Below are 67,549 nucleotides of genomic sequence, written 5' to 3' on the forward strand. Positions count from 1 at the left end.
CCCCATCCCCATCGTGGCAGGGTTCTGTCCCCCCCTGCTGCTGACAGTAATCCCCATACCCATGTGGTATGTGCCCTCATGGCCCCAAGAGAAGAATGGAAACATCTGGAAGTCACCTGCAAACGAGCAGCACTTTGAGTTAATGAGGAAATATGAGCCAGAGACCCTGGGCAGCAACAGGATATCTGCTTCTTGTGCACTGAGCAAGGCACCCCCTTCCCACCGAGCCCCCTGCCTGCCCTCCCTCTTCAGGAAGTTTCCAGCACTGTTGTGCTCTTGGAGGTCCACCCCTGGAAATTTCCCAGGCAAAGAGGGCAGGTGGGAAGGCAGCAAACTGAAATGGCAGGGAATATAAACCCGTGGGTGAGCACCCTGTCACAAGCTGGGATGCCCTCATCACCTTCTCTTGGCTTCTCCCAGGGACGGGGGAGAGGGAGTAGAGGGATTTTTCTTTACTGAAGGGGAGTCCTGTATCAGTCTCCTTCAGGCATTGAGCCTGTGAGTGGAAGGCACTGCAAAGTGAGATAGGATGAGGGAGTGAGCACCAGGAAGTATGGGGCAGAGACTTCAGCCCCCCCACATCCATCCACTCCTCTCTCCTCCCCATCACATTCAGTCATCCATAAGACCTCAACCCTGTGTTGGAGGGATGAGTGCTGGGAAGATGAGGGGATGCAATTTGCACAGCCTTGTCTTTGATGTTGTGGTAGTCAAAGCAAATCCTCATCTGGGAAAGCTGCTGGGCCACTTGTCTGCTCCATGATAAGCCCAGTAGCCAATCTCTCTGTCGTGGTGAGACTGGTACTGCTGCCTGGGGCTCAGGGTTACAGATCGGATGAAAGATTGGGGTGACTGAAGGTAAATGGGGTAGCTGGGCTGGGAGGGGTCCAGCTCCTGCCCAGGGCACCCACGGGTGGTACAGTGACTCTGCAGCACTCTCCGGCCTCACAGCCACCTCTCCTTTATCAGCTGAGCTGGATAAATAGGCTGAGAAGCAGGATTGAATGGACTGACTTTCCAGGCTGTTGTATATAAAGAAGGGGGTGTAACCAAGCAGCCAGAGGCCAGGATGAGTACTGAGACGCAGAGCTGGCACATCCCCTGACCCTTGAGGTCACCAAAGTACTTCAGTGCTAGACCTAGAAGTACAAAAGTCAGAGCTTGGCTGGCATGGCTGCAACATCACAGGTTTGGGGAAGGATGATGAGAAGGCATTTCCAGATGCTTTCCTGGAAATGAAGCCCATCCTGGCCTAGAGCACAGAGATACTAGGAGTAGCACTGAGAAGGAGGCAGTGGAGAGCTGGCCGCTCTGCAAGAAGCAGAATGTGGCCCCTGTCCCATCTGGAAAAGATTTGTTCTGCATTCTCCAGTGGAGGTGGCTGCCGTGGCCAGGGCTCTGTTTCCTGATGCAGCCTCTGCTGCAGGGCACAGGGATGGGGGTGAGGGAGAGCCCCTCAGGCAGGGTGGGGGGAAATGCCCTGGCGGGCCATGCAGAGGGAGGAGACCCAAAGAAAGGGTCTTTTCCTGCCTCTCCCACCACCCCAGTTAGCTTCCACTGAGCAGGACCTAGGGGAAGGAATGCCTACCATACCCCTGGCAAGCTGGGAGGATGCATGTCATGATTTCTCCTCCTTTCCTCACTGATGGCAGAGCTCATCTCCTATCAGAGCTAAACGTCCATCTTCCTCCAAGACACAGACCCGCTTAAAGTACCAACATGCACATACGGTCTTAATTCCTAATGGAGAAAACTTCCACAGAAGGTAGAAACTCCAACTTCCATTTCGCAGAAGAGAAGCCAGAGAACAGTGCCAAACCCTACTGCTGCTGCTTAGCAAAGCTCTGAGCAATAGGGTGCTCCTGCCTGGCACCCCAGCACAGGCCACCCGAGCCCAGTGAGCAGCCATTTTGACATCTCCTCTGCAGACATCTTTTCATCCCTTCAGCCAAGCCCTACTTAACCCCAACAAGTCTTGTCTCGCCTTCACCTGCAGAGACACCTCCCTTCTTCTCAGCAGGGCCCTGAATAGGTGCTTGTGCGTGGCCAAGTGGTCCCCAGCAGGGCCACCAAGCCAAGCCTGAAGGCCATGAGGGTCACCACTGGCACAGATGATGCTACACCCACCAGCAGGTTGCCCCTATTGGCACTGATAGGGTCTTCTGCCCTATTAGTGCCAATAGGGAGTGATCAAGGGATAACACACAATGCCAGAGGGATGTGGTGTCCCATGTGTGGGCAGAAGCTCTCCCTTGGTACACCAAAGAGCACCTCCTTGCATTTAGCCACAGCCACCCCCTCAGCCTGGTCTGACACACTCTCGCTGGTATGACACTTGTCCTGATGCACTAATGCTTGTCCTGACCCTGTAACAAACACCAGCCTGACCCAGGTGGCCTTCAGGGAGGCTGTCATCCTGCTAATGCCCACCCCAGTGCCACCCACAGCTCCTGGTACCACCACCCACCCGCAGCCCCCAGTCCTGACTGGCAGTGCTACACCCCTGGGAACTTCCTATCCAATATGGGATCAGGGGACCCTGTGTGATACCCGAGGGGTCACACACACACACAGAGGGTTCAAGCCCCTCTCCTTTGCCCTGCACCCGGGCTCCTCTAACTCGGTTAGACAGCAGCCTGGCCTTCCCCCTTCCCCCAAAGCCCCTGTAGCCGGCACCCGGGAGCGGGAGGCGGCCAATGCCGGCAGACGGGAAATGGCACCGGGGAAGCGGGGAGGAGGAGGGGAGCGGCAGAGAAGTTCCTGAAGTTTTCTGTCCTGGATAGTTGGAATAAATCTCATTTTCTCTGGTCTCCCTGCCGAGGCGAGGATTGGCTCGGCAGTGCTGCAGCCCGCCCTCCTCCTTCCCACGTCCCCTCCCCGCCAGCTTCGCTCCCTCTCTCCCGTGGCATCAGGGCGTCAGCCTGGGAGAGCCAGCCTTGGGGGGACAGCCGTGGGAAAAGGAGGGGACAATGCCTCCCCTTTCCCCCCCACTGCATCCCGGGGCACAGCACCGGTAATCCTTGGAAGAAGTTACACTGCGGAGAGTGTCTCGCAACTTCTCGTCTGGAGGACGGGGAAAAAAATAATAACCCTGGTTCGAAAAAGGTAAATCCTGAAAGTTTTGGTTCATCAGTTTGTAGAGCTGGGGGCAGGGGGGTGGTGGGACCAGAAGGAAAAGGGTGGAGAGGGTGTTTGGAGAAGGGAGAAGCGGGAGGGATAGCAAGGCAACAGAGAGGGGAAGGATGGTAAAAATAAAGGGAGCAGAAAGCAGGAATGCAACAGGAAACTGGGAGTGAGGAGAGGGGACGCGGGACGGGGGGAGAGGCGGGAAGGAAAGGGAGTGAGAAGAGGGTCCCACGGATGGGGGAAGGCAGGAGGACGCTTGTTTCCCAAACCTTGCTCCAGATACCCCTCAAAGCCCCACAGGCTCTCGGCACCTCAATTTTAGGGGTATGGAGGAAGAAAGGGAGCACTTTTTCACAAGCGGGCAGGGAAGGGATGGATGGAAACTGCCCATCTCCATATCTCCAGCTTTCCTCTGTGTCCCAGAATGTCTGCTTGGAAAAATATCCTTGTTATACAGAGATACCACTATGTGTATATATAGCAGCCATCAGCACAGGAGTCAGATTTAGGCGTCTGCCTACTGCCCGGCACGGCTCCAGGGAAGCTGAGAGAGGCCCAGCCCAGCCAGCCAAGCCCCTTTCCCCCTTCCCCGTCCCTGCTGGCTTTCCTCATCCCAAAGCAGTCACCCAACAGGGGAATTCTGCCTCCCTTCCTTCAGGGAAAGGGAGGTTTTTCATCACTCAGGAAGGCTGGGAAAGCCTTCCTGGCCACCCACAGCCATTTCCACCCGCTCTTCCTGCTGTTGAGACCACCCCAAATTTCTTTTGCAGTATGTCCCCTTTGGGGGAGGGAAGAGGCTGCTTTCAGCAGCTCTATCCAACTAGACATCTGGATTATTTTCCCCCCCTTTCTGGTTTCCGCTCTTCCCAGCAAGCAGAACAGCTCTGGCCATTCCCAGCTAGTGGAAAACCAGTGGTAACCAGCTGAACTCGGGGGGGAACAGGCTGGGAGGAGGAGGAGGAGTGCTGGCAGTGGGTCTTTGAAGGCAGGGGGCTTCCCAGAGGAGGCAAGAAGGGAGCCAGAGACAGTATGCTAGGGAAGAGGAGGCCGTGGTGGGCTGTGGGCTTGGCTTGCCAGGAACTGGCAAACACCAAGGGCTGCCAGATGGAAGAGGTGGCACCCAGACAGAGAGAGGGCCAGGCAGAGGGTCCCTTTGCCCAGTGGAGGAAAGGACAGCATCCAGGTCACCCTTTGCCCACAGAATCACGAGTTCCCCTGGCCTGGAGGAGTCTGTTCGGGTGAAGGGGAGGGCTCAGAGGGGGCAGGGAGCCACACCAGGGGCAGAAGGAAAGAAAAGAAAGAGGGAGATTGGAAGGAGAAAAAGCCCAAACCTGCCATCCAGGTAGGACTGGGCACCAGCTGCTTCACTCCCTCCCTCCCTCTCTCCCTCCCTCCTCTTCCCAGCAATTGCTGCTTGCCAGCAGCAAGGAGAGCCAGGGGCCAGGAGCTGCTGGCTTGCTTCCCTGTGGGGACCAAGGGACAAGAAAGGAGAAACACTTTTGTCAACCCCACTCCCTCACTCAATAATTGTCCAGACAGGGAACAAGGGGATGCTCTCCTCCCACGTCCTCCCTTTTCCTTGCCTCCCTACCCTATCCCAAGGTGCGATGTCCCCCATAGGGGGGTGCAGGGCAGCTGTGTTGTGGGGGGATCTGGGGTGGGGGTAGGAGTAGCCCTGCCTGGTGCAGTACATGCTAAAGGGGACAGTTCCCACTTTGGGTTTCTTAGGGGCTCCAACGTGCAGAGGAAGAGGAAAACTTGAGGGCTGTAGCTCACCTAATCCCCTCTCCCAGAGTCACATGCTTTCCTTGGAAGATCCTGGGGACAGCTCAAAAATATGGTTGCATCTCTCTCCCTGTGCTCCCAGGACCCCAGCTGTGCTGCAGGCACCACCCCAGTAGTTTCCTTTGCACTCCAGGAGAGCCATGACCCAATGGCTATGGGTGGGCTTTCACCACAGAAAGGAAATAGCTCCCCAGTTATGCCCTCACCCCAAATCTGCCACGGGCCTGGTTTGTCCTGGCTGCAAGGCAGCACTGCACGGCATCTGTGGGCAGGAGGAGGACATGAGCTGCAGGACCTGGGGGCCAGCAGGAACCCAACCTGCCACCACTCTGTCCCTGCTGCCACCAGCCACTGCCACCCCAGGAGGCCACTGCCACCCTGGGAGGCAGCCAATGGTGCTGGGCGCTGCTGGGGGAGGTTTGTTTTCCCTTCCCCAGTCATTAACCCCTGGAAGATAAGAGAGGCCCTGGGTGAGCAAACAAGGCCAGGGCAAAGCAAAAATGCATCTAGCCAGCCAGACGAAGCAATTTCATGTCCAGGACTTCCCTTCTCCAGAGCTTTTGCCATCCTGGCACTCCCTGGCTGCTCCAAGGCGATGCACGGACAAGCAGAAGAGGCAGGAAACGTGGCAGGGAAAGCCATGCAGCAGTGGGGGTCCCAGCACATGGAGATAAGAGATATGAGGCTCCTGTGTCACCTCTTGGCATGCTGTCCTCCACAGCCAGCCCTGCTGGAGGGACTCAGCTCTGTCTGATGCCCCAGGCACAGAACTGAGCCCAGGGAAGGATGCGTCCCCAGCTGGCTTCCCAGGCCACCAACACTCTGAGATGTCCCAAATTCTCTCCTTTCCCCAGCCCACCCTCTCCCACTTGCTATGCATACCAACAGGGGATCTGCTGATCTGACAGTCCTCCCCACTGACTGGGAGGTCATCACCCTGCCGTGCATCCAGTGTATCCAGCTGCTGCTTCCTGCCTGCCCCTCGCTGCCTCTGGGACCTGCCTGAGTGCAGGGACCCACCCCACCTTCTCCTCCAGCCTCAGGCAATCACCTCCCTTGCTGTGCCTCAGTTTCCCCTGTCTGCAGAGCAGCTGCCCTCCCCACACTGCCGACTCCCTGCTTCTCCAACATGTCTGCCCAGCTCCCAGGGACCCAGCCAGTGAAGGACAAACAAAGCAATATACAAATACTGCATTTTTGCTTCCCACCACTCCTCCCGAGAAGCACATGGGCCCCAGGCCTCACCCTCTCCTCAAGGGTTCATCTGAATAGCAAAAAGGAGGGAGAGGTTTCTCGCCCCAGGAGCTTGGGCAGCCAAGCAGGGCATTGCTCTGGGAGGAGGTTCTGCCTCGGAGGGAAATCCTCAGCCTGTGTTGTGGCGTGGGTCTGGCAAAGCTGCTTTGCAGACGGGAAACTAAGGCATTCTGAGGTAGGTCAGCAAGGTGAGGGAGAGCACATGTTTTTGGAGGAAAGCCTTTTTCTTCCTCCCCAGAAGAAGGGCCAGATAAAGGGGCAGCCAGTAGCAAGCTCGCCACTGCCGTATGCACCGCCTTTAACCTCCCCAGACAGTTCTGTGGATAAAGCCAATGGGATTGGGAAAATCCTGTCCAAGGCTTTCACTGTTCCTCTTGCCTTGTTTAGGTGACCAACAAGGGAATCAATGCTCTTGCCCTGCCAGTCCACCTGAAGCTCCCTTTGCTGCCTGATGCCCCATCCGTGACTGGCTCCCACTCACCCAGTGGCAGTAGAAGACAGCGGATTAATCTCTAAGTCTACGACCAGACACAGCCTCCAGTGACCTCTGCAGAACAGGGAGTGACCCAGACACCCCCGGGGACATCTGTGTGCCACCACTGTCCTCACCACTGGGGACGTACCCTCTGAGGGTGATTTCATGAGCGCGACGTAGCGCAGGGAAGCAGGAAACCTGCCGAGAGATAAAGTGCCATGCACTGCCACCCCAAGAGCATCAGAGCAGAAGCAATGGGGAGGCTGGGGATGTGACAGAGCACCCCAGTGCTGGAAGCCTGGTGAGGGCTGATTTTTGGAGCTTTTTCAAAGGCCGGCTGAAGGGTGCAACATGAGCCTGGGGAAGCTGCCGGTGCTGAGCTGGGTGTCAGGCTCCCATGGCAAGCGGCGGCTGAAGTCGGAGCTGACGCCAGACATGATCAGCCCGCCGCTGGGCGACTTCCGGCACACCATGCACGTGGGGCGCGGCGGCGACGTCTTCGGGGACACCTCCTTCCTCAGCAACCACGGCGGGGCCGACGCCGCCAAACCCAACAGCTTCTTGGCGCGGACGCTGCGGCACGTGCGGCGCAGCCCGCTGAAGAGACGAGGCAGCGGGGGCCAGGTGGGCGCCTCGCCTGCGCCCCCCGCCATCTCACCTATCATCAAGAACGCCGTCTCGCTGCCGCAGCTCAACGAGGCCATGTATGATGGAGACAGCACCAGCAGGGGCTTGACCAGCAAGTTCTCCTTCAAAAGTGCCTCCAACAGCTTCTCCAAAACACACCAGGCCTATGGTGAGTGCAGCACGAGGCCCAGGCTGGTGCCCTGGTACTGAGCACCCTCTGCAGCCCTTCTCCATTGCTCCATGCCTCAGTTCCCTCCACAGTGAGGAACTTAGGGTTTTAAGGAGAAATGGGATATTTGAGACCGCCCGGTCTTGACAATCCCTCCAAGCAGATAATCCTAACCTTCCTCCTGCCCTTGGAAGGTCTCCTTCCAGGGTGTCCCTCAAAGCAGGGCAGGGATGGTTTCTCTGTTTCTGCCCCTCTCCTGTAGCGCCAAACAGCTGGCAGCCTGTGTGCAGATCCTGTAAGGGAGCACCCCCCATCTACCCTTTCACTTGAGCAGCCTCCCTGAGGAAGCCAAAAAGGTGCTGGGACAGTGCAGCAATTCCCACTCCAAAGTAGTGAGGTCAAGGGGACCCACAGCATGGCCTTCCCCACCTCCACACAGATGCTCCAACCCTGTCCCTAGCTGTGCCAACCTCTACATCTCCATGTGCTGCTCCTTAGGGATTCCATCCACCCTTCTCCACCGTGTCCACATCCCTCCCTGCCAGCCAGGGTGCCCTTTGGGGAAGGGTTGCAGGAAAGACGGGACAGGACATCTGTATGGCTCCTCTCCAGCCTCACTGCACTGGGCTGTGCTCAGCTTTTCCCTAGGGAGGGAGGTCTGGAGCAGAAGGTCTCAGGGTGGGGGTTGGATCAGGGGTGCCTGCAGCAGCCGGGGGAGGTGGCCGGGCTCAGAGGGAAAGGCAGGCTGAGGCAATGCTGCCATCTCCTGGTCTCACCAGCCTAGCTCAGCCCCACTGCCAGCTTACCGAGCCCAGAGCCCACCTGGAGACCCTCTGCTGTAACTCTGGGCTTTGGAGATGTCCACAGAGACACTGACCTGTCCTTTAGAGGCCAGTGCCACTGACAGGAGCATGACCTGAGCCACTTTGTCAGCAGGGTCCCTTTTCCCCTGCAGAACTAAGTCAGGCTTGCTCCCTCACCAGCCATACCTTCTGCCTCACAGGTCTGGAGTCCGGATTTTGTACCATCCCTCGTGTCCCTCGTTTGGAAAAGGCCCAAGAGAGCACCTGTCCTGGAGAGGACGAGCTGGATCGCTCCGACTCCCTGCTGTCCTTCCGCCTCGACCTGGGGCCCTCCCTGATGAGTGAGCTCCTCCAGGTGATGAGCTTCTCTGAAACCAATGGCAGCGAGGTGGGGGAGGATGGCCCACACCTCCTGTGTGAAGAGGGGACCAAGGACAGGGTCCCTCCAGCAGTTCCTGCATCCCATGAAGAGGACAAGGCAGCATCCAGCTTCTGGGACCACTCCAGGCAGAGCAACGTGCCAGGAGCCAGCTCACTGCCAGGTCTGTCGGTCCATGCCAACGGAGAGGCACGTGCCATTGAAGGCACTGGAGCAAACTCTGTCTGGGCTTCGGGGCCAGGGGCAGTGTCCACAGGGTCCCCGTGGCAAGGCCACTGGAACGACTGCACCATTGAGGCTGGAGAATTTGACCGAGCAGCCCAGGTCCTGGCCCGCCATTACGGTGGGACCAGCACCCCACGGAGCTCAGAGAAGGGTGAGGGTCCCCGGCAGGCCCGGACACAGACCCCATGGGAGAGCCCCAGCAGCAGCCTGTGGGGGTCACGAGTGACAAGGGAGAGCCGGTCCCCTGAGGCCAGCTGGAACCAAGGAGAGGAGGAGGAGGAGGAGACCAAGCTCTCCAGCCTGCAGGAAAGCCACAGCGGTGCCCGAGGGGGCCGCAGCAATTCCTTCGAGTATGCCGATGAGGAGGAGGAAGAGGACGATGAAGTCAAGGTGTGAACAGCCATCCCGCCCATCACAGGCCCCACCAGAGATGCTGGTGCCAGTGTCTTTGCCCTCCTCCCTGTGCCCCACCCGCTGGTGCTGGTGTCACCAGCAGGCCCAGTGGGTGACCTCCTTGCCAAATGGGGGCACTGGGCAGGCCGGGGAGGGCAGGAGGAGAGCCCATCTCCTGGGGGGCTCCCTGGGGCTGGGCCAGTGGGCTCCACAGAGCCAGGCATAGCACCTCTCCTCCAGCCTCACGGCCCTTAGACATCAAAGGAACAGTCCCATATGCCAAAGGAACCCCGAATCCTTCCTACCCCATCCCACTCTCCCCAGCACCCCCTCTCTCAACCCCCAACCTGGCTCCACCAGCATATCTGGGGACATACTTCATCCTTCCATTGATGTCCCCAGCCCTCCTCTGTAATGGCAGGTGTCCCTCCCCAGAGATATTCCCACTGATAGCTCTGGCACGTAGGGGATGGGGTTTCCCCAGCTCCAGCTGGTGCAAGACCCTTCAGAACAGCACATCCATCAACAGGGGAAGGTCAGCTGGGGTCCCAAGGGACAGGCAAACCCCACAGAACTGAGCTTTCTCTTTTCCCCCGCCTCCCTCAAAAAGCTGTGTGCTTGCTGTTCAGGAGGTGAGAGCATGCACAGAAATAATCAGGAATGTTTCCACTTGCCTCCTGCTGCTGGGCATCACTTAGGACAGCTTCCTTCCTGACCCCCACTCCCCTCAGCAATTGAGAGGGGAGAAACTTCTTGGCTGACTGGTGGCAAAGGCAGGTTGTCAGGTCACCAAATTCTGCAGTTCAGGCCCTAAAAATCCCTTCTTTTCCCCCTACCTCAGAACAAGGAGACTCCTCTGCAGCCACTTGGTTTGTGCCACCATCCTCGTGGTGGTGGTGGCACAGTTTGTGTCTCCATCCTGTCCCCCTGCCCATTCCCCACACACACCCCTCTTCACAGTGCACCCTTCCCAAGGGTGGTGTGGAGCATGGCTGATGTCCCCTGCCGGGTGGCCCTGGGTGACAGAGCTGCCCTGGAATGAGCTGTCCCCACGCTGGCCCACGTGCAGACTGGCCCTCACAGAAGCGCCTTTGTGCCATGGTGTGGAGCCAACATGCTTGGGGGCTGAGGTCACTGGGGGGACCCTCACAGGACCCCCCTTGTTCTCTGGGACAGCAGGGCGTGTGCAGTGGGAGGAGATGCTGGGCCATGGCTGCAGGACTCTGCTCCCACACATCTCTCCCACCACCCAGCTGCTTTCGCCAGGAAGCTCTTCAGAGCAGGATAAAGAGCTGCAGGGTGTGCATATACTGCACATGCAAGTGCCACTTGCAGCCAGGCCACCAAGGTTAAGGACAAGCCCATGTTCCCCAACCTCCCCAAGGGGCTGCCTCATGCCAGCCACCAGCAGCAAAACAGGGCAGGCACCAGCTTCAGGAAGTCCCCAGGTCTGGCCACTGGCAGCCAGCAGGATCAGCCTTATTCTCCCTTGCACCTTCCAGGGTGGGGACCTGGGCTCTCAGAATGAGCTCCCCTCTGCCCTCTGCTTCCCAGACCATAACACAAGACCAAAGATCCATATCTGTGGAATTATCCTTTCTGCCTCCCCTCTGTATCCCATGCACTTATTATTGTCCTTATTAAAACAGTTTTGATACTAACCTCTGGTGCGTCCCCTTGGCTGCTGTGACCTTATTGTCTTCCTTGCTATGTCTGCTGGAGCCCCATCCCAGACACCAATCCCTCCATCTTTGGCAGTGAGGAAGTGGAGAGGGAGGGCAAGGACACTGCCACCTTGCCTTGGACCAGGCTCTCTGTAAGATGCTCTTCTACACTGCTCCCCTCCCACCCAGCCTGAAGTGTCCCAATGTTTGCTGTCACACATCAGTCTCACTTTTGAGTTGGCAAGGTACTTTAGAATTAGAGCAGCAGCATGTAGTAATTGGGACTAATTGCCTGTAGTCCTGTGCTAGGAGGTACTGAGCCACATGACTGAGCCCAAATCCCACTGCCTCATTTTTGATGAGTAGGATCTGCTGTGGAAATGTCAGAGTAATGGCTAACCTGACTGGAATGTGCCAGCAGATAAGTGAGGTGAGGTAGAAGGGAAAGTTGGAGATGATCCCTTATCTATGGCAGGAATGTTGGCTGGGGGCACACCTGTGCTGTCATCCCCATGCCACCTTTTAATGATGCACTTTTGTAGCACATAATGCCACATCAAATGCCATTTCATTTACATTTATTCCTTCCTTCCCATTTCACCATCCCCTCTTCCCAAAAGCTCGGCTGCAGGAAGTAATGGAGCTTTGTAAAAAGATTACACAACTGTTTCTCCAGCAATCATATGGTGTCCTCATCCTGGACCCCACCTACAGCCTGCTTTGGCCTACCTACCATCCCTTCAACCCCACAGCCTGTTCTGACCTGGAAGGTACCTGGCATTATCCCACAATGGCTTCTTTCCTATTGGTGGGAGAACCTTGGGCTTGGTCAGTGGCTTGCACAAGAGACACAGAGCTCTCACAGAAGACAAAGCAGCTGGAACAGCCAGCCTTCCACTGGCTTGGGTTTTTATTAGAGCCAGGAAGCAGTGCCCATCAGGTGAGCTTGAAGGAGATGATCCTTAGGCCCCCCAGGATGCTTGCATAGGTGATGTTGTGGTAGCCGTGCCGGTTGGGGAAGCACACCTCATGGCCATCAGGCAGCTTCACACGGAACTTGTCTGACAGCATTTCAATGAAGAACTGGGAGAAAAAAGAGAAAGAAGGGCAGGAATTGGGAGCAAAGAGGGTATTCAGAGGTCAGCTTTTAGGCAAAAGGCCTGACTGTTACATTAGAGGGTCAGACCTGTCCACTACAACCTTAAGCAAGGTGCTGGGGGTTGAGGTAAGGGTGATTCAGGAAATGAGCAGTTGATATCAAGGGTCTAAGCAGGAATACAGACTATGACTGGGGACAGGATCTCTCCCAAGGCTGTTTCAGGTACTCAGACTGTAAACTCACAGCAGCTAAACCCAGGTATGCCTTTACATGTATTCAGAGAGCATATGGAAGGTGTACCACCACTGTTCTCCTGAATAAACCTGACCTCCCAATGCCCTCAGCAGCTCACCAGGACTCAGAAAAAGGAGCTTTGCTGATAAACGTGCACAAGCAGACAGGACAAGAATGCATCACCGGTCATTGAAAACTAAAGGCAATGTTCCCCAAAGCCATCACCTCACTACCCCTTCCCCTAGAGCCATTTCTAGCTGAGGAAACAAGCTTTCTCTCCACAGATATAGGAACTACTCCTAAATGCAGCCCTGTTAGTGATTTGGGACATCAGATAAGGTGAGGCAGCAACTAGGACAGCATCCCTGGCAGGAAGAGAGGAAGGACAGATTGGCAGCATGGATCCAGGAGTAATTAGGACAGAAGAGTTCAGGGAGAGGCTTTTGGGCATTGCTCCAAACTCGAGGTTGCCTTAAAGCCGTGTTTACATAGGAAGGAGGGAGAGAAATAAGGTAAACAGCAGCAAAACCCTACTTCTTGGAGACTCCGTTTACTTTCATACATGCCCCAGGTACACTCCCCTGCTGGGCAGATGGAGGGGCCAGGAAGCACTTACAAAGTGTGAGACAGACAGGGCTCACTTAAAATTCCCAGAAACATTGCAATTTTGAAAGAGGAGTGGAAACAGCAATCAGGCCCAAAAACCCAGAAGAGGGACCATGGTGAGGGAGCAGGAGGTATTCAGTGGGACCGGGAAAACTATGGGAATCTGCTAACCAGGAGCTTCCCCTCACACCCTATCACCCCAAACACACCCCACATACCCCCTGACACCACGCTGGCACCCTCACCTTTACAGTGCAGCCCCTGAAGAAAGGGAGGTGGCGGTCACGGAGTTCCGTCTCCCAGGAATCAGAGCGCTTGGAGTTACAGACAATGACAGACTCGTTGAAGCGGGGATTGAAGTGAAATGCCAGATCTCTTGAGCTGTAGCCAAGATTGATGCTGAAGCTGTAAAGGAGCATGAGGAAAGTCATATGCATGGACAGGAGAGGGTCTTGGAAGACTTGATATCCAACACACATCTCTGCACCCAGTTCCTCCATCAGTGTTACAGGTGGCACAACAATGTGCTATTTTGTATCTGGCAGCCTTGGAAAACCACCTTCCTCTATAGCCCATCTTCAACCCTGGCATGGCAAGATGGTTTCTTTGTACTTACCCAACAGTATCAGCAGATATTTTGCCCTTCACCTTCAGGGTGTTCCCAGGCTTCATATTCAGGTTTAAGATTTCAATATTTCCCTAAGGCAGAGAAAAATAGTCTGTGAGGCTCCTTCAGCCATTCCTCCTGACTTGGCACTGCAATTGAGAGGGTGCTGCTTGGAGGCATCCCAGCAAGGAGAACATAAATTGCTCTCAGCTGGTGCTCCTCTCATGACAAAACCCTCCATGCTGCAAGTCTTGCATGAACTTCTCATTCAGTGAGAGAAGAGTGGGCTGAGTAAAACCCGCAAGAGAGAAGAGACATCTGAGAGAGAGGAAGTGAAAACTGTCTTGTTCTCAGCAGAATTAAGAGAAAGCAGGACAGCAGAGATACAAAGAGGGTTAAAGCAGAGGGGCAATGTCCAGGGTTTGGTGGAAAGCCAATGCTGCCCAAGAAATGCAAATGGTGAGAGTGGCTATGACTCACCAGTCTCACTCAGCCTTGCTGAGCTGAGGACCCTGGGTGACAGAGGACAGGAGCAGCAGCCCTTACAGGCATTTTCCTCAGAGGGCAGAGTAACCAGGCAGGGAGACACCAGCAGTTTAGCTCAGAAATGCTTTGCACATTGGACCTTACAGCTCTAAACTTCACTGTGGTTTACACATTAACATGACTTCTGCTTCTAAAAAGTTCCAACAGCTGCTATTAAGCCAGAAGACTTTGATGCTAGGAAAAAACCTCCATATGTACACTTCTTACTAGGGATTCCAGCAAATAAAGCAAATCCCAGCCTCCTTGGTGGCTCCCAGGGGAAGGACTATGACACAGAGCCCTTAGGGGTGCTACTGTAGACATGAGCTAGGACAAGCATCTTCCCAGCTGGCCAGGGAGGTGTGACCACCATGTTCCCTTCTTTCCTGTGTGTAACAGCTCACCTAAAAGAACATCCCATCCTTTTGTGGCAAGGGGCAGCTCCAAAATCCATACCAGCAGACAAAAATGATCTCCACCATCCTTCCCCACAGTGCTCCGAGGAAGGGCTCAAAGGGGCTTGGAGGAGAGGACAACCAACACATCCTCTCTAGATGGCTTGAGTTATGGAGTGTCTTTTGCAGCAGTGACAGAGTGGCATCCCAGCTTCTTCCCTTCTTGTGGCTCTAGATTCAGCTGTGTGGATTGCAGTACCCATATGTGCCAGCTCTCTGCAACCTCCCATCCAAGCCCCATCCAAACCCAAAACTTTTAGCCTGAGGAGCCACACACCAGGCCACACCAGGTTCAATAGTCCCATGTAGGGGGATACAGTATGGGTAAATGAAGGTGGTATAGAATACAATCTTATCCCCTAAAGAGTTGCAGCTGAGACAATTACTAAAGATCAAGAACAGTCCTGATGTTAACAGGCCACATTTTTAGCCAATAAAAAGAGTGTTATAAAAGAGTGGATTGGTGGGAAGGGGAGTCAGTTGGCTACTGTGGGGACAAGGAAGAGTCAGTGCCTAGAGGAGCTGCCTACAAGAAACATCAAGGAGGTATGAAACTCTAGCAATATGGAACTCTTGCACTATAAGACAACAGTCCCATCCTTCCTAACCCTTAGATATAGGAATGTTGTCCTCACCGGAGAGTATCATCCCTGCTTATTCTTCCCAGGTAAGAGCTCAGTAGACAGTGCCCCTGCTTTCTAAGACTCCAAAAGTCAAGTGGAAGAGGGAGACAGAGGAGGGGGTTAAGGCTTGGGAGACCAGTCATCCCTCAGTCCACCTCCCAAGCCCTACAGAGAGCAGCTGAGTGCTCCTGCTGCTGCGCAGACAGCTGGTAGACAGCTTCTACCCTTCCCTAAAACATTCTGAAGAAAGGAGAAGTAAGTGCTGATAAGCACTTCTTCCCTGGAGTGTTTCCCACAAGCAAGGGGTCATAAACTCCAGCAGGCTTGGGAAATTTGTTTACTGTGGAGAACCTGAAACTGTTGGTGAAACCTCCAGGGCTGAGCATGGAACAAGCAGGAACCAGTGCTGGGGATGGTGTTTTCTGGCATTGGGTCTCTTTCCCGCCACACTGCTGTGTCCACAGCACACCTGTACACACCTTTCTATCACACTACTGCCCTGCAGCCATCCCAGGGATAATACAGAGCCCAGGGTCCCCTTCTCAAATATTGGAGCAAAACTGAATGGCTGGCTAAATTGCACAGTTACTTGCTTTTTATCTGGGGAGTAAGGACGTGCTGTCTGAACAGTATCCTGGATATTCCAGTCTTAGTAAATATACCCATGAGAAGGAGGTCTTCTACAGACTTAGGCAAAAGCAAACAAGCAGTAATTGCTTATTTTCATTAAGTATAAACGTATTAAACCAAGGTATATCTTTCCAACAGAGTTTATAAATGTCATACTTGTTAACCTTCATTACTTGCTAAATTTGTAAACAAAACTCAGAGATACATACATAAATTAAAACCTCCAGAACACAGTACACAGAAAAGCTAAAAGCTGCTGTGGATGCCTAAGGTTGGAATAGGAGAACTCTCAGCTCTAGTTGCAGTTTCTAATATGCAGGATTCCTATAACCTGGAAAAACCATAAAACGTAATCGCTCCGTTTCTGTCTAACCATGGCACAGTGGGTTAACAGCAGGGCATTATCCATCTGACAATAATTTGATGGATTTTTCTAGAACTATCTTTCACTTCCCAAGGGTAACACAGAAAACTTTAGCTCTGTCACCACCCTATCAATACCCACAGCAGCGGGTACTGTTAATGGAATAAAGTCTTGGTTTAGATTTTGGCTTTGCTGTGCTGGTATAAATTTGACAGACCCACCAGGGGGGTTCAGGTGGTTTCTCAGAGGCTGCTCCAACCCATCCCATATGGCACCAATAATTCCCTATTTCCTGGGAGAATTCATACCAGGTAGGTATGTGAATTTGGTCTATATGTGGTTATGCCACTGCTGCAGTAATATTCATGGTGCCATCCATTTGTATGTGAATTTGGGCATTTGATACAAACATTTTCAGCCTATCTGAAAGGCCACAGAGGGGAGAAGTTAATAGGGCTGGACTGACAGGAGCTACTATCAGGACTCGCCTTAATTGATGTTGCTTTCATACATTGCTTAAATACACACTGCCTTTTGCACAGAGGCTGCCAGATCTGAGAATCCTGTCGTTTTAAACAGCAGCAGGCTTTCCTGTGTCCTGTCTATGCCCCCAGCCCAGCAGGCAGCTCAGGTACTCAATGAGTAGTTATGGTTACCTGGGGTAGTAGTTAAAAATACTCCATGTCACCAGAATCTTTCTGCCTCTTCCTCACTCAGCAAGATCTGATCTCTGCCCATAAGGGAAACTTGTATTCAGTTTCATATTCCCCTGAACATCTAGAATGTTCTTCCAGTAATGTATCTTACTCTGCAGGGAACCGTAGTGTGGGTTTCTCCACCCCCCTCATGCACAGTTTCAGTTTCAATTAAAGGCTGACCTTTTTCTGCTTTTGGGGTAGAGTGAGAGTCTGCCTCTAAATCATCATCATTGTACCAAATGTCCCCATCCCATGTTTCAAGATCCTGACAATATACCACCCCATAGATATGCTGGACTGAATTAAAGGATGATTCATATGGGATTTTATCAAGTAACTTACCTAGATTTTTCTGCATCTGTTTTTCTCATATTTCAGCTGCAGACAGTAGTTTTTCTAATTGCTAATTTTTATTTAAAAGAATATCTCTTAGTTTTTACAACTTCTCCTGTGCCCCTTTCTCAAAAGACAATGCTGTTCTAGAACCTTATTTTCTGACTTCAAACTCATGAATTTTAGATCTGCAACCCTTTTCAGGTGGCAGGTTTGATTTTTGCACACAAGATGAACAACCTCCCAAAACTGCACAAATAACTTACCTTCTTACCTTTCATGGGCAACTTACCTTTTCCTCATCCCATTTTTCATTCGACCTGCAAACTAGTCATGTGGTCAGCTATTGCCTGTACATTATCACAATTAGTTTATACCCATTCCAACCCTAGAGGAGAGAGGCAACTACCAAACCTCCACAGGAGAGAGTAAAATTTTAGCTTTACACTGGTCACCCTTGAAAACCATTTTGCCTTTGGTCTCCCTCAGAGAGAGAGATGACCTGGGCACACCAGGCAGGAGAAAGCTGTCACCCATAGAGGGACAGTAAAAGTAACAGTAAAGGCTTGGTCAATCTCCCTCAGAGGCTTAATCTCCCACCAGGTAGGAAGAACAGTCAAAGTTCGGAACTGTTGAACGGTACTTTGGACCAGAAAATGGTGATGCCAATTAAAATGTTACGATTCGCTGTTGAAGTCATCTGCCCAAATTAAGGTGGAAAGAAGACTAAATGCCAGTTCAACAATGCCGACTTTATTTTACAAAATTAATCTTATATGGAAAAGAGAAAGGGAGAGAGAAAGAGAGAAGGGGAGAAGAAGCAAGACAGGTCAAGTAGAAGGTGGTCACCTCCATGGATCTAGCAGCCTCCTGTTGGTCCTTCTGTGCCTTGGGATTCTTGATGGTGGGGTCTCATCCAGTTCACTTTATTTCCTCAATAATTCTTATGCAGTCCCTTATTTGGGTAAAAAGCAGAGGTAGAAGTGGCTTTCAGTTCCACGTTAGCATGTGAGGCAGGAGTAGGCGTGGTTCTGCCATTGCGCACACTCAGATCTTAATTCAACGGCCACCAGGGGATTCTGGGGGTTGTGTGAGACAAGTACCTCAAAAAATAAGTGTCCTATTTGTGACCCCACTTCTTGCACTTCCACAGTAGTTCACTTCTTATCCAACACACCACAGCTGAACTTTGACCTGAACAGTTTTGGTTCAGTTAAACTGAACCAAAACTGAAACCTTGCTTCCTTCATGGGTTGTGCACAGGCACTCGTGACTTTTTTTCTGCAACAAGTTCACCACCAAGCCCTTGTTTAAGGCATGTACTGCAAATTACTAACCCTTTCCTTACAGCTGCCTGAGAGGGAGAGCAGTGTGTGTCTCCTAATTGTGTCCAGTTCTGGGCTCCTCAGCACAAGAGAGACATGGAGCGCCTGGAGCGGGTCCATCAGAGAGCTAGGGAGATGATGAAGGGACTGCAATGTCTCTTATAAGGAAAGGCTGAAGGAGCTGGGCCTGTTCAGCCTTGAGAAGAGACAACTGAGAAGGGACTTCACCAATATCTATCAGCATCTGAAGGAGGGTGTCAGAGGGATGGAGCCAGTGGTCAAGCAATAGGACAAGAGGCAACAGGCAGAAACTGATTCACAGGAAGTTCCACCTGAACGTGAGGAAGTGCAGGTGACTGCACAGTGGAACAGACTGCCCAGAGAGGTTGTGGAGTCTCCCTCACTGGAGATATTCCAGGACCATCAGTATGCAATCCTGTGCAATGTGCTCTGGGACAATCCTGCTAGAGCAGGGAGGCTGGGCAAGGAGGAGATGAGCCCCTGTGAGCCCTTCCAACCTGACCCATTCTGTGATTCTGTCTGAGGGATGAGTAAAACTCCCTGTGCAGAGAGTTGAGTGCAGAGCCACAAGTACCGAGGATGCAAGAATATGCAGAGAGGGAGACAAGCAGGAAAGAGGCACGAGCTGCTCAGAGAGGGACCATGAGATTTTATCAAGATAACATTTACCCCCTCCTACAATGCTCAGCAGGGGCGTTCACCCCCCTTTTATTTGCCATTGGGAACAATAGTGGGAAGCCAGGCAGCAACTCTGCCAGCACTGGCGACTTCCTTCGTCTGCAGAGCTGAGCCTCCATGTGGTCACACACCAGCCCTGTGCAGATGGTCTCCCTCGTGCAGGGGTATGTGCTCCCCACATCAGAAGGGGAGGAGACTTTAGGGACCCCAGAAGAGTCAAAATTCTCTACTGCAGTTGGAGAATTTTGGAGATGGCGATTGGGATGATGAAAGGAGAGTGACAGGGGCAGGTTGATATTTCCCTGCTGACACTGCAAAGCAGAAAGCCTGGGGAAACAATGATAACATGGGAATGTAAATCCCAAAGAAAGAGGAAATCCGGCTAAAGAGCATCTGCAAAAGAGGTGGAGTATCTGTGCAGTAAGGAAAACATAAACAATAGCTGAAGAAGCTGGCAGCTGCTGGTGCGAAGGATCCAGGAACCCTTCACTCCCCAGAGAGATGATCCTATAATAGGATACCTGATTGGGAGCACCCCTCCAGGGCTCCCTAGATTTTTACCCAGGCCAGAGGGCAGTTGTACTGGTATGGGACACCCATGTTCACACCACTGTGACCAGAGGAGCATTTGCTGCATTCCCAGAGGGACAGCAAAGACCCAACAAGCAGTCACTTGGTGTGAGGGTGGGGGTCACCTGTGGCCCAAGGGCAGGGTGAGCTTCCAGCAGGGAGCAGGCAGGCCTGCAATTTTGCATGGAGAAAACAAAATAACCCCAAACATATTTTAAGAAGGGAAGAGCCTAATGCAAGCATGTTGGCTTTCAGCCAGGAGAATGGTAGGGCAGGTCCTCTGCAGACAGCTTTCACCCCATAAAATGCAGCAGTTCTATTGCGGAGGTCCCACATGGTAAATTTTGGGGTCAGCAATCTTTCCCAGCCTTCCTGTTAGTCCTGAGGTGGTCTCAGGCCACCAGGAGCACCAAGGAGATCTCAGGACCCTGGGTGCCTCCAGACAGCAGCACCTGATGTACCATAGCCTAGAGCTGCCACCACAACCACAGGGCACCACACAGCTGTTGAGAACAGACCGAATGCTGCCCTCCCCAGCAGGCTGCCAAGATCCTCGGCAGTATCCTTGCTGGCAGCAGGATTTATTTTGTTTTCTTATTTGGGCAGGAGATAAGCCAGCTAGGTGTGAAGCCCTGAGGAAAACCACAGACTTCCCCACTTCCCAGCCAAAGTAGACTCAGCAGTTAGAGGATTCTCAGGGCCTTCTGTGGCAGAGACAGCCCCCAGAATCCACACCAGCACGCCAAAATCATCCCCACCCTCTCTCTCAACAGTATTCTGAGGAAGGGCTGCAAGGGGCTCAGAGGAGAAGGCAGCCAACACATTCTCTGTAGACAACAGGAGCTATGAACAGCGCCCTGCAGACTGACACAGGTCACCACCAGAGATAAATGCTCAATCCAGAAGGCATCAGGAAGATAGAGGAAGGCAAGGCAGCCATTCTGGGTGCATGGATGCATGTTCCACTGTCCCCACATCAACCCAAGCTCTGCAAGAAGAGGGCAGAGATCCCTTTAGCACCCTCATGAAAGGCTTGGTGCTAACTAGGCACCAAAGAAGTGGCACTGGAGAATGGCACGTGTCATGGTTTGACACTGGGACAATGCCAGTGCCTCCATGAGAATGCTCTCTCCCTGGTTTCTGCTGTGAGATGTGACCAGGAATAAGCAAAGCAGGCTCCCAATTAGGAAAAAAAATTTATTAACTAAACTACAAGGAAAAGGGGGAAAAAAAGAAACACACAAGGAAAATGAAAACTTCCCAAATACATCTCCTCCTCCTCCCCAAATTCCCAATACAATACATCCCCCAAATCATCGACTCTCGGTCCAGCACCACCCTTCAGAATACTCAATCCTCAGTTCATCAAGAGGAGAAGGAGTCCTTCTTGTGCCAATAGTGACCTCTTCCTTTCATGTCCAGTGCTCTCACCATTGAACACGGACCAGAGCTGCTTCTAGGGTCGACTTTTAAGGATGCTTCGTCCCACTCCAAAAAGGCACAGTCTCAACTTTGGGACATCTGTCCCCCCATATTTTTCACCCCTGGGGCCGAGGGGTACCCACACGGAACCCTCTTGGTCCTGAGGCATTGCCTCCCCCTAGAATGCAGTCCCTGTATCACAAGGAACATGGCTCTGTCCATGGCTACACAAAAAGAGTCCAGCATAAGCTACTCCATCTCTTCCACCTGAGCTCTTCTCTATTTCTCTCGTGGCCCATTTCCTCTTATCTCATCTCTATCTCTCTTCTCATTCGGCTCCAGGAGGATTAGCATTTGTAAGGTTTCCATCATCCAAGAAAAGGGTTAAAAATCTGAGGCTCTGTCTGTCCAGAACTCCCACGGCTGCCCTGCCGGGCACCTTCTCGCCGCATCCCCCCCCTTCTCCTTCTTGGCCGGCCACTATTAAATTTCAAGGTGGCACAAGCACAGGCTCTGTCTCTCCTGGGAGGGGGTGGTGGCTGCCCGATGGCTCTCAGTGCTCCTCCTCCACCCTTCCATCCTGCAGGGGCCTTCCCCTCCCTTCTGTCCAGGCCCGGCCTACCTCACCCGGCCGCATGGCTGCCCCTGCCCCGCCCAGCCCGCAGCCGGGCAGGGGAGCTCTGAACCCTTCACTGACCGGCACCCAAGAGAGCCTCCCAGGGCAGAGCCCTGCTTTAACCCCGTGTTCTCAGAGGCCGATCCAATGTCCCAATGGCCACATCAGGTGCCAATATTAAAATCTGAGCATCCATTGGCCTGACCACAGCATCCCAGAAAACATATTTCCTGTCAAACCACCACAGCACGGCAGCATGGATAAGGTACCTGTCCCACATTGCACTCCAGGCACCGAGGGAGCCTGTGCCTTGGACCAGGCTTCAGTGTCTGCTCAAGGCAAAGGGAGCTGGAGAGATCAACCATGCATTCTTTCTCAGAGTAGCAGCTGCTTACTCTGCTATTATTTCCTACTGCTTCATATAATTTGTACTCCACAGCAAGCTATTGTCCCTTTCCACTGGCTATTTATTTCCTTGAATAGCCTCTGGGGAAAGATTTCAGTGCGAGAGTAAAGAAAAAGAAAAACTCCACACAATAAATCTCAAGCAGTGACCTGATTTAAACTGTGTTCTCTGACCTCATCTGGGTCCTGGTTGTGGTTCCTCATGGCACTTGTGATTAAGGCCTGTTTCTGCTTTGATTTCCTCTCTTCATTAAGCCTAGGGGGGAATGACCCCTGCCTTAGAGGGCTGTGGGGTGGATTTTCAGAGGCCAGGGCTCAGGATACAACTGAGCAGAAGCTTCCACCACCTCCTAAAGGAGATGCTCAGCCCTCCACCTGCCAGTACAGAAATTCCTGAATAGGACTAGCTTCCCCTTTAGTCAAGAGATGTTGGTTGGTCTCTCAGAGAGTGCTGCAACCTACACCCAGCTGATCCCTGAGCTCTGAAAGTCAGCCAGCTTCCTAACGGAGGAGGACCGAAAGAACAAAGTGTGCTTACCTCAGCCAAACACTGAGGTAAGCAAGAAACTGGGTAAGCAGGTCTGTGGATCTGAAGGGTGTTTACAGGAGACAGTTGTCCAGGAGATGCAGGAGAAGCCAAAGCAAGGATAAGCACAAGAAAAAAGTGCCCAGGAGCACCAAGCTCCTGCCTAAGATGTTACCCAGAGTGGGATGGCTCCTCTAGAGAAAGCACTGGTCTCCACATTCAGATCAGGTAAAATGGGAAGGAACAAAGGACTAGAGGTTAATCTCCTGCCACTCCTCCTGCCTCAGCTCCCTCACAGTGCATCATCCAGAGCACCTGTGGAAACTACAGAATAAGCATGCATGATCTAAACCAGAGGGCAAGACATCAGAGGCCATCAGCATCCAGTAGGCTCCACGAACATCACCCCTCTTCAGCTGTAGGGCGCAGTTTCTCTTCCTTAGGAAGTGGGGGAAAAGAAGGAAGGACAAAGATAGCTGAAGAACTAAAATGTGGGGGAAGCCCCACACCTTTCTTCAGAGCTAAGGGCAGCAGTGAGAAAGGGAATCTGCATCAAGCAGTGGAGCAGATGAAGAGCACAGGGAACAAGTACAGCCTCAGACTCCATCTCTCTCCCTCCTCTCTCTGAAGGGCAGCGGTGCCACGGTGGCTGGCATCTCCCATCTCCATGGGAGAGCTCAAATGTGCTCTGATGGATAGTTTCCAAGTTATGTCCTTGAACCTTTGCAGGGAATGTCTGTCCCAGGCAGCTCTGAAGTCTGTAGAAACATTTCTGTGTGGTCAGAGCTGTGCACAGGGAAGGGGAGAAAGGTGGCTCATTTGCAAGGAAGTTGGTCGATAAAGGGTCATTTTTATCAACCCAAGCAGCCAGATGAGTCACATCTTCTGTCCCCAGCTTGGCTGAGGGGCAGGAGAATGAACACAACTGGCAGAGGGTGGAGAAGGGAGGTCAGAGCACTGATGGCATGCCACCCAGTTCCATTTCCAGACTTCATTTCTCCAATTCTTTCACTCATAGGTGCATGCCAGGAAATGCGGGTTGTGGGAAAGGCTTTCAAAAACACGCCTGGAGATAATAATTCACTTGTGTTGAAAGCTTCCCTACTGGAAAATAGAAGATGTATAGAAAGCTCACAGCTTCTCTCTCTCTGGGACTTTTGGGATCACACAGCTCTACCCACAATCTCTAGATGAGATATGATTAGCTTAATGGGAAAAGGATCTTCCAAAGAGCACTCCACAAAGGATCAGCTTCATGAGGTCTTATGGTCCACTTGCATCTTCCACCAAAAGATTATCATCTGCAACAGTTTTATCTTACTATTGAGCAAAGAAGATGGCAGCTCCCTCACAAGAGGAAACTGAGGCACAGACACCCAAGTCCACATCCAAAATCAACTCCGCCTGTTTGGATTCTCATCCTAAAGTTTTCATGGCCACAAAATCAAATCACATAAAATCAAATCATTTTGCAAACCTGTGCAAAAAGCTAAAAGGAAGCTGTGCTCCCCTAGCTGATACCGCTGGAGTATCAAAGATGCTGATCTCTTATCACACCGACTACTATCAGCAGAAGGTACTGAGGCATTCAGTGCCTCTGGAAAAAATCAGCCCTTGGGTGAGTCCAATTAAGTCTGAAAACCAGAGGCATTCAAAGAACAGAAGTCTTCCTGCAGTGGAAGCCATGGCACTTCCAAGATGCCCCAAGCCCAATTTCATTGAGTTCAAGGGGACTATTTCCCACAACAGAGGCAGCATGAGACCAGCTGGCTGGAACTAGAATAAGCAAAAAAGAAATGCAGCATTGCACCATTATACAAAAGGTCCTTGGGGACCTCCCTCCACAGAGCAGCCATCCTGGATTCAACCCCCCAGCACAGCAAGGGCAAGAAGTGAGAGTGCCTGCCAAGTCTCCCTTTCAGAGTGATTCTCACAGCTTCCTGCGCTCAGCCCAGGCAGGTTGGACAACTCTTGAGGACTTGCAGGAATCTTTCAGACAAGCAGAATCCATCTGAGTCACACGCACGAGGCACAATGCCAATGGTGGCTCATCCACTGGAAAAAAAAAAAAGAGAGAGAAAGAAATGTTAAGGGAGAAATAGCAAGTTTTGAAAAGCCACAAGAATTAACAGCTCATAGGCTGGAAAGAAGGGGAGGAAAAAAAAAAGTCTGTTCTTCCATGCTCACGTCACTAAAGCCAAGTATCCTTCATCTCCACTGGGAAGCAGCAAGCCACCTTACCACACAGCAGCTTTGAGAGCATCTGAAGGGGCAACCCACCCTGGACCTAAGGCCATGACTGAGGTCTGCAAAGGAAGGGGTTGTCAAGGCAAAACTATACATTGCTGCAAAATCAGCTTGAACAAACTTTGATGGCACTGCAAAATGAAACAGTAAAAACCAAACCAGATGAACATGGGAAAGAAAAGCTGCCAAAAAAAGGGAGTCCAAATCCCCAAATGACTGACTCAGTGCAGAAAATGGGCATCTAAAGAGGGACCTGCAGGCATCTGAAGGAGATCTAAGAAAAGATCAGGCCCGCACAAATGACTCTCCATATTCCTCTTCTCCCATTTTCCAGAGGGAAGGGCACCAGAAATACCTATGGACCTTCAGAGTGAGACACAGGAAAAGAGCTGGGCCACAGCACTGCCATGAGGTATTTCATCTCCACTAGATACTCCAGGGAGCAGGGCAGTGACTGCTTTGCACTAGGTGGGACACCTAGTCTCACTTTCCAGCACTACACTGGGCACTCAGGCACACCCTGTCCCACACAGGCGTCCTGTGCCTTCTCTGGACTGCACCCATGAGCCTCTACTCTTGTTTCTGACCCATGTGGCCAGTAGTACATAAGCCCTCATTGGAGCACAGTGGATGTTTATTTTGCATTCCCAGCAGTCATGCCAAGCTCTTTGTTCTCTCTGGCTCTCTCTTTCCCTTGCTTCCAGTTTGTGCCTTTTCCTGCTGTCCTTTTTTTCCTCGCCACTGGCAGCATGCAGGGGCCAGAACCTGGCTGTGTCTCTCTAGCTGCCCCCAAGTTTCTTTGTGCTGCTCCCCTCCTGGAAAGCCCCCAGCAGCAAAACAAACACCAGGCTTTAATTGCAGTCAGATTCCTGGACGGAGGATGCTTGCTCCAGAGAGAGGAAAAGAATATTTGAAACTAAATGCCTTCAATGCCACTCACCCCAGACTAATCTTATCATATGCCAAGCTGAATAGCCTCAAACACCGTTGCCAACAAACAGATTCAAACAGACTTCCCAAGCTGGGAGATCTGATAAGCACAATGTGAGGACAGGTGGCTTCAACTGCCAGGCAAGTTCCCATCTGCAGCAGATATCTTATCTCTTCTGTCAGGATAGGACACACATCCACACAGCAGGGAAAAGCTAGTGGAGACCTGCTTTCTGGTCCTGAACGTGCACGTAGCACTGCTTACAACACCATCCCTGAGGAACATCTCTATTATTCACTCAGCCTCATTAGGAAAGGGGTGGGAATCTTTCCTGAACATCTCTGTCAGAGACACAGCTTCCCTGAGAGCTGGCTCAGGATGAGCTGAAGAGTGCCTCGCACTAGCTCTGGACACCAGCAGGAGAAGCACAGCAGTCAGAGGGAAGAAGTCTCATAGCCCACTCTTGAACCATGCCATGACACCACAGCTTTTAACCCTACCAAATCCCAGTACCCTCCTGAAATTCAGCTGGAGCGCTGCTGCTGGGAACCAGGCTACTCCAGATGCAAAGCTGCTCTCTTTGGGGAGGAGCAACCTCTGTGGAAAGAAGAACAGCCTCTGCTAGGAGCATCTCCCTCCTCTCCAAGATGAGGGGGCTTGGGCTGCTCATCAGGGACAGCAAAAGTACAAGATGGTTGCAGCAAGATCCAGAACATGGACACTGCCTTTGAAAAGCCTGTGGAGCTGAGTGGAACAGTGAGTGGCTTGAACAAAGCCCCTCCAAGTGGCGACAAGGCAGAGGCTAGTCAAAGGCACCTGCTCCTTCTTCTGGCAGGGAGACACGTCTGTCAGCAGCACGTTAAATGGGGGATACATGAGCTCTGCCCCTGTTCTGCTCCCTGGCTGAGCTCCCAAACCTGATGTGGCCTGGGGTGGCAGGGAAAAGAGGACACAGGTGTGTGTGCATGGGAAGTTCTTGCAGAAGCATGTGCTCCATGGGCTCCTTGTTCTGCCAGCCTCAAGCAGGAGAGCCAGAAGGGCAAATTCCACGTGCTTGTATGCCCAGGCCTGTCTGATCCCTGCATCAAGGAGCAGGCCCACACACTGACCTTATTTGCTTGGACAACATTTTCTCCTAATATCTCACCCACCCCACATGACAGAAGGTCAAATGCAGCCAATGATGCATAGCATGGAGTATTGGACACTGAGTCACAACCCACAGTTCAGCCATACCCAGCAGACAGAGCATTTCCCAGTTTCAGTCTGGCACACACCTCCATCCCACACACTCACCCACGACCTGTTGCATGACATTCCCCAATCTTCGACGAGGAAAACGCTGGAAAATTAGAGGATAAATATACAGGCTGCAGGTGACTGCACTTCAAACACCTGTCTTCTGAAGGATCTGGGCTTACAGGGTGTAGCTGTTTCACCCTTGGCCCCAAAAGCCAAGGAGCAGAACACAGCTCCCATCCATGGGGTTAAAAGCATGGCAACAAGGCTCTGTTGGGAACAGCCCCCAGCCCACCCTGTCCCCCAGCCATGCCTGGGCACTGTGGCACTGCTCAAAACCAAGGCAGGGGGATTGCTAACAACTGCACGGCATAAGCCTGAGGCAATGCTCAGGCCCAGCCCTGCTCCTGTTGCACTTAGTAAAACAGATGAAGCCAAAGGGACTAGAAAGGAGCCTATGAAAAGCCAGGTCCACCCTTGAGTAATCTGCGTATGCAGACTCAGCGTCTCCCTCCCCCTCCTCTTGGGTCACAGCTTTCTTTTGATCCCTGGCTCCACATCCACCATGCCCCAGCACTGGGATCGCTCTGCCCTGCTGCTCCTCACCATCAGCAGCAGCAGGGCAGAAGCTGGCTGTAGTGCCAGGTGGCAGAGACTGAGCAGCCAGGCTGGAGGGAGGGCGCCGCCGGACTGCCTCCTCCTGCTGTTTCACAGCCCAGACTTCAGCCAGCACTGGAGTTTTCTAGGGAACCTGAGGCGGCTCCAGCCAAAACGAGATTGCTGGCAATGGGGGATTTTCAAGCCTGGGCCAAAACCCATCTATTCAAGCTCATCATGGCACACTTGAGCCAGCTGCACAGCTGAGTACACGTGCATTTGGCACTGGGGCACTCTGCAGCGGGAAAAGAGACGCTGCACACACCTGATCCCTGAGTTCCTGGGTGGCTGCCACATTAACCATCCCCAGCAAATGCTGCACAGGGCTGATCCCTGAGCTCCCAGGCTGCTGCCACATTAACCATCCCCAGCAAACGCTGCACAGGGCTGATCCCTGAGCTCCCAGGCTGCTGCCACATTAACCATCCCCAGCAAATGCTGCACAGGGCTGATCCCTGAGCTCCCAGGCTGCTGCCACGTTAACCATCCCCAGCAAACGCTGCACTGAGGCACACTTCACTGTCGCCGCAATGCGGGGATGTGTTCATCACCCAGCTTGGGGATTTGCTGCAGCTGGGCTCCCCAATTTGCTTCAGGATGCTGAGCTTCGTGTTGCCAATTTCTGCTCAGATCACGCTTGGGTGCCCATGAAAAATGCCTTTGCAATAGGATTTTTCTCCTTCTCCCTCCTGCTGTTCTTTAGTGCCAAACTGTATCTCAGCAAAATCCAGGCTCTTGAACTGCTTTTCTCCCCCCAGTACTTGTGCTCTCTAATCATGCCCCTCCCATCTGCCAGCTGCAATTCTGCAAGCAAGGGGTAAAGCAAGAATGGGTGAATCTGTTCACGTTTTCCAGCGCCTCTGCTGACTCCTGAGCACCGAGTGCACAGTATCGGTCATGGATCTGTTCCAGTCTGGAGCTGATCTCATCAGCAGTGCTGCGAATGACTCCATCGAGGCTCCCCCTTGCGGGCTCAGGGCCCTCAGCGCTCACTTCAGCCCCATAAATTCAAAGCAGCTCGCTCTAACCTGGCAGGTCTTCCTCTCCTTGTTCAGCTTCCAGCTACAAAACCTACCAGCCCCCAAGCCACAGCAACAACGAGGGCTTCTGTCCCATCAGTTTTATTTCATCTTTGCCTGCTGCAGATACAGCTCCTCAGCAGCAAGAGCATTCCCATATTCTTAGAGCACACCCCAAATGCCTTGAACTTTGTTGGAAAGAAGTTATAAGCATCAGCAAACCCACTTGAGCCTTCCCCAGGGTGTAAAGAGACAGTTTCACTCCCCACACTGCACAGAAAGGCACTGCTGCCTGCTCAGTCAAGGAATAAAGACGCCCCTTGAGCTGGGAAGTAAGGCTTGAACACAAGGAAAGAGGGAGCTGCACAGCTCACCTCTAACTCTGGTATTTGCTTCTCTCACTTGTCTCGCTGAGCCAGTTGCTCTAATGACAGAACCAATGTGGAAAGGAAAATTGGTGTACAGAGGTCAAGGCAATTCCCCAACGGAAGAAAATGAAATTATACCCCCATGCTAACAACCAGGGAAACTGAGGCAGCAAGATTAGCTGAGTATTTCCCTGAGTCTTGCTTCAAGACATGCTTAATTGCAGAGATCTAGCCAGCAGGTTTTCTGATCCCTTATGCAGCATCCTGTTTCCTCATTCTGCTCCTGTAGCTGCAGAAGGATGCCTTTGATCACCGGGGACAGCTTCAGTCTTCCTACAGCTGAAAGGGAAACTGCTGAAAGAAATGGAAGGGAGCAATCCTGGTAGATGATTGCATACAAGAAAGTGCTGCATATGAAAGGGAAGGAGACATTTCCTATGAGATTAAAGGAGCTCAAACCTGCTCTCCCTCTACAGAAGTATGCAACTCTATACTTGCCTCTCTAATTGCAACCCTCTGCTGGGAAAGGTATTGCAAAAGGAAGGAGATTAGCCAAGGTCAGGGAATGGCAGGGCTGCAAATCCAGAGGACTGTGTAAAGAGGTGCATGGTCCGAGGTGATGTCAGGAGAGGTGCTGCCTGCTTGTTCCAAGTGAAAGTGGCAGAGTGAAAACTGAGCCAGCCCCAGGAACTGGCTGCTGGGGTCAGCCAGAGCAGGAAAACAAACAAACAAACAAACAAACACACAAAAAAAAGTAACAAAAGATCACAATACCAAACTTCAGGAAAGTGAAAGGTCTCTGGCAGAACACCTTGCTAAAGAAAGAGGAATCTGATGGGGAAAGGAGCGCTCAAGTCCTGGACCAGAGCTGATGACCCTGGAGGAAGCACACACAAGCACATCTGACAAAGATCACAGGGTTCACATAAAACACACGGCAGAGAAGCCAAACAAAACATGGGAACTGACAAGGGGTGACAGGGTGGTTCTGGCCGGCAGAAGACGACCGGGCAAGTGGAAAACCCCTCTCCCAGGAGGACCCGCCATTCCTCTGAGGCCTTTCCTTCCCAATGGAGAGTGACTTGGCTTGTTTGGGATTCACGTCGAGTGCGCAAGCAGCAGGAGCGTTTGCTGAGCCCGGGCTGCTCAGGCAGGCACTCCCCTGCCTGCTGGTGCCCTCTGCGGGCGGTGCTGCAGAGCTGGGTACCACGGGCTGCATCCCTCTGCCGAACCTGGGACCTCACCACTGTGCTGAACCTGGGACTGTGCCCCAGTGCCGAACCTGGGACTGCATCCCTCTGCCGAACCTGGGGCTGCATCCCTCTGCCGAACCTGGGACCTCATCACTGTGCTGAACCTGGGACTGTGCCCCAGTGCCGAACCTGGGACTGTGCCCCAGTGCCGAACCTGAGACTGTGCCCCAGTGCCGAACCTGGGACTGCATCCCCGTGCCGAACCTGGCACCGCAGCCCCTGTGCCCAACCAGGGCCACGCTCTGACCCCATGAGCTGTGCTCATCCAGGCCTCTGGCTTGCACGCCACCACTTTCCTCCGCAACTGGCTCCAAGCTAATTATAGCTCCGGTACTTTCCCTCTGGAGCAGTGTTAATTACAACTTGGAGCGCCTCACTCCGTCCAAACCTAGCTTACAATTCCAGCAGTCAGTAAAAATAAATCGAGGGGAGAAAGGTTGTTCCTCACACATCATCTAGCCGCTCTTACAGGGAGCAAAGATTCACATTCCGATCTCTTTTTCCATTGGCTGCACTTTGGGTCCCTGCTATATGGAAAGCAGATGTACCAAAGGGGAAAGAGACTTGTAAATCTGTGAGAAATGAAAGCAAGGTCGCCGCTGAGAGGACTGTTATGCACGAGTTCACTCGCCATTGTTTGCAACCAGCCGAAAAGAGGTGCAGCCTTCCATTCATCCTGGACTTGCTAACCACTGGGTGTTGCCAAAGACAGGAAAACAAACAGGCTCGAGACTCAGACGGACCGAAACCTGAGCAAAAGGGGGCTGTGTAAAACACCGGCCTGCGAAACCTCTCATTCAGAGGCATCGCTGTGGGGGATGGAGCGGTGCGTGCCTTCTATGCAGATCGTACATGACCTGGAGGGCTCCTAGAGATGACTTCAGGATTCTCAGAAAAAATCAAAGGAATAGTGACAGGCAGGGCTGACTCATAAGATTAAAATAATCTGCGTAAAACGTGCCTGAACACAGCAAGGGGAAGGATGTTGCAATTTTCTATGAAAAGCACTTTAAAAGGGCTTTGTGATGCAAGGCAGTAACAGTTAAAAAAAGAACTACATTCAGGCGCCAAAAAGTGCTTTTTAATGGCCAAAAAGCCCTTACCAAAACAATGGCTATCCATCAGGAAAAGCCATTAGGGGTGACAATAGGGCAGTTCCTCCGTCAACCGCGGGATTAGTGCTGTAAATGAGTAACCCAGCCCGGCAGCGCTGCGCTCAGACGCTTGTCTGCACATCAGAGGCCGGAACGCCGAGTTGCGGCTGCATTGTGCTCTTATCGCCGAGGCCCTGGCCCGCCCCAGCCCCAAACCTCACCGGGCAGCCCTCACACAGGCGCTCCCCGAGGTCGCTCGTGATCTGAAATGCAGGAAAGCAAACTGCGAAAGCAGCGAGTCGGGGAGAAGCCGTGCTGCTCCTGGAGCACAGAGAAAACAGGCACTGTTAGGTGCCGCAGTTGGCTGGCCTGGATCACCAGAGCCACATGGAAAGCGGGGACAAACGCAGTTTGTATGCCTGGGACAAACTGAGTTTGTTTTTCTGGAACGCTCCAGCGGGTTCTGGAGCATCACCAGCACCCCCAACCCCGCCCGCCCCACATGCTGCTCGGCCAGGCAGAAGGCCCAGGCCAGGCGCTGGCCAGAAGATCAGCTGCTATTTACAGTACAGTGCAGGGAACGGCACTTGCTGCCATTTATATTTATATTTATATTTATTACTGGCCGACACCCGACCCCGGCTGGACTGCCGGGCCCCGGCGGGCGCTCGCCGCGCATGCGCGGCCCCGGCCGGCCCGTGTCCTTTTAAAGGACACCGCTGGCCGCCTGCCGGAAGTGCCCGTTCTCCGTGACGGAAGTGGCTTCACCTGCCAGTAACACGGCTTCTTCCGGTAGGGGCCGGCTCGCCCGGTTTCCACGCGGCGCTGCTTTCCGGCGCTCCGCCCCGCCCCGCCCCGCGCCCGCTTGCCCTCTGTGTCCTTCTCCGGGAGGGCCTTCCGCCTCCCTCCGCTTCCTTCCGCCTCCCTCCGCCTCCCGCGCCCTTCCCTGCCCTGCGCGGTGAGCTCATGGTGCAGCGGGAGCGCGGGCCGGCAGGGGGCGCGCTGGCAGCGGAGCGGCGCTCCGGACGGCCGACTTCCGGCTCTCTGTGGCCAGAGCGATCGCGGCTCTCCATGGCGCGGCCGCGCCGGGCCCGGCGGCAGGGCGGCGGCGGAGCGGCGCTGCCCCGGTGAGGAGCCGCGGGCCGCCGACATGGAGCCCGAGACGCTGGAGGCGCGCATCAGTGAGTGCGGCTGCGACCACCGCTGCCCTCCCAGTGGGGCGGGGAGGGCGCGGGCGTGGGGGGCGCAGGGCTGTGAGGGAGGGGGGCTGCGGGCGCACCCGGCGGCGGCGGTGAGACCCCAGGGCCCAGCCGGAGGCAGGGGTACGGTGGGTCAGCAGGGAGGAGGGAGCTAGAGTTGGTGCACAGGGCTGCCGTGGGAAGGGGCGAGTGGACACGAGTGTGTTTCCCCTCCCACGCCGTCCCCTGCTGCTGCACCCGCTGGAGTTGGCAGGGAGGGAGTGGCATCAATGATGTCCTTCCACAGAGTAGGAGCCTGTTGGGTTTTTCTTCTCACCGTCCCCTCCTCCTGCCCGCAGACAAAGCCACAAACCCCCTGAACAAGGACCTGGACTGGGATGGTATCAATGCGTTCTGTGAGCAGCTCAATAAGGAGCTGGAGGGGTAAGTGCTTTGTCCTTTCCCCAGGCTTCTCCTGGTCACAGGCCTGGTTATGATTTCCCATCCAGCAAAAGCCAGTGGGATTGTCCCAAAAGCTGAATAGTCATGAAGGCCCTCGAGGTGGGGGTAGGTGGGGGGTCCACTAAGGGAAGGTTTCCTCCGGATTTTGAGGTGTCTTAGTGCTTTATCAGCATCTTCAGCTTGCAACCTGCTTTTCAGCTCTGGATTCCCAGACAGAAATGCAGGTACCAGACATTTTGTCAATAACCAGCGAGCTTTTCTTTTCCCCTCACTCCTTCCAGTCCTCCACTTGCCACCCGGCTTCTTGCCCACAAGATCCAGTCTCCACAGGAATGGGAAGCTATCCAGGCCCTCACGGTAAGGGCATCTGCAGGCTGGTAGAACTAGATGGAGGGGCAGGGCGTGGAGATGCTCCAGCTTGACTGGAGAAGCATGGGAACCTTTGAATTCCCTCTGAGAAAGCCCTGGAGCACCTGGGCCCTTGGGTGGGAGAGGGACTGAAGGTGGTTCCACAAGTCAGGAGAGGTTACTTGGAAAGGTTTTGTTCCTAGAAGGATCATAGCCTGTTGAAGTTGAATAGGAAGCTTTTTGGCTTTTGTTGTGGTGGCCTTGGCAGTGCTGTGTTAATGGTTGGACTGTATGATCTTGATGATACTTTCCAACCTAAAGGATTCAATGATTCTTAATCATGTTGTGGATCCCTACTTTGAAACCCTGTGTTTGTGACCTCTCTAAGGGTAACCCTTTGGATGGGCTGTTCAGCCATCTCTGCAAAAACTGGCCCCAAAGATGGGAATCTTTCTTCCCTCTGGGAGGGTGCTTGAGCACCTGGGAGGGAGCAGGGGATGTTCCTTTGTGCTGCTGTGACAGTAGCGACAGGCTCTGTACCTGGTGAGGGGCAAGCAGGAAGGAGCTGGCTCCTGATCCTGCTGCTGGCCCCATGCTGGGACTAACGTGGCCCCTCTCCCCAGGTGCTGGAGTCGTGCATGAAGAGCTGTGGCAAACGCTTCCATGATGAGGTGGGCAAGTTCCGCTTCCTCAACGAGCTCATCAAGGTGGTGTCCCCTAAGGTGGGTCTCATGGCATCGTGCTTGAAGGGAATGCTGCCCGGTGGCAGGAGGGCTTTGGGAGAAAGTGGTGGCTGAGAAAAAAGGGCAGACACCCACAGTGAAGTGGGCGAAATAGGACAGCGTTAGTAGGAGATCTAGTCCTTGTTTCCTGGTGAGTTTTCTGGTGGGAAGTGAGTTTTCACCCCACTGTTCCAGGCTGATTCTTGTTGTAGGAAGCTGAGCGCCAATTGGACATGGTGCAGCCAGCACTTGTGAGACTACTGAACTCATGTGCGTGCCTGGAGTCACCTTCCCTGCATCCCTGTTGGGCTCTGTCTGTGCTGCATGTGCTCAGGAACCTCCCCCAGCTGCGACAGGACCATGTCTCTTTGGGGTGTCCCAACCTGACTGAGACACTCTTGGAGGGCATGCCCAGGCTTGGTCAGGGGTGTTCTGGCGAGTCCATCTGAAGGACCAAGTCAGTACCTGCTCCTCTGCTGATGCTGCTGTTCCTGCAGCAGAACAAGCTGTGCGGGCTCCCCTACTTCAGTCAAGGCAGTGAACACCAGCAAGCGTAGAGTTAAGGGAACACAGGCTAAATATGACTAAGGAAAACCTTTGTCTGCCAGTCACAGCTTGTGATCTGTGATGATGAATAGCCCTGGACAGTGACAGCAGCATCCTAAAGTCCTCTTGCTCGGCACCCTAGAGTATGTCCTCTGCCTTAAGCCCCTTGTTTCTGGTGGCACAGGCACTGTTTCTACCACCAGTGCTCCCATCAGAGCCATGTGAGGAGGCTGAAGGGTGATTGCATGGCACCTGCTGGGTGCTGGTCAGCAGGGGCTCACCTTGCTCGGGGCCCTGCATCAGAGACCATTACCCACATCCCTCTCCCAGAGGGCTGCCTTGCTGAGCAGCTTCTTTTCACAGGACCTTCCCTTCACAAGGTGACAGGAGACCTGCCTGAGCCTTCCCACCTGTCCCTGTGTGTCACTGAGGAGCTGCTGCTGCAGCATTTTTCACACCTCTTGTTTTTCCTGTGATGGAAACCAGGCAGAGCATAGGATGTGTTGCAAGGCCCTCATGAGCTTTCCTGCTTGCTTCCTCTTTCCTCCTTGTGCCATTGGGAACAGTCTCACTTCTCCTGGGGGGGCAAGGAGAGGAACAGGCCAGACTTGCAACGGCTCAGATCTGCTGCATGCCTCCTCTTTTCTCTTCCTCTAGTATCTTGGCAGCCGGACATCAGAGAAAGTGAAGTCAAAGATCCTGGAGCTGATGTACAGCTGGACATTAGGGCTGCCTCATGAGGTGAAGATTACTGAAGCCTACCAGATGCTGAAGAAACAAGGTGAGAGGCAGTGGTCTGGAAGGGGCAGTGGACAGATGGTTTTGCTCACCTTCATTTTTTGTCTGGGAGAAATCTGAAACAAGCTCTCCCTTCCCTCTGCCCAGACCCAGGTCATCCATCAGTCTGACTCAGCACCAGGGTCAGAGACAGAGCAGGTGCCTTGGGGCTTCTGGCTGAGCAGAGGGAGTTGCTGGGTTGGAGGGCTCATCTGCTTGCTCGCATGGGAGATGGGACACTGGAAAGGTCTGGGGCTGAAGGGCTGCAAGTACTTTGGCAGTATAGGCTGGAATTTTCTAAGCAAGGATATTTATGGGGAATGGAAACACAATCCAGGATCTTGTTTAACAGGAGCTAACCCACACACCCTCAGTCCCAGCTGGATTTGGTGGGCCATTAGGGAAAAAAAAACTGGGTGACAGTGCCATCCCTGCGTGGGTGAGTCCTCCTGATCTCTCCTTCTACTGCAGGAATTGTGAAGTGTGACCCCAAACTTCCTGATGACGCTCCTTTCCCACCGCCTCCTCCTCGACCCAAGAACATCATCTTTGATGATGAAGAAAAATCCAAGGTAAGGACTCTGTGCAAGAAGAGGGACAGTAGGCATCATCTTCCTGCTCCAGCACCTTATGTCCCCCTGATGTGGGAGAGTTAAGGTCCCTGCTGCACATGCTGTCCTTCAGAAAATGCATCACAGGAATGCTGAGGGCCTGTTCCAAAATCATGACAAAGGAAATATCCAGAGAAGTGGGGCATGTGGGTCTGTTTGACCTTTGGAGCACTTAGCTGCAGGATGGTGCAAAGGGTGAGGCACTGACATTGGCCCAAGCAGGTCTGGGGAGGTTTGCTGCTGTGAGCTCTCTAGACTTTGGAGTTATCTGGCCATGAGGTTTAAATCTCAGCCCCAGATGCTGCTGCTGTTATCTCTTCCCCCACCCCCAGCACTGCAATCTGCTTATTGCCCAACCACTTATAGCCACCTGGACCCATCCTGTGTTGTCTTTCCATCAGAATTGTGTCACCACTCAGGCAAACCTCTGCACTATCAGTGCTGATACATTTAAGCAAGTACTGGGCTCCTCTGGATCTAGTTCTACAGCAGGAGTGTGATGCCTGTTTGCTGTAAGGGATATAGTTAGCCTCCATGGGTCAGAGTCTGCAAATGAGTATTTGAAGATGGGCAGTGGGACTGTTCACTGACTGGAGAGGAAGTGGGAGCTCTCTCTCATCGCCAGCAAAGAGGCATGTGAACAAGTCCAAGTAGGAGTCCATTACAATGCCCTGGCAATTCTTGCATAAACCAGGCTCTCTTCCTGTCTCAGTGCTGCTGCACTCCAGACTCTCCATGGTGGGTAATGGGCAGGCCAGAGCAGGTTTTGAATGCAGGGGATCTTGAGGGAAAGACCTAGCTTGCATAACCAGAACTACAAGAGGAAAAGCCAAGCCAGTTGTGCTTCTCTCCCTGGTCTCTGATAGCCCACAGGCTCCTGTGGCTGGGCTTTCTAAATCATTGGAGTTGTCCACTGCCAGATACAGGTTTGGGATGGGGGCAGCTCTTGGCTCTAGTAATGCAAGAGTGACTCTGGCTGCCATCCCTCAGCTTGGGCTCAGGAGTACCTTCTCTTTTGCAGACACTGGCTCGCCTCCTGAAAAGTTCCCATCCTGAGGATCTCCGGGCTGCCAACAAGCTCATCAAGGAGATGGTTCAGGAGGTGGGACTGGGGAAGAAGGGAGCTGGGGGGTCATGGTCTGGGTGGTGATGGCCGGCACCAAAGGAGGACTGGCTTTGTGACCTCATGACCTCAAGACATACGGAGCTTCTGCCCAAAATTTGGGTGCAGCAGCTATCAAAGAGTCCTTGTGTGAGTTCTACCATCCCCTGGCTACTTGGAGGAATGGCTCTGAGTGCATTCTGTGGCCCAAGCCCTGCTGCAGCACAAGATCCACAGCAATTCCATCCCTGTCTGGCATGTTCCTGCCCAGAGATGACCTGGAGTTTTCCATGGAGTGGGAGCTGTTTTGAGGGCAGTGTTGCTGGGCTTTAGTCCAGGCTGGTTGGTTGGCCTGGCCTTCCTCCTCTCCAGGTGAGGACATCCTTCCCCATGTGCTTCCCCTCCAGGACCAAAAGCGCATGGAGAAGATCTCCAAGAGGGTGAATGCCATTGAAGAGGTGAACAACAACGTGAAGCTGCTGACAGAGATGGTGACAAACTACAGCAAGGGGGAGACAACGGAAAGCAATGAGGACCTAATGAAGGTGAGGAAAGGCAATCCCAGAATCCTCCTTGGGCTTAGCAGAAATGGGTGACCCTTATCCCCTCATCCTCCTGCCTATTTTGCAACTCCAGCTGGAGCGTCCTGCTGCTCAGGATGCTCGCCTCATCACTGTTTCTCTGCTGCCCCAGGAGCTGTATCAGCGCTGTGAGCGCATGAGGCCCATGCTTTTCCGGCTCGCCAGTGACACAGAAGACAATGATGAAGCTCTAGGTAAACATATCTGACCTTTCTCCTTCCTGCTGAGCCTGCCCTGGAGGTGTCAGTGTACCCTGTGCAGCCTGCAGCAGCAATGGTGAAAACCATCTTTGCAGTGGTTTTGTTTGCAGCAACTTGGGCCTTGCTTGGGAGAAACAGACAGATTTAGGGTATAAGAGTTACTCTCTTCACTATTTCACGCTTGTTTTCAGCGGAGATTCTGCAAGCCAATGACAATCTGACCCAGGTGATCAATTTCTACAAGCAGCTTGTACGGGGAGAAGAGATCAATGGGGAGACGGTGGCCAGTCCCCTTCGAGGTGAGGAGACTTGAAGAATGGGGACAGGAGGGTCAAGCAGAGGGACCCTGTTGCTGGTTTCCTGCAGAGTAAGAGAGGACTGAGAGAAGTGGAAAGGGGAAACCTGCAGGAGCTTAGAGTGGGGCTGGTGAGATAAGGAAATGGCTTGTGGATGTGACTGGTGCATGAAGAAGGGGAACTGGAAGGGAGAGCAGCGGGTGTGAGGAAGGATGGGAGCGAGGCCTCACCACATTGCATAAGGACTGGACAGCGTTTTCAGAGTCTTTTCTTTTTGCAGGCAGCACCTCAGCACTTCTAGATCTGTCTGGCCTGGAGCTTCCAGCAACATGCCCTTCCTACCCAGCCTTGCCCACCCTTTCAGGTGGCTCAGCAGTCCCTGTGCCTGACCAAGCTGGCTCTGTCTCCTTGCTGGATGATGAACTCATGTCTTTAGGTGAGAAATCCAGAGCAAAAGTTCTTCATTCTTTGACTCTAGATAGTTCTTCTTTGGCAGGAACATGAATAAGAAAGAGCTCTGGTAGAAGTGAATAATGAAAGACAAAGAGGTTCTTCCATTTAGTGTGAGGGCGAGGAGGGAAGGACGCTGCTACGATTCTGAACTTCAGTCCCATGGTGTTTTCCTGGCTAGTCAGAGAGAGCCTGTAGGGATGTGCCCACTGATTTGCTCTGGGTAAACTGACCTGGCAGGTAAATCAAGAGTGATGCAATGGCCATCCCCAGATGGGATCACAAGGGTGGGTCACCCTTGCTCACTTGCTCTTGAAGTCATGAACTGACAGCAGATGCATGGGACTTCCAGGAACTGTTCACATGAAATCATGTAAAGTGTCACTCCTAGAATGCTCTAGAGTCCTGCTTTGCACAACAAAGTGTCTGTTTCCTAAATCAAGTGCTTTTGAGTACAACAGCATCAAGTAGACAACATGGTCAGTCAGATTGGTCAGCTCAGTAGCAGTCATTTTACTGCTGATTGCAGTGAGACATGAACTATAAATGAAGCTATCTGGACAGAAAAAAACCACTGTCACCCTCCTGGCTCTCCCCCATGCAAGGATGGGGGCCAGAGATGGAGACAACATTGGCAGTTCTGCCCTGCTGCTTCTGTGTCTTACTCAGGCCATATTTAATGCTCTTACTGATTTGGTGGGTAAGCTTCATGTTTGCTTATACTCCTGGCAGGCCTGAATGACCCAACACCACATCCTGTCCAGGCCAGTGACAGCAGTGGCTGGAACAGCTTCCAGGTAATGCTGTGGGAGCTAGGGCAGAGGGTGGGGAGGGTTGTAAAAGCCCCCTCAAATGAAGGCAGAGAAACATGCCACAGCTGATGGCTGGTGCTGATACGTAGCCCTGCTTTGGGGCTCTCCTGCATGCTCTTTTCACAGTCATCAGACAGCAATGAGCTCAATATCACCCCTATCATGGCAACACCACCAGTCAAAGCAGATGCTGGTGCATCCTCCCCAAAACCATCTCCTAGCAGCAGTGGCCTGGATGACCTGGACCTCCTGGGCAAGACGCTGCTGCAGCAGTCTTTGCCTCCAGAATCTCAGCAAGTGCGATGGTAAGCACTTGGTAGTGCAGTCTGGCATCTCTCGCCATTGTTTCCTTTTCTGGGTGCTGGACAGCATTTCAGTGCCCTGTTCCACTCCTCGATCTCTCTCCCCCTGTAGGGAGAAGCAGCAACCACCCCCTCGGCTCACCCTGAGGGATCTGCAGAACAGGAGCAGCTCTGGCACCGCAGCCCACAATCCCAGTGCTCTGCCTGTACTCCAGAGTACTTCCCCTAACCCCACGCTGCCTCTGACCTCAGAGCTGCCTGCTCCTGCTACACTTCCAAAAGCTGCCACCACGCCAGCAGGAAGTACTGCAGTGCCACCACGGCCTCCTGCCGCTGCGCTGCCCCAGGAGATCTCACTGGCCAACATCACTGTGCCTCTGGAGTCAATCAAACCCAGTGAGCTGGGGAAAAATAGGGGGGCAGGCATGGGGGAATTCAACCCTGCACACATGGAAGGGAAGAATGTGAAGAAACTTCTTGCTTGTTAGATTTTGTGGAGGCTGAAGAGGAATGGTGTCTCTGTCACTAGTATGGATTGGAGTTAGGATGATGGGGAAAGGTGCTCTCAGGCCAGTTCCCTCCTGGCTGACTGCTGCGTGTCCCTGCCTTTCCCACAGGCAGCATCCTCCCTGTGACAGTGTATGATCAGCATGGCTTCCGTGTCCTATTCCACTTTGCTAAGGATGCCCTGCCTGAGAGGCCTGACGTGCTTGTGGTGGTGATTTCTATGCTCAGCACGGCCCCGCAGCCCATCCGCAATATTGTCTTTCAGTCTGCCGTCCCCAAGGTAAGACAGCTGCTGGGGCTGAGATCCCAAACTGGGCCAAAGCATGATTCTACTTCTGCAGGAAAACAGGGTGGATGGAGAGAGCTCCGTGGGTATGGGAGCAAATTCTGATGCCTTCAGATTAGCACAATGCTTTTCTCTTTGCCTAGGCAACAAAGCTTCCCAAGTGCAGCAGAGCTTCTGGCTGCCAAGTCACTCTCAGGAATGTGGTCACTCTCTCCTCTCTCTCCTCTCCCTAGATAATGAAGGTGAAGCTACAGCCTCCCTCAGGCACAGAGCTGCCAGCGTTCAATCCCATCGTCCACCCCAGTGCCATCACCCAAGTCCTGCTGCTCGCTAACCCACAGAAGGTAACAGCATTGTTCCTGGGGCATGAACAGGGGCTGGTCTTGGTGCTTAGGCAAAGCCTCACTACCCTATCCCTGTTTCCTTTACTCAGCAGCACCTGAGATGTAAATGGTTTGTGCTTCATGCCTTTCTTTTTCTCCCATCTCCAGGAGAAAGTGAGGCTACGGTACAAACTGACCTTCACCATGGGAGAGCAAACCTACAATGAAATTGGGGACGTGGACCAGTTTCCCCCACCAGAATCCTGGGGAAACCTCTAGGGCCACATGTTGCAGGCACTACACTGCAGATTCCTTGGGAAGCCAACCCTGTGGGGCTGGAGCAGCCAGAGGAAATGGGAGGGTGGCTGGGGGCTGGTGCTCACACTCTATTCTCCAGATGGCCAGGCAAGGGCCAGAGGGAGCATGCCTCAAGGAGGAGAGCAGAGATGCCAGATGTTAATCTCACAGGACTAGAAGTGGAGTGGAAAGCTTCATGTGTGAACAGTTGCCTTCCCTGCTCTTCTGAAGATGACACTCCCTCCCCAGTCTGTCCAGCTTCTCTTCTAACCCTGCTTTCCGCTTTAGGTGCATAGGGGAACAAGGATGAGGAGCTTTAACAGCCTCAGCCCAGGGCAAGGCCTAGCAAAGGAAGATCCTTTTCCTTGTCTGCCCCCTCCACACTTCTCAGCCCTTCAGCTACTTCATGCTCTATGGTGCTCTCTCTTGCCCCCTTGCCCCCTCCTTAGAGCTGGGCCCCAGTGATTCCATGTGGTGGGATCACACTGGAGCTGATGAGGAACAGGGCTGAGGAGAGCCTAGGTATCTCTCCAGCACCAGAGAGCAGACAGCTGTCTCTGCTTTGGGGGGGTCAGGGGGAGTGATCATCACATATCTCTGCCCTAGCTGCTTACAGAGCTGTTGGTGAGAGGTGGGGCCTCAGGGGCTGGGAAGGGCTTGCTCTGTGCCTTCCCTGCCCCTTCAGCTGGCGTCCTGAACCCCTACAGCATGGTAGGAACCATTCCCACAGGCTTTATCTATCATAGCAAGCTGTGGGAATGGTGGCCAGAGAGGGGCATGCTCTGGGGGTTGAGACTGCCTGCAGCCTCCTGGCAGATGGGGAGAGGAAGAAGCAGTGAGACTTCCTTTCCCCGGCTGGGCTGGAGAGCTTGGTGGGGCAGGGGAGTTTTCTCAGCTCTTCAGTGTCCTCTCGCAGAGGGGTGAGTGATGAGCTGGGAGCTGGGGGGAGATGGGAGCCCAGCTCATCACCACCAAGCTCTGCACTGGGGTATGGGGGGGTTCAGCTGTGCCTTGTGCACCTTTGCTGCAGCTGAGGGCAGGCCTGGCTCCCTGTGGCGGGGAGGGGGCTCACCCCAGCCGCCTGATCACTGTGACACAAGAGCTGGGATCTGCAGGCACCAAGGAGACCGAGGGTAGCACATCCCAAGCAATCCCCAATCCCATGAAACTTAGGACCATGGAAGCTGCTTCCCATCCCTAAGCTGGTTTGGAGAGAGCCTGATCATAAAAAGCAGAGGCAAGCTGTGCTCTGCATTGGCTTGCCAGAGGTGGAAGGAAGCATGTGAGAGATGTAGACAAGCAGGGTGCCTCGCACTCGTGGCTTGGGCAGCGAAGGTGATGCATCTCAGAGCTGGGCACAGCAGGCAGTAAAGGGGAGGGGGAAGCAAGGTCTTTATGCTGGGATTCTGCTGTCTTACTTCCCTTTCCCGTCTCTTCAGGGTTTTGTATGGGTTTTTTCTTTGCAGATCTTGTTTGGTTCTTGAATAGACTTGTATATATTTTCAGTGCAAAATTCTGTAAATGGAAGAAAACAAACAAACATTTAAACGAGACGCCCGGCGCGAAGAATCTGCTGTATTTATGGGAAATAAAGAGTTCTTTCCTGATCCTGCTCCTGTGTCTTTTGACCCAAGGAATGCATTTTCCCCCTTACTTTTCCTGGACCCCTGAGGAGCTTCTCTGCACCCTGTCCAGCTCAAATCCTGCCCTTTTAGTCCTGTAGTTCATCCCTCAGTCACTCAAGCCCTTGTCACAATGATTTCCCTGCTCCCATGAGCAGGGTTGGTGGAATTCCCCTGGCAGTTCTCAATTCCTTTTTTGAGAGTAGTGACTTCCAGGCTGTGAACTGGGTGCTGCCCACTTCCCTCGTGCCCCATGGAGAGGCAGTGGGCAGGAACGTGTGCCTGACAGCCCATGGAAAGCAGGGCTTGAGCTCACTCCCATGCCTCACATGACTGCAGCTTCACCACTGCTGGTAGCAGCACTTGGAAGCAGCTCCACGAGACAGTTTTATTTCAGGAGTACAAAGGGGGATCTCCTCTGACAAGCAGCAGCCCAGGGCTGGGAGCAGCTCTGATACTGCGTATAAGAATTGGCCCAGCCCCAGCTACCCCTTGATGCAGCCAGTGAGAATCTGGGGGGTCTTTGCTGCATCTTTGCAGCAGGTGCTTGAAGGTGCCTGTTAGGAGCACCCAGGGCTTGATGGTGGGGGATCCTATGTGCTCTGCCACAGGCTGAGAACAGCCTGGTGTTTTGGGCAGGGAAACAGTGGTGCTCTGTCACCCCATAACCACTTGAAAACAGCTGCCAGCACCACTTTGCTAGACAGTAACTGGAGACCTGATCCTTGCCAAGAAGCACAGCCTAGCAGCCCCCAAATTTTTGCTCCTCTGGCTTCAGGGCACACATGGAGTGGCCCTTCTGCCTTGTTTTCCTTTGCTGCTTGCCTCTTCTGCCCACAAGCTGACCGCTTCTTGTTTTGGCTTGGTTTGCTGCTTCCTTTGCCAGCCATGTAATCCAGCTAACAGCAACCTCTGCCCTCTCTTAGTGCAGGTGAAAAGTCCTATCTGCAGGTAGCCAGAAATAAAATGAGATACACATCTCAGAGAGTCAACACCAAAAGTCATGGTGGTGTGGAGTGGATGTTTTTCGACAAAAAGAGAAAAGAAAAAAAAAGAAAAAAAGGATATGAGCTCTGGTGCAGCTCTGCAGAGAGCAGGCAGCAGCTGAGCCTGAGAACCGGGAGTTTGCGGTCCCCGTGCAACTGCGGATGCTGCTGGCCCTGCTCGGAGGAGCTCCTCTGGCGGGGGGAGGGACCTCCCGAAGGCACCAGGCAGCAGCCGCTGGCCGCAGCTTTGCGGTGGCTCCGGAGAGCCTCAGCGACGGCAGGGAGGGAAAGCAGCGAGAGGGGTGCAGGGGTGGCTTTGCTGCTTGTGCCTTGCTGCTTTTGTCACAACAAGGCGGTATGTCGCAGGGCAAGAGGGTGGAGCTGCACCCGTGAGCATGGAGAGGTGCCTGAGCAGTGCTGGCAGAGTTGGGTGGCCAGGTAGGGCAGGGTGTACATCAGTACTAGCTGCACAGGCAGCTGGCACCGCACGGGCTGCCCCGCGGCACAGCTGCTGGTGGGCACGGGAAGGAAGGAAGGGGAACCACCCCAGCTGAGACAGAGCAAGAAACAGCGTGGGCCCTTCACTCGGGCTCGGCAGCAGCATGTGCTTGTCCTGCCTTGTTATGTGTATGCTGTAATAAAATTTCCCCTTTAAGGCTGGGCTGAAGTTATTTTTACTTGTGGGCTGGTGACAGGAGCACAGAACGGAGCAGGAGCTCTGAACTGTTCTTACCTGATCTGTGGCGGAGGGGCGGACGGAGGAGGAAGGAAGCTCAGAAAAGGAGAGGGAGCAAGAGAACGAAGCTCAAGGGAGGGGAAAAGAAAGCAGGCAGGGCATCCCTAGGGAGGGACTAGGGAGGGGACCAGCTGGGGAAACTGAAAAAGAGGGAACGAGGGAGGGAAGAAGAGGAGTAAGTAGGCAGAGGTCCTCTGGGAAAAGCAAAGTGGCTCCGGGGAGAAGAGAGGCTGCAGGCATCCGATGCCTAGCATTACCGAGGGGAGCTGAGCAGGTACAGCCAAGCAGAGCAGCTTTTGTGGTCTCCTCCCGACTCTCAAGATGATGAAAAGACAGTTCAATCGAATGCGCCAGCAGCTATCCCATCCCAATGCCACCACCAGGTAAGGACTTCTCCACCAGCAGTACTGGAGGGAGCGGGATGCACGTCCTGGCTTGTGCGGGGGCTGGTGGCCTGGGAAAAGGGCAAAGGGGGGGGAACCTTTAGGGTTTAGAGCATCTTCAGCACAAGCTGAGGGGCTTTGTGAAGGCTGCATTGGTGCTGTTCAGCAGTAAATGATACTCAAGCCCAGCAACCTGTCCCAGGGCCCACATTCCTGCATTCACCAGGAAATGGGACTTTCCCAAGCTTGGCTTCGCCAGGATGTGGGGCAGTGGGGCAATGGGGAGGGACCTTCCAGCCACATGCCCCTGGCTGTGCAATGACCAGGAGCGGGATTGGGCTGGGACCTGCCCTCCCTGCTGAGTCTGGAGTGTCCCACAGGAGCCCAATGCCCTGCATAGCTCTGGCCAGCCCAGCAGCATGAGCAGCCCAGAATGCCCTTTGAGGAGAGAACCAGGGGCCCTCGGATGGAGCCATGGAGGACTTACAGCTCCACACAAAACCCTCTGTCCCTGTTCTACCTCTGCCATTTCCTTCTTTTTTTCTTTGGCTTTCCAAAGCTCTCCCCTTGCAAAACCCAGAACTGAAATTACAGGGCTTGGCCCTCCCTGCCCAGCCCCCTCACTCCCTTTCCTACTGCCACCTCTGTAGGTTCTTAGCACTGGGTGGCTAAGTGGGACCAAGTGTGTCCCCTGAACCATTGAGGTCCTTCAGCCAGCCCAGCAAATCAACCACGAGGAAGCAACTCCTATATGCTGGTGGCCTCTTGCTATCCTTGCATTCCCTGAAAGGGAACATGATGCCCCTTCCCATCCCTCTTCCCTCAAGATTTCATCCATGTCAGATGCATCTCCCTTTTGCTTCATGTCAGGCAGGCGAGCCTCAAGCATGTTGTGAAGTCCAAGAGCAAGCTCTTCACCTGCTGAGGAGCCTCTCCTCTATGGACCATGACCTCACGTGATCTTGCTTGCCTTCAACCAAACCGCCCATGTTTCCTGCAGCTCCACATCCTCATCCCACATTGGTTTTGGCAGGCAGTGAAAAGAGAGAAATGTGAACTGGGGAAAAAGCAGCAGCAGATGGAAATCAAATGGGGCTCCTGGGACATAGCAATGATAGCAGGCTATGAAGCAAGGCTTCCTCTATAGGAGGCATCAGGGAGGCTTTAGGGTCATGGTGGCTGGTGGGTTTGGAATTTGGTTTTGAGCAGAACCACAAAAAGCTGGGTTTGTGAGGGCATTTCTGGAGGGGTTGGTGTTGGTCTTGGTCCCCAGTTTGATGACAAGGACACCCTTGCTCCCACACCAGTGGCCCCACTGCTACTGACTACCCAGGCCTGCAAAGACATGTACCAGACTGCAGCATCACTGCCCTGGATTCACCTTCAGGGGAGAGATGGGGCAGTCAGGGGCAGTAAACATCCTGCTCCTGTTGTGGCCCTGCTAAGCACTCTGACTCCAAAACACAGGTCACACCTGGACTTTTTGACTCAGGTGCACAGACAGGAAACCGTGTCTGATGAGGTGTCCACCAGCCAGCAAAGCCGGCTCCCTTGCCCTGCTCCTGCTATTCTTGTCCTCCCAGGCTCTTTCTACCCACAGCTTTGTATCTGATGGTCCAGGCTACAGCCTGTGTCTCCTGCTCCCAGGAGCCCAAAGAGAGGCCGGGAGGATGCACAAGGACCTGCCTTCCCAAAGAAGCTGGGTGGAGGTCATCCCCATTTGCTTATGGTTCCTTCTCCTTCCTCTGCAGAGCCCAAGAAGCAACTGAGCTCCTGTCAGAAGATTTGCTGCAGGTGAGGTGTGGGCTGGGCTGGCAGGCGTGTGTCTGCTTGTGCCTGGGTGTGGGAACCTGCCCCGCTCCTGCTGCCATCTGCCCTGCCAGCACATCCAAGTCATGGGGCTGGGACCTGCCCGTGTGCCAGAGGGTGACTTCAGGTCCATGGTGTCAAGGGATTGGCAGGCTCCTGCTACCAGCAAGGGCTTTCCCAGGTGCTCAGAGAGGAATGAATCCTGACCAGGACTTGTGCTCCCTTTTCACTGGACCAGATGCTCCAGGCTGTGGTAGGATGCTGGGCAGGTGTTGTGGTTTGACACTGCCCAAATGCCATTTACCCACAAAAGTTGCTCACTCATCCTCCCCTGCCACAGCTAGGCAGAGAAAAATTTAATGAAGGCTTCATGAGTTAAGGACCAGGAGAAAACACTCCAAGGGCAAAACAGGCTCGATTTAGAGGTACAAAGTGAATTTATTGCTAACAAAATCAGAGGAGGATAATGAGAAGTAAAATAAGCCCTTAAAAACACCTTTTCTTCCCCCAACCCTTCCCTCCTTCCCACTGCCAGTGCAGGGGACAGGGCATGGGGGTTTTTGTCAGTTCATCACCCAAGATCTTCTTCCTCTGCTGAGGGAGAGGAGTCCTTCCACTGCTCTGCTGCACCCTGGGGTCCCTCCCACGTGAGACTCAAGTTCTCTGTGAACTTCTCCAGCCTGGCTCCAAATCTCATGAGCAGCAATCTTCCCAAAACTGCTGCAGCATGGGTCACTCTTCCACGGGGTACAGTCCTCCAAGGACAGGCTGCTCCAGCCTGGTAGCAGGATCCCTCTCTCCAGCGGGTCTCCCATGAATCACAGCCTTCTCCTGCTCCAGTGCCAGCACCTCCCCCATGGGCTGTGGGTGGATCTCTGCATTCCCCCTGGATGGATGGTCTCACCATGGCCTGCAGAGGAATCTCAGCTCCAGTGCCTGGAGCACCTCCTCCCCTCCTTCTCCACTGGCCTTGGTGTCTCCATGTTGTTTCCCTCATATGTTCTCACCTCCTTCTCTTCTCTGGCTAGGAAAAAAATGTGTCCCCACTTTGTTTTGATTTTATTCTTAAACATGTTTTCACAGAGGCATTACCACTATCTCTAATTGGCCCAGGCTTGGCCAGCAGCATGTCCACCTTCAGAGCCATCAGGGATTGGCTCTGCTGGACATGGTGGAAGCTTCTGGCAGCTTCTCACAGAAGCCACCTCCATAGCTCCCCCTGCTACCCAAAACCAGCCCATGCAAAACCAGCACAGCAGGCCATCCTCACCCAGAGCAGGGTAGTGGGGAAATGGCCTCGAGGTGCCATGGCTGACAAAATGGCTTCTCCAGTCCCATTTTTCTGCCTGCAGATTGAGCAGAGGATTGAGCCGGCCAAGCGAGCAGCTCACAGTGTGTCCAAGAGGCTCCAAGCCTGCCTGCAGGGACAGTGTGGCTCCGAGATGGACAAGCGAGTGGTGAGAAAAATCTTCCCACCACAGCCTGTGCTCACCCCAGCTCTGTCCCTTGCCAAAAACAGGGATGCCAGGCCCCTGCTTTGCCAGCTTTGCTGAAGGGTGGCCCAAAGCTATGCCAAGCCCAGGTCCCATTGTCAGCAGTGGCCTCCAGCATGGGCCTGGGATGAGCAGAGCAGAGCAACCCCTTCAATCATTGCTAATTTAGGACACTCCTGAGAGACAGTGTCTTTGCACTGAATAACCCTCCAAAGACCTTGCTATGTTCCTTCCCAAACCCCCATGAACTCTGGCACCCATGCTGCCCTGTGGTGGGGAGCACCACAGTGTGGCCAGGCACAGTGGTGTCACCATTTCTCTCCCAAATCCTTGGCTCTGTGCAGAAGAAGCTGCCCCTGATGGCTCTGTCCATGGCGATGGCTGAGAGCTTCAAGGAACTGGACACAGAGTCCAGCCTTGGGTAAGTACTGGTGGGAGAAAGTGCCAGGGTGACCCCAAAAGATGCCAGATCCTGGCAGTGACACTGTCTTGGCTCAGGGGCTGCCATGGCTCAAACCATGTCCCCAGAGCAAGCACTGGTGTTGCACTGGGAGAAAGGACAGCCAGTCCTTCAGCCTCCAATTGCAGAGGAATTGCAGGCTGGGGGCTGGCTCAGGGTCCCACGTGGGTACAGGGACAGGGGGGATGTTGGGTCAGACAGGGGCATGGCTCCAGCCTGCAGTCATTCATCTCTGTCCCACACAGGAAAGCCCTGGAGATGGGTTGCTGCATACAGAGCTCACTGGCCAAAATTGTGGCTGAGTTTGAGATTGACCTGGAGCACTACGTCCTGCAGCCACTCAACAAGCTCAGTGAGGTAGTCCTGTCTGCTCTACTGGCTCCACTTTCCAATCCTTCCACCACTCCCTCCTGTGTCCCCAGGCCTCCCCCGCTCACTCTGACCCTCTCTCCCCCAGGAGGAGCTCCCCACCATCCTGAAGCGCAAGAAGACCCTCCAGAAGTTGATTTCTGATTGGAACACAATCAAGAGCCGGTATGGGGCACACTGCAGCCCTGGGGCCCAGGGCATACCCAGCACAGCCCCCAGACAGCTTGGGGGAGACAGGAGGATAACTGCCCTGGAGACTCAATTTCCAATAGCTCTTCAGGAGCACCCAGCTAGCTCCTCTGTAGGTGCATCCTGCTCTGGGCACAGATGCTGATTCCAGCACTAGAGAGAAGGCTGCTAAAGGCAGCAAAGTGCCCTGGTGCTGCTTGGGACACTGAGATCACCTCGTTCCAACTCTTGCCGGGGTAGCCCTTGCCATGCCAGATTTCTCTGAAAGTCTGCACACCAGTTCTACCCAACAGTCCTGGCACTGAGACCATAAATTCACCTCTTCTTTCCCACCCCAAAGGCTGAATCAAGCTGCCAAGAGTTCCAGTAACAGCACTGGGGCTGGTGCTGGCCCAGGGGCATCTTCTGCTGCCAACAAACTGGAGATCTTGAAGGAAGAAGAGGAGGAGGTGAAGAGGAAGGTGGAGCAGTGTAAGGTGAGAGGGTCACTTGCTCTCCCCCATGGATCAACTCCAGGGTTGCAGACCTGCTCCCCTCCACCAGTCTTGTCCAAGGTGACCCCACGCTGGGATGGACTGCAGCCAGCCAGCATGTCCTGCCCTCTGAAAGCAAATGGGGCCCTCAAGCAGAAACAGGGAGATGGCCCAAGCCCAGGGAAGAAAAAGAGTAAAGGAATTCCAAGTGCAAGCTGTTGCAGAGAGGAGGGTCCAGGGGCTAAATCAGGGAGCATATGGGGTCCCCTCAGGCTGGAAAACAGCTGAACTAGGATCTGTCATGGGTGGCAGGGAAGTTTCACATCAGCTTTCTCCACTTCTGCCCTGTGTCTCTGAAAAGCCCAGCACCTCGTCTTGGCAGAGCTCATGAGCTCACTGGAGCTGAAGGTGCAGAGGCCTCTTGCTCCTGAGCCACTTGTGCCAGGACTTTGATCATGGGGCAGGTTGCTGCCACTACCCAAACACAACTAATGGAAGCAAGGAGAAAGCCCCACTCCCCCCAGAGACCCTGTCTAGACCACTCACTGGCCAGATGAAAGGGCTTCAGGGAGGTGTCTCCTCTTCCTTGGGTGCCAGGGAGGGGATGGAAAATTGCTCTTTTTTGTCTCCCTTCCTAGGATGAGTACATGGCTGACCTCTACCACTTCTCCACCAAAGAGGACATCTATGCCAGCTACTTCATCAAAGTAAGTCTTCTGTCTCACTTCCCCCCTGTGTGTGAACGTCAGCTGCAACATGTCTGAGCCCAGCCTTGCCCCCATGCACACCAAGTGCCCCCAAGCAGGGCAGGGGACAGATCAAGGCATCAGCAGATGGCCTTGCTCCTGCCACTGCAGGTTAATGCCACCACTAGCACCGAGTGCAAACAAGCAGCTTGTCCTGAAGATACCCCTCTCCAATCTGCCCTCTACGCCTCACTACAGACACAGTCCCATGGACCCCAGGGGGGCTCCCCTTGCAGCTCCCTCTTTGCCCTGTCTTCATGTGGGTGCAATGTCCTGGGAATGGGCACCTCTCCAAGAGGGGCTGGTGCCAACTGAATGCTGTTTGCCTGTCCCCTGTCTGGCAGCTATTGGAAATTCAAGCCCAGTACCATCGGCAGTCACTGGAATCTCTGGACTCAGCTCTAGCAGAGCTGAGGGAAAGCCACAGACAGACAGGTACTCTCTGGCTCTCCGTGCAGCCTGGCAAGGGCTGCAGCTGAGCCTGGGGGATACAAGTGTGTCCAGCAAAGCTGGAAAAGGCTAATTTTCCCTCCCTACACCTGCTGCTGCCTACCATGTTGGGCTGGTAGGTTGGGGACGCAGCTTGACACAGGCTGGAGATGCTGCCTGTCCTGCCTCTGCCTGTAGCCAGCCAAGTTCAGCTTGGAGCAGGACGTTGCCATGGCCAAATGCTGGATGGTCCCAGGGATGCCCCACCATCCCTCTTGACATTTTCCTTCCTCTTCCAGAGCCTTCCTTCACAACAGACACCCCAGTGGCAGGGTACTACGGTGTGTCCCTAGAAACACACCTCAAGAGCTTGGGCCGGGAGATTGCACTTCCCATCGAAGCCTGTGTCATGATGCTGTTGGCTTCCAGCATGAAGGAGGAGGTAGGGAGTGCTCCAGACCCCCTCATCACCCTTCTTCCCCCAGATGCACTCCTCCCAAACTCAAAATGCACCTCTTCCCTCTTCATGCCATCCCCAGGGACTCTTCCGGCTGGCAGCAGGCGCCTCGGTGCTGAGGAAGCTGAAGAACAGCTTGGCCAGCGGCTCCAATGCCCTGGAGGAGTTTTACTCAGACCCCCACGCTGTGGCTGGTGAGTGCCAGCAAGGCAGGGTGGGGGCACATGACTGGGCAGTCCCTGCCATCCCTCAGCTGCCATCAGCTCCACTGCTCCCCCTCTCCCCCCAGGTGCACTGAAATCCTACCTGCGGGAGCTGCCCCAGCCTTTGATGACTTTCGAACTCTATGACGAATGGGTCAAAGCGGCCAGGTGGGTCCAGGCACTGGGGTGGAAATCCCTGGAAGGTCTCAAAAAGCCCCCACTCAACCCCTTCCATCCCTCCTGGCACTTGGAGCAGGGGTGCTCTGTCTCACTTGGGGAAATACAGACACAGAGCCTCCGTGCATGCCTGCCTTCACTGCCCAGTAAAGCAGGACATCTCCACCTCCAGGGCTATGGCCTGCACGGGGCAGCCAACACTGCCCTTCCTCCTTGTCCACTGTGTCCCCCTGTGCCACAGGGAAAGGCTGAGCTCTCTGCTCCTCCTTCTCTCTTACAGCCTAAAGGACATTGACAGCCGCCTGCAGAGCCTGCGAGACACCTGCAGCCGCCTGCCCCAGGACAGCTACAACAATCTCAGGTGGTTTGTCAGAACGGGGCTTCTTCAGCCCCAAGCAATCACCAGGGGTAGCCATTTCCTCCTCAAATCCCTCTCTACTAAACCCCTGCCCTCCTTTCACCCCACAGGTATCTGATCAAGTTTTTAGCCAAGCTGGCTGAACACCAGGAGGTGAATAAAATGACCCCCAGCAACATTGCCATTGTGCTGGGCCCAAACCTGCTGTGGTCGCAGCAGAGCACAGGGTAAGGTCTGGTTTGAAGGGGTGGGAGGCAGCTCCCTAGCCCCAGCTGGGGTGCCCTGAAGGCAAATGCCATGGCAAAGGCTGATCCAGCACTTACAGGCTGGTCTAAAGCATTTACACCTCTTCCATCCTCAAGTCCTTTCCCTTGGTCCCATGCTCTCCAGGTTGCATGTCCCCTCACCAAGCACATGTCCTCTTAGCCACTCTGCAAAGTAGCAGAGGAGGGGGCTGAGACCCAAAACACTTGTGACATGGGTGGCTTTCATCACCACTGGTCTCCCACACCAAGCCAGGGTTTGGTGTTGGAGAAAAGAAAAGCCCATCATCCATGTTGCCATTGCCCTTGGCTGGGCTGCCTTCCCTTCAGACCCTGACCCCTGTGGAATGAACACAAAAACTCATTTGGGGTTAATACCCCCAAACCCTTTTTCTGATGCCTCCCCCACCCCTGTCTCTCAGAGACCCCATGCAACTGGACTTGGCCTCGGTCTCCTCCATCCAGGCTGTGGTGGAAGCCCTCATCCAGAACGTGGACACTCTCTTCCCTGGAGGTAGGGCCAGGGCATCACTTGGTGGGCCACAGCAGAGAGTGAGAGGGAGTGGAAGGGAAGGGAGCATTTCTCCATCTCCAAGAGGGGAGAAGCGGGAGGCTGCTCTGGCTCTCTGCTGTGGGGTCATTGCTCTGGGTGGCAAGTGCTTCCTCACAGGATCTCCTCCTTTCTCTTCACCCAGAGATAGACTTCAATGTCTCGGGCATGTTCATGCCGCCCACAAACACCAGACTTTCCAAGTCTGTCCCAGAGGAAGAACCAACTCCTGCGACCCCTCCAGCCAGCACCCCCACCTTTTTGGATGGAGAGGCGTAAGTCTGATGGGAGCTAGAGGCTCTGGCTGTCCCAGCTCTCCCATGTCCTCCCTCCATCCCACCCCACACCAGGGCCATACTCTCACAGGTGGCTGCAAGGTGCCTCACAGCCAGGACCACCATGCCCAACCAAAGCCTGACTTGCCTTGTTCCCTGCACAGCACCTCCAGGGACTCCGAGGCCAGGTCCCAGCCAGCATCTCCAGGACTGCCCAGGCCACCTCCTGAAGCTGCAGGGCCACCAGCTCCAGTGATGACTGACAACACCACCCGCAAAGGTTAGGGTGCCCCACATGCTTGGGAAATTACACCCCCCAATGCCACTTCCTGTGGTTTAGTGATCATCCTGCTGTTCCCCACACAAGTGGGCACTGTGGATGTCCTTGTCACCAAATGAAGGGAAAGGCCTCTGGCCTGGGCAACATGGCCAGGATCCAGCCAAGATGGGACCGTGGGATGGACGAAGTATGTCCTCCAGTGTTGGGTTAAACACCTCCGGTAGAGAGGTGTCAACGCTTTGTGAAGGGAAGAGGGAAAAGCCCCCAGAGAAGCTGGTGTGTGCTTGTGTCTTCAGGACAGGAGCTGGGCAAGGGGAAATTTGTCCGACCAGCTGCCTGCAGCCCCCTGTGCCCTTTGGAGAGCCCCAGTGGCGAGGAGCCCAGCCCACCTCAGCTTTCTTTCCAGGCAAACGCCCAGCTCCGGCCCGGCCCGCAGCGCCCCCGCCGCCCGTGGCGCAGCCCCGGGGCACGGCTCCTGCCCGGGCAGCCAGCCCCAAAGCCCTGCCGCGCCGCACCGCGCCCGGCCGAGCCCCCGCCGTCCCGCCGCCGCTCCCGCCGCAGCCAGCGCCCCGCCACAGCCGAGATGATGCCCCACCAGCCCCCAGGCCTTCCTCTGCTGAGGCTGACACAGCGGCTGCCGGGGACTGTGTGCCAGGAACCACAGAGGAGGGGCAGCCACTGCCTGCAGGAGGAAGCCCCCTGGCCACATCGGCCCCAGAAGGACAGCCCACAGAGAACTGAACAGGGTGAGAGGCATGGAGGAATCACAGGTTGGGGAGATGGGATCTGGCACCTCTCTGGGACCCAGCAGATGCTGTGGAAATGCCAGGGTGGCCTGAGGGATAGCATCTCTTGGTCTTCCACCTTGTTCCCGCACACCACCTGGCATGCTTTGCCTGCCTTCTCTCACTCCCCCGTCTCAGTGTCCACCTCCCCACACTACCACATCCCTGCCAGAGCCCAGCCACCAGATCCCTGCCCAGATCCCTGTCCTGATCCCCCACGGCAGGCCCAGACATTCCTTGCAGCTCTTGGACAGCTTGGCCCCACGGGGCCATTCACAAATGCTCAGCCATGATCCCAGCCCCATTTTGCCTTAAAATGCATTGCGCCAGGAACACACAGATGGATATATAAAAATATAGATATATAGAGATTTATATATAGATATATAGATATATATTTGGAGTGCATGTTCTGTTAGGCTGAGGGAGCTGGGGTTGTTCAGCCTGTAAAAAAGGAGGCTCAGGGGTGCCCTGATCACTCTGTACAGCTCCCTGAAAGGAGGCCGTAGCCACGTGGAGCTCGACCTCTTCTCCCAGGCAACAAGAGCACATAGTCACAATCTGCACCAGGGGAGGTTTAGGTGGGACAGTAGGAGGGAACTTTTTCACAGAAAGTGATTAGACATGGGAATGGGAGGTGCTGGAGTCACAGTCCCTGGGGGTGTTTAAGGAAAGGCTGGATGCGGCACTCAGTGCCACGCTCTAGCTGACATGGTACGGTCTTACGCTGGACTCGATGATGTTAGAAGGGTTTTCCAGCCTAAGTGCCTCTGTTGATATTTTGCCAATCTTTGAGAAGCTGGTGTCAGAGCCGCAGGCCGGTGTGAGCAGGGCACACTTGGCAGTCTGAGGTGCTGGAGGGTGCAGCCCGTGGGCCGCAGCGGGGAGGGCAGGAGGCGGGAGCGCGGCCGGTGCCCGGGGCCGTGGAGACGCGGGCCGGGCCGTAATGGCGGCCGCGCTGCCACAGCCCCGCCGGCCGGCAGGGGGCGCTGCGCGGCTGCGCGGGCACGGCGGGGGGCGCGGGCCGGGCACGGCTGCTCCAGCCAATGGGCAGCGGCCCGGGCCTGTCCCCGCCCCCTCCCTGCCGCGGTCATTTTGGGGGCCGGCCCTGGGCCCGGCCCTGCCCAGGGCATCCCATTGGTGGCGGTGGGGGGGCTGGGGGGCGGTGATTGGCTGCGCGGCGGGGCGGGGCGCGGCGGGGGGCGGTGATTGGCTGCGCGAGGGGGCGGGGCGGCCGGCGGGCTGCGGCGGCGGCGGCGGCGGCAGCATGGCGAGCTGCCGGCGGCTGAGCGGCGCGGGGCTGCGCGAGGTGCTGGGCCCGGCGCAGGGGCTGCTCTTCGACTGCGACGGCGTCCTGTGGGCGGGCGAGCGCGCCGTACCCGGCGCCCCCGAGCTGCTGGAGCGGCTGCGGCGCAGCGGCAAGGCCGCCCTTTTCGTCAGCAATAACAGCCGCCGCTCGGTGGCCGAGCTGGAGCGGCGTTTCAGCCGTCTCGGCTTCCACGGCGTGCGCGCCGAGCACGTCTTCAGCTCCGCGCTCTGCTCCGCGCTCTTCCTCCGCCAGCGCCTCCTCGGCGGCGGCGGGAACGGGAGCGGGGCTGGCCGCGTCTTCGTGCTGGGCGGCGAGGGGCTGCGCGGCGAGGTGCGCGACGCCGGGCTGCGCCTGGCGGGCGAGGGCGAGCCGGCACCCGGCGAGCCGGTGCGCGCCGTCCTGGTGGGCTACGACGACCAGTTCACCTTCGCCAAGCTGGCGCAGGCCTGCGGCTACCTGCGCGACCCGCAGTGCCTGCTGGTAGCCACCGACCCCGACCCCTGGCACCCGCTCAGCGACGGCCAGCGCACCCCCGGTGAGCCCGCGCCCCGTCCCGCGCCGCCCCGGGGGGAAGGGGCTGTGGCGGGGGTGGCCTCGGGTGGGGTTCGCTGTCCCAGGTGAGGGCGAGGCGGTCCCCTGAGCGGCAGGGCGAGCAGGATGCCCTGGCAGTCCCTTGCCAGCTGCCGAAGCAGGGCTGCCAGCATCCCTGTCCTGTGGCGGGGCCCGGGTGCTGAGCTTCCCGCGGCTACTTCTGTTCCTCCTGCTTCCCTCCCGCAGGGACTGGCAGCCTCACAGCCGCAGTGGAAACGGCTTCGGGCCGCAAGGCGCTGGTGGTGGGGAAGCCCAACACGTACATGTTTGATTGCATCGTGGAGCGTTTCGGGGTCGACCCGTCCCGCACCCTCATGGTGGGAGACCGTCTGGAGACAGACATCCTGTTCGGCAAGAACTGCGGCCTGGCCACCATTCTCACCCTGACAGGCGTGTCCCGCCTGGAAGAGGCGCAGGCCTACATGGCCAGCGACAGCGCCGCTGCCAAGGATCTGGTGCCCAATTACTATGTGGACAGTATTGCAGACTTGATACCAGGCCTGGATGAGTAACAGTTTGTACATGTGAGGGCAGAGGGGTCAGTTCCCCATCCCAGATCTCCATCTGTTCCCATTTCTCTCTCACTGCCCTATTCCCTCAATTCCCAGTTTCTTCACAGGCCAACATCCTTCTTTGGGGGCAAAATGGGAAGGGGAGTGGCAGGAGGGGACAGGTTTCAAGTTGTCTCCTTTCTGCTGAGAGCTATCCCTGATGGACAGAGTTCTCGTCTCCCTCATTGCCAGCTGCCAGCATTTTTGGGAGAGAGCTGGAGGCCTTGAGGCTGCTGGGGGGGATCAAATCAATGTCTGTGTGGCCTCTCCAGGGGTTAGGGACTAGCTGCTTTAGTGTTATTTTTCCCTTGGATAACCAGTGGCAGCTTTTACTGCTGTCCTTTGACTTGTAACTCTTTAATTCTGAGCAGCTTCCCCCCAGTCCTTGTGGTAACCCCCTCCTTGCCAGGGGATTGGCTGGCACTGTCACCCACCTGGTGTCTGTCAGTGCCAGGGCATGTGGAAGGAGTGTGCCAGATCTCTGGAATCGTGAATGAGAGCATCTCTGCCTCCCACAAGTGAAAGAGAGCATTGTCTCATCTCTTCTCTCCCCTGTTCCTTAGAGAAGTTTCCCCCACTACCCCCCTGCCCCGACCCAGTTAATAACTGTGCCAGTGTCCAACTGAAGGACAGAAGAGACCAGTTTGAGGGTTTTTTCCTGTGCCAAACAGACAAGCTGTGACTGCACAGTGGGTCTGCAGTTGTACCTTGTTTTCAAGCACCCTTTCTGAAGGGGCTTTTGAAGGACAGAGGGCTCCTAGACCATGACAACACAGCGCTAGTGAACTGTATGACTCTCCCTGGCTGCCCCTCCTCAGTTGGGTTTTGTCATAGTGCAGTGAGAGAAAAGTGCTGATGGGGGTCTGTGCTCCAGCTGCCGGTGTGCAGGTGAGATGGTGATGGTGTTGTCACTGCTGTGAATGTGTCACAGTCCTCAAAATCATTCCTTGCTGCTTTGTCTTTCTACGTTTTTTTAATTTCTTGATCTAATTTATCAAACTTATTTATTGTTGAAATATTGTATTATTTGTATAAATTATGCTGACTGGTTGCACCAAGGGGACAGAATGGAGTGCCTTTGGGCATCCCCTTACTGTCCATGTCCCATGTTGATGTTCTTACACTCACTGTGTCTCTGTATATAATAAAGTGTGAGCATAGGCTGGAAATTACCTCTTTTTTTTCACTCATGGTCCCATCAAGATGAAACTGCCCCGGGTATCTTTGAGCCCTCACAGGTGAGGACGTGGCAGAACCTTTCCTCACTCAAGGGGGTGCTGCTGGGTAGACAAGACAGCTGGGTAGTGTCTTTGAGCTGCCCTTTGCTGGATCACTGGTGCCTCAGCACCGGCTGGAGGTGGCTGGTGGGGCTGCGGTGTAGAGTGCAGGGTCCAGCCAGGTCACCTGGAGCAGTGAGCAGTGCAGCCCTTGCCAGCTGCCTTTGCATTTCACAGGGAAGCTTGCTGGGGAACAGTGACCTCTTGTGCTGCACCTGAAGGCTGCCCTCAGCTAGCCAGGTGGGCCCCAATGATCTGTGTGGCCCTGCTGGGCTAGGGGTGAGGTGCCACCTCTGTTACATCTGTAGAGTTTGCAGGGGGCTGAGAACTGCCCAGGCAAGGTTTTGCTGTGATCCTTCATGACTGTGCTATGCTTTAAGTGAAAGGGAGATGGCTGTGACTGTAGCCCTGGCGTGACCTTAACTGGACTAAAGCTTGCCTTGTCCTGGGTTTGTCCATACTCCCAGCCCAGAGGGAGAAAAGGGATTGGGTAAGAACAGTTGGAAGTGACTCAAATGTACTTTGCCTCCATTCCCCATACAGGAACCAATCCTCCCCTTTGTCTGTCAGACCCCTTTAACTGCTGTTGATGGCAACCAGGCATCACGTCTCCTGCTGGAGAGATCAGCATTGAGTGCTCAATAACTGCTCTGTGTCAGGTAGTGCACTGTCAGCTCACATGGGAGGACTGGATGCAGCTTATTGTCCCTAGGTGAGTTCCAGGTGCCAAGTGCCTTCTTTGTTTTTTCTGTCCAAAATAACCTAGGAAAGAACCTTCCAAAATAAAAGAACATCCAAAGAGCTTTCTGAAGATTGCCTGTCATCTTAATCAGTCCCCTTTGTATATGCCCATTTCTCTCTTTTGTCTGTCCCATGTCCAATTAGGCCACTAGAGGACTGGTAGTCCCTTAATGAGTACTTGACCAACACTTGCATCATTAAGTAGAGCAAGATTGAGACCTAATGTGTCTGCTAACTTGGCTTGCCAATCTAGAGATACCCAGAGCCTGGTTTATTTTTCAGAGCTCTCAGTTCTTGTATCAGGCTGAAATTTGAAGCAATGTTGTTGTGACTTTGGGGCCACAGCTGGAAATGCTCAATTATGGCTGCAGATTTCCCAGGCTGAGTTGGTTACATGTGGGTGTACAGAGGAGACTGTGCACAGTGAGAATATTCCCAAGACATGCCCCCTTTTTTCTAGGGTGCTTTGAGGGTGAGTGCTTGCCTGCTCTGTTCTTTCCAGTTCTCCCAGACAGCAGATGGGATGCTGGAGGCTGTAGTCTCCCAGGCTGGCACACTAGAAACAAAACAGGAAATCCAGTAGCTGGTCAGAGAGTCCCAGCCTGTGTTTGGGCCCTCTCCAAAGATACTTTGGAGTTTGTCCTTTGGATTCCAAATGGTGAGCCTGCAGAGTAGGTTTTTTTCATGTGACTGCTGCTGAAAACACAGCTCAGCAGGGGTGATGGCTGATTCCTATCTCTTGTGATCATGTAGCTTCTTTTCATCTGCTGTCTCTCTCCATGAGGGCTTTGCTATGAAGCAGAGGTGGACTTGGAGCAGAAGGGTTTATCTGTCCTTCCCTTGGTTCATCATGTAGGTGAAGACATTAGATAGGGGTGACTTCTGTCTTGTGTACATCAGTGCAGCTGCTCTTGCTCTGAACAGGGATGGAGCAGCACTGTAGGGGTCCATCAGGCCTGCCAGGTGTTGATTTTGTGTGGTTTCGCCCTGCTGCTATTGCTCCTGCATGTAATGGATGTGCATGTGAGCAGATCTTGTTAGGAAACTAGACTGACAGCACTCCTGGGGGTAAAGAGCTCCCTATCCAAGCCTGTCAGACATCCATTCAGCCACTGACAATAAGGGGTCTGTGATCCTCAGGGGGTTCAGGCTTTGGTTCCCTCTGGGATAGGTCTGGTAGGGCTGCAGATAACATCTGCTGTTTAAACTGAAAAAAGCAATGCTTCTTGCCTCAGTCAGCTGATTTCTTCTTGTCTAGTGCAGCTTTTCTTCTTGGGTTGAGTGTTTAGGGAAGCAGTGCAGTTGCCAGGGAGGACAGGGCTGTGAAGTGTAGAACTGTGGCAGCACACAGGAGGGTGGAGCAGATGGGAAGCCCCACTTGGTGTAGCTGGGTAAAGGTATTTATTTTCTCATCCTCAGAAAACTGCATTGCCCTTTCCTGCCGTGCAACAGAGACAACACCCAGACAGGTGGCAGTTGTTCCATTAGACCAGAAAACTCCTATCCTCCATCCATAAGTGCAGTTACTGTGGCAACCACTGGCTGGATGATGTCAGCTGCAACTTGCTGAGCATTGCCTGCTCTGGGCAAGGCTTTATTCCCTTAGTCATCTTCATGCCCCTTCTCTGGACTCTCCACAATATGTCTCTGACTCTCTTGTACTGGGAGCCCAGAACTGGACCCAGCACTGGACCCCACGTCCTTTTCTGTCGTGCTGCTTTCCAGCTGGGTGGTCCCCAGTATTTACTGGTCCCTGGGTTACTGTTTCCCACGTGAAGGACTTTGCACTTCTCCTCATTGAATTTTTTGAGGTTCCTGCCAGCCCATTTTCCCAGCCTATTAAGGTCACTCTGGATGGGACCACAACCCTCTGGTGTGTCAGCTGCTCCTCCCAGTTTTGTGTCACCAGCAAACTTGCTGAGGGGACACTCTGCCCCATCTTACAGTTCATTAATGAAGATGCCAAACAGAATAAATACAACAGTATTGACCCCTGGGGGACACCCCTAATTACAAGCCTGCAGCTAGACTTTATGCCACTGATGAGCATTCCTTAGGCCCAGATGTTCACACAGTTCCCTGTCCACTTCACTGTTAGCTCAGCCAGCCCATGCTCCATTATCTTCTCTAGGGGAATATTGTGGGAGGCGGGGCCAAAGGCTTTACTGAAGTCAGGGTGTATGTTCACTGCTTTCCTCTCATTAGGCAAGCCAGCCATTTCATCATGGAAGATTGTCAAGTTGGTCAAGTGACTGACACTTCAGGAAAACAACAAATGGGCCCAAAGATATTGATTGGTGAGTAGATGCCTTTAACATGAGGAACTAGAGATCATCCTGGCTGGGAAGCTCTTAATGTTCAGCCACATGACATGGTAATAGAACTGGGACAATCTGGAAGGTGTTGAGACTGGCAGGACAGAGGAGGTTTTTTTGCATGGGAAAGTGCCTCCAGAGCCAAGAAAGGATCATGATCCTAGGAACTCGCTCGATACTTGCCCAACCTGATGTGAGAGTCCCCCTCTGCCAAGGCAGGCAGCTCTGGCGCCACCCTGTCCCGCAGCAGCTGGAGCACAAAGGAGGAGGAGAAGGTGAGGAGCAGCAGCCTGTTACTGCCTGCCCTGCCAGCATTTACTCTTCCTCAAGCAGCAGTGTGGGTAGAAGTCCCTCCTCTGCAGCACAGCTTCCCTCTCCTCACTCTTTACTCAAGGCATTGTCCCATCCCCACTATAACATGGGTTTTCAGGTTCCCCTTTGCCATCTCTCTATCATTATCCATTTTTTTTTTCCTTCCTTACTGCTGCCTCATTTGCTCTATGGACTCTGACCCCAGAAAACTCACCAAGCAGCCCAGGAGAATAACATGGCTATGCACATCTAGGAACTGCTGCTCTTGTTGGACTCTGCCTGGGAACTGTGTGTGGATAATGTATTGGAAGTGCCCCTGGCAGACAAGCTGTTTTGGTGTTCCTTATACTCCCTGGGAGATGGTGAACTTGCTGAGGGAAATTGAAAACCCTTAAGGACTGCACCAGCTTTCAGAGTTGTACTGCTCTTTGTAGCTTCAGTATCCCACTGCAGCAAAGCACTGTCAGCTCTGTAAGCCTCCAGCATGGAGACAAGGGAGACGTGATGCCAGAAACATTCCCAGATCACAGGACAGCTTTCTGTGACCATCCAGGTTGTTCTGCCCTGTGATTTAGCCTGCTGGATGTGCAGCTCCAGCAGCTAGCAGTTTCCAGTCTGTATAGGATATTGCTGAGCACTGAGATGCTCTCTTCACACATTGTGGGTGAGAGAAACCTTTTAATGGTTGTCCATCAGGTCACTCAAAAGTCCTGTGCCAGCCTTTCTGCCCTTGCTGAACTTCTAGCTTGGTTTCCACAGAAGCTGGACAGAAAGTGGTACCTAGGTAAAATTTATGGCAGGAATTGCTTCTCTACTTGACCTGTTTCAAGCAAGATGAAACAACTCAGGTCTGTGTTTCTGTTTCCTCCAGGTACACTCCACTGCCATACTATAGCTGCCTATGTGCAAGTAAGGTGGTTTATCCCTGCAGCATAGAAGCCAGAGGAAACTGAGTCTTTGTGGGCTGTAGATTGGAGATTTCCCACCTGCTGGAACAACATGATTATGGCCCTGATTGTGGCCCTGGCAAGGCTTCCTTCATGAAACAGAGGTGTTCCTGACTTGGTGTCCTTCTCTGGCCTAGTGTTTGGAAGTTTTTGATTCCACTGGGTATGGGCAGAGCCAGTCAGTGGCACAGAGCAGTGCCAGTCCCTCTTTGTGCATTTGCCAAGGCTGGGGGTAGACATGTGAAGAATGGCAATATGCCACTGTTGAGCACCTGAGTACAACTAGAGAGCCATGTGCCTGCCACAGTCTTGGTTACCTGCAAACTGACAGCTCAGAAGACAGGGTGGCCATACTCCTCCAGGAGAGTGTAGGCTGTGTTTAGGTTGTTTCATGATGCTCACTGCCTTGCAATTCATTACAGTCTCATTAGCTGCCTTCCCACAACAATTTCAGGGCTGAAAGGACCCATGTCATTGGGCAATCCGACACTGTGTTTGACTTCTGTTTGGCCATAAGCAGCTCTGAATGCCCTTGAGCCAATGTTGCTGGAAATCTGCCTGTTGGTTCAGGTTCTTGAGCTGCTTTCTTGTCAGTTATGCCTTATTAAGAATTATTAAGGTATTAAGGATTCTCATAAGAGCTTCCTACAGAAGTAGTCTTCCTCTTGGTCACTGTCACTTGCTGATGACCCAGCAGCAGTAGAACAGTCCTTCTAGAGGAGCATTTCTGATCCTCAGGTCAACCCAGGGATTGGGGTGGCAGGTAGCACCTGGTCCTGGCTGGCACACCCTTTAAGTAGCAGGATCTGAGGCAGACCCCATGGTACTGCTTGCTGCTGCAATTCAAATCTCTGTCACTACTTCTTTGGGTGTGTTACAAGTTTTCCAGGACAGCATGTCCAGCAGTGGGACACAAACAGCATCAGGAAAACCTGTCTGATTCCTGTAGTGACTTAGAAAGAGATACATCTACCTGGAAAAGGAGTACATTAATTACCCTGGGACTTCTTCTGGCAGCAAGCCTGCAAGCTCAGAACATGGAGGCATCCTGTCTAATACCCATAATTCCTCCTTTTTCCTGGCAATGTTCTGCAATGCAGAGGGGTAAGACACCTGCAAAGGATCATCCTTATATGCTCCTTGTCTCTTGAACTTGGATGCTATGCCAGGTGCAATAAGTCAATTAGACAACCCTGGTAAGGCATCAGTCTAGGGATCTCACCCTCCCATCCCCTGGACTATTGTTCTTTAGGCTGAAAATAAATCTAGAAGTAGGAGGCTCCTGTATTGTGTTCCCATTATGCTGGCTGGAGTTAATTGACACCAGATTTTTCTTCCATTTCATAAAAATTCCCATGAAATGTTCTCTTTCCTTTTACCTTTCTGTTACCACTTCCAGGGCCTCCACTGCCTGACTGTTCCTTGTATAATGGTGTGAGTTGTGCATCCCTGTCACCATCCAACCCACCAAGACCAGCTGTCACCCTGTCCTGTAGCACACAGCTGGGTGATACCTAGAGGCCTCGGTGTGGGCATGGTAAGAGACAAAAATACAACTGATTAGAAAGAAGTGCAGCTGAAGTTGCTCTCCAGCAAGGCCTCACTTTCACTGTTGCCTGAGCCTACTGTCTGTCTGTCTTTCTCAGTAGGAGGAAAGGAGTGGGAGGTTCCACATCAGCATTTCTCCATAGATCTGTAAACCCAACACAAGCTGGTGCTGCAAAAACCACAGTTATTTTCACATCAGTCTGATGCTCAGCAGCAGGAATGCTTTCACGACAAGACAGGAGGCTTGCCAGGCAGGGGTGAACAGCTGAAGGCTGCAGAGCAGAATGGGAAGGTGTGGGGTGTCATCCCAGCTGATATGAACGAGCTCACAAAAATATGGGTTGATAAATGGCAGCTGGTTGGGGAAAGAGTGCGAAATCCTGTCCCTTTGCACAATCAAATCTTGCATTCTTCTTGTTCAACAAGACCCCTTCCCATGAGCTGAAAAGCTGGATTTATACCCACAGACAATTTTGGCTGTACTTCTGGTGTCAGCTTCTTTTACTAGACATTGTTGACACTGCAGGGCCCTAACTACTGCTGGCTCCCTGGGTGCAGGCAGCCCCCTGCAGCTGCAGCTCCCTGCTGCAGAGCTGGTTCTCATCACAGCTCGTTCTTACTTCAGCCCACAGCTCTGCTCAGCAGCGGCTTGGTCACGCAAGCATCTCGCTCAGGAGAGCTTGGCTGCTGGCAAGCACAAGGCTGTGTCCTGGAGAACAAATGGCACACAATGTGGCCAACAGCCCTGCAGTCTGCATCCAAGTCACAGCTCTCTTTTGTGCATGCTTAATCAGCTCCTTCTGTGCCGGGCATTTTCTGTCATACTTCCAGGGGACCGTGCCCTCCACCAGTGCTCTATAGTTTAATTGCTAGAGATGTATGCTTTCCAGTTTGTACATTATCCTGCTTTCAAAAGCTGACTTATGCAGTACTCTTCATCCACTCCTGATGAACACCAGATACCTACCCTGCTTGCTGCTTTACTTGTTGCTCCATCAGCTGCATCACTACAAGAGTTTCATCTATTTTTCAGAACCATAGTACATTGGTTTTGCCTTTCCAAGTCAACATGAAAAAGGATGTAATCCATTCAGGCACTGCTGTAAACCCCTTTAACAGTAGTTTCAGGAACTTAAATCTCTGTGGAAGGAGCAGGATGGGAGAAACATCCATAGCCACTTGCAATCCCTTCTGAGGGGTACAGCAATCCCAAATGCATGTGCAATGCCCATTTCCAGACTCACATGGAGGGCAGTTATTGATCCAGCAGGTGAGCAGCCAGATTGCACAGAACAGTGCCCCTTCTCCTCTGCAGCTACACAGGGCTGGCCAGGCAAGGTGAAGGAGAGCACCTGGGACTGTGGTTGCAGGATGCTGGAAGCTGCACGAATGCAAACTTGATGATGTAACAGCAGCCTTCACCTTCATCCCAACTCATTCACTGGTGCCCGGCAGGTTTGCCCTTAAGGAGTGATGTTTCAACAGGAGGAGGCCACAGACAGCCAGAGCAGGGCAGCTGCCACACCACTGAGGTTGCCACCACAGCATGCCCAGCTCTCCCAGCCCTGGGAGAGCCAGGGCTGTGGTCACAAGTCCCACAGGCACAGCCAGCAGTGAAGCTGGGCTTGGCACCCTGTGCAATGCAGAGAGGGAGCTCACTGCACTTCCTCAGGCAGAGCTGAAACCTGCCAGCTGGGCAAAGGCTTGCTGGGGAGCTGGGGCCTGTCAGTGCTTGTCCTGGTTGCAGACAGACCAGGACAGGGACTTGGTCCACCTGCAGCCAGGGTGGTGTTGAGATGCCACCAGCAGTGGGAGCCAGGGGAGCCGCCTGTGCAAGGTTGTTGTTTGTGAGAGGTGTGCAGGTGCAGTGCAGGTGGGTGAGAGGCAGGCTTTCATCCAGACACCCAGTTTTCCTGTGATAACAGCCAGCGTGCCAGCACTCTGCAAAACATACAGCTGAAATTGTATTGGTGGGTTATGGGAGGGACCCATGGTAATCCTCCAGGAAGGAGTTGTCTTGAGAAGTCTCAGGATTCCTGTTCTCATCCCAAAACACTGCTTGCTCACGGGCCATCCTTTCTCCCCCTGACCAGGCCAGCTGACTCTCTCTTGTGCTACATGTTTAAGCCTGCATTCCCACCAGCACTGCTGGTGCTGCTGAGATCTGATCCATGGTATGACAGTGCTGGATCATTCTCTTTAGGAGATATCATGCTGTTTCTGGAACCATGCACACACAAACCAGAAGACTGAACAGCATTGCATTAAAAAGAAAAATAGGAAACAAAAGCAGTGCATTTCATGTTTCAGCCTCTTGGAGGGTCCAAAGGTATACTGTCTTTAGAAATACTACAGAAAGCTAAAAAATATGTATAAGCCCAGCTGTGAAATGTAATACATTTCTGCTTTCTGGCTTCTCCAGGGATTCACCTCTCCCTGCCCACTGCAGGTACCCATACCCTGGCACAGTTCTGGGGCTCTGCACGGCTGGGCTGAGCCACCCTTGCTTGGGCACTCAGCACAGAGGGAGGCCCTGCAAACATACAGGGGTGTCATTCTACCTTTGACAGACCTGTGCCAAAAAACCCCAAAGGACACCAACTTTTCTGAACCATGCCCAGCAAACTAGGCCATCCCATCTCCAGCAGCTCTCACCCCCTGCCCAGAGAGTGCTCGTGGCACATTATTTGCCAAGAGCTTTCCTTTCTCAGAAAGTGTCCAGTGTCCCCATGAGAGCATCACTCAGAGCCAAGTTACCCTCCTGCCTAAAGAGGGATGGTCAGCTCACAGCATGGCCAAGCATATTCCCACTTCTGTATGTGAACAGCAGTGCAGAGCCCAGCATCTCAGTTTCACCCTGAGAGGTAAAACCATCAGTCTCCCAAGTGAGCTAAGATGCACCATGTGCTAGGCACGGCCTAACCTTTCTGCAGTGGGAAAGCAAGCTTCACAAAGGGGAAATGGCAACTTGATGAGGAGCTGGTTAGCATCCAGGGTCAGTCCTTGAGACTGCTCCCCAGGCACCAGGAGCCCACCAGCTTTGGTCAGTCAGCTCTCCCCTCACATTGCGTGCTTTCAAGAGATTGAACCCAGCATCTCTGAGGCTGACCTGAACCAAACCTCATCAACCCTGTGATTCCTAAGAATGGGTCTGACGAGTTGGGTTTTCTCTGTCAGGGCTGCTCTGAGCAGAGCCAGGGATAAGGAGATGGGAATGCAGCAGCAGCAGAGGCCCTGCATGAACATCATGTCCTTCCCAGCCCATGAGACACATCACAAGGATGGTTCAGTCTACACAGAGCTTGTAGCAAGGCTCATCAGTGGGTGTTTTCGCCAGAGAGTTTTCCAGAAAGTGCCAGGTGCTGCCTGTGGTTTCTCTGCTGTGTGTGGGGTCTATGCAGGGCTGGTGGAAGGAAAAGAGTGGATGAAGCAATGGTGAGCTTGAAGGAAGGCCAACTGAGACACCCTGAGAAACAAAGCAAGTAATAAAATCCCAGAGAAAACAGCACTCCGCACCCAGCCGGGCCCTCTCCTGGAGCTGCCAAAAAGGCATCCTTGGCTCACAGGTAAGCAGTCATAAAATGCAGGGAGAGACTTCCCAGGGAGGGAAGGTTTTACCTGTCGAGCAAGTTCATGGGTACCCTCACCCACCAGCAGGGAGAGCTGAGCA

General features: G+C 53.8%; 5 protein-coding genes across 8 annotated transcripts; 4 read left to right on the forward strand and 1 right to left on the reverse strand.

Moving 5' to 3' along the window:
- Positions 1-2,827: 2,827 nt before the first annotated feature.
- Positions 2,828-10,897, forward strand: CDC42EP1 (CDC42 effector protein 1). The gene is made up of 3 exons (XM_071422814.1): positions 2,828-3,105; positions 6,553-7,436; positions 8,440-10,897. The coding sequence occupies exons 2-3, from the start codon at positions 6,992-6,994 to the stop codon at positions 9,237-9,239; spliced, it is 1,245 nt and encodes a 414-aa protein (XP_071278915.1). The 5' UTR covers positions 2,828-3,105; positions 6,553-6,991; the 3' UTR covers positions 9,240-10,897.
- An 881-nt stretch (positions 10,898-11,778) lies between these two features.
- Positions 11,779-32,340, reverse strand: LGALS2 (galectin 2). Of its 2 annotated transcripts, XM_071422818.1 has the most exons (6): positions 32,214-32,340; positions 18,178-24,692; positions 17,924-18,029; positions 13,456-13,538; positions 13,085-13,244; positions 11,779-11,983 (listed from the first exon to the last, which is right to left on the reverse strand). In XM_071422818.1, the coding sequence occupies exons 3-6, from the start codon at positions 17,927-17,929 to the stop codon at positions 11,837-11,839; spliced, it is 396 nt and encodes a 131-aa protein (XP_071278919.1). In that variant the 5' UTR covers positions 17,930-18,029; positions 18,178-24,692; positions 32,214-32,340; the 3' UTR covers positions 11,779-11,836. The 2 variants fall into 2 exon arrangements, with proteins under 2 accessions (XP_071278919.1, XP_071278920.1); XM_071422819.1 differs by lacking the exon at positions 32,214-32,340 and having other exon boundaries at positions 24,572-24,939.
- On the forward strand, positions 32,318-42,852 carry GGA1 (golgi associated, gamma adaptin ear containing, ARF binding protein 1). Of its 3 annotated transcripts, none has more exons than XM_071422816.1 (17): positions 32,318-32,626; positions 32,983-33,067; positions 33,367-33,442; positions 34,057-34,155; positions 35,359-35,482; positions 35,950-36,050; positions 37,111-37,191; positions 37,599-37,736; positions 37,885-37,966; positions 38,164-38,271; positions 38,549-38,704; positions 39,451-39,515; positions 39,657-39,835; positions 39,945-40,228; positions 40,450-40,619; positions 40,859-40,969; positions 41,117-42,852. In XM_071422816.1, exons 1-17 carry the CDS (start codon positions 32,596-32,598, stop codon positions 41,225-41,227), a joined length of 2,001 nt encoding a protein of 666 aa, XP_071278917.1. In that variant the 5' UTR covers positions 32,318-32,595; the 3' UTR covers positions 41,228-42,852. The 3 variants fall into 3 exon arrangements, with proteins under 3 accessions (XP_071278917.1, XP_071278918.1, XP_071278916.1); XM_071422817.1 differs by having other exon boundaries at positions 32,450-32,626; positions 32,931-33,067; XM_071422815.1 differs by lacking the exons at positions 32,318-32,626; positions 33,367-33,442 and having other exon boundaries at positions 33,002-33,067.
- Positions 42,853-43,418: 566 nt separating this feature from the next.
- On the forward strand, positions 43,419-55,226 carry SH3BP1 (SH3 domain binding protein 1). Its single transcript, XM_071422822.1, has 18 exons — positions 43,419-44,972; positions 46,724-46,766; positions 48,134-48,238; positions 48,619-48,695; positions 48,980-49,091; positions 49,192-49,268; positions 49,633-49,768; positions 50,404-50,472; positions 50,856-50,946; positions 51,240-51,382; positions 51,480-51,591; positions 51,687-51,768; positions 52,058-52,138; positions 52,246-52,362; positions 52,821-52,912; positions 53,094-53,223; positions 53,388-53,503; positions 53,910-55,226. Exons 1-18 carry the CDS (start codon positions 44,911-44,913, stop codon positions 54,242-54,244), a joined length of 1,980 nt encoding a protein of 659 aa, XP_071278923.1. The 5' UTR covers positions 43,419-44,910; the 3' UTR covers positions 54,245-55,226.
- Positions 55,227-55,512: 286 nt separating this feature from the next.
- PDXP (pyridoxal phosphatase) lies at positions 55,513-57,908 on the forward strand. Its single transcript, XM_071422823.1, has 2 exons — positions 55,513-56,132; positions 56,375-57,908. Exons 1-2 carry the CDS (start codon positions 55,556-55,558, stop codon positions 56,698-56,700), a joined length of 903 nt encoding a protein of 300 aa, XP_071278924.1. The 5' UTR covers positions 55,513-55,555; the 3' UTR covers positions 56,701-57,908.
- The last annotated feature ends 9,641 nt before the right edge of the window (positions 57,909-67,549 follow it).

Source organism: Agelaius tricolor, unplaced genomic scaffold (assembly GCF_023055355.1).
Source record: "Agelaius tricolor isolate 1412-34295 unplaced genomic scaffold, bAgeTri1.0.p SCAF_3, whole genome shotgun sequence".
NCBI classification, from domain to species: domain Eukaryota; kingdom Metazoa; phylum Chordata; class Aves; order Passeriformes; family Icteridae; genus Agelaius; species Agelaius tricolor.

Coding starts and splice junctions, on each gene's coding strand:
- CDC42EP1 (XM_071422814.1), top strand. CDS start 6,992: ATGAGCCTGGGGAAGCTGCCGGTGCTGAGCTGGGTGTCAGGCTCCCAT. Junction 7,437..8,439: donor CAAAACACACCAGGCCTATG/GTGAGTGCAGCA, acceptor TCTGCCTCACAG/GTCTGGAGTCCGGATTTTGT.
- LGALS2 (XM_071422818.1), bottom strand. Junction 13,245..13,455: donor ATATCTGCTGATACTGTTGG/GTAAGTACAAAG, acceptor GCTCCTTTACAG/CTTCAGCATCAATCTTGGCT. Junction 11,984..13,084: donor TCAGGGGCTGCACTGTAAAG/GTGAGGGTGCCA, acceptor TTTTTCTCCCAG/TTCTTCATTGAAATGCTGTC.
- GGA1 (XM_071422816.1), top strand. CDS start 32,596: ATGGAGCCCGAGACGCTGGAGGCGCGCATCA. Junction 37,737..37,884: donor GCAATGAGGACCTAATGAAG/GTGAGGAAAGGC, acceptor CTGCTGCCCCAG/GAGCTGTATCAGCGCTGTGA. Junction 38,272..38,548: donor GGTGGCCAGTCCCCTTCGAG/GTGAGGAGACTT, acceptor TTCTTTTTGCAG/GCAGCACCTCAGCACTTCTA.
- SH3BP1 (XM_071422822.1), top strand. CDS start 44,911: ATGATGAAAAGACAGTTCAATCGAATGCGCCAGCAGCTATCCCATCCC. Junction 48,239..48,618: donor CCGAGATGGACAAGCGAGTG/GTGAGAAAAATC, acceptor GGCTCTGTGCAG/AAGAAGCTGCCCCTGATGGC. Junction 50,947..51,239: donor GGAAAGCCACAGACAGACAG/GTACTCTCTGGC, acceptor TTCCTCTTCCAG/AGCCTTCCTTCACAACAGAC.
- PDXP (XM_071422823.1), top strand. CDS start 55,556: ATGGCGAGCTGCCGGCGGCTGAGCGGCGCGGGGCTGCGCGAGGTGCTG. Junction 56,133..56,374: donor CGACGGCCAGCGCACCCCCG/GTGAGCCCGCGC, acceptor TCCCTCCCGCAG/GGACTGGCAGCCTCACAGCC.